At 36.7% G+C, this 60948-nt stretch overlaps 1 protein-coding gene across 1 annotated transcript; it reads right to left on the bottom strand.

Annotated features, from left to right (window-relative positions):
- Positions 1–650: 650 nt before the first annotated feature.
- LOC128984589 (pH-sensitive chloride channel 2-like) lies at positions 651–54576 on the bottom strand. The gene is made up of 13 exons (XM_054403927.1): positions 54522–54576; positions 53246–53423; positions 52041–52111; positions 44380–44520; positions 30722–30804; positions 24824–24985; positions 23242–23304; positions 22571–22726; positions 22014–22176; positions 7448–7610; positions 7108–7304; positions 1634–1762; positions 651–804 (listed from the first exon to the last, which is right to left on the bottom strand). Coding segments are annotated over exons 1-13 (1662 nt in total). The 5' UTR covers positions 54524–54576.
- Positions 54577–60948: the final 6372 nt, after the last annotated feature.

Here is a 60948-nt window from a genome sequence, read left to right as displayed (position 1 = left end):
CATTGGGGCAATTTGTTGAAAAGTTTAACTCTTTGCCTGAAATAGGAAAAGAACACATTGATTTTTGAAGCCTATTTCTAGGTACAAAGATATCAAACTTATTCCTAGTATCATAACTATGTACATCGCTGGTAGAATTGGCAACGTCGCAAGTCATGGTGGAAGGAAAAACATAGGTGTGCTATTCCCGTCATATTCTGACGTCACTCGGATTGCAAACAAAAGATCACCTGATTGTAACTGTCAAATTAGTATTTATGTATTTGTTTTTATTATAATAATAATCAAATCTTAATAATAATAAAAATTTTTATTATGATAATACAAAACGATAAAACCAAATCAAAACAAATACATATACTAATTTGACAGTTACAATCAGGTGATCTTTTGTTTGCAATCCGAGTGACGTCAGAATATGATGGGAATAGCACACCTATGTTTTTTCCTTCCACCACCATTCCCGTCACTATGACGTCACCCAGATTGCAAATACCATTTCACAATATAGAAAAAAACCTAGCTGTAATCCACGGGCCTCACCCCGTTTGACTTCATAAGTATTAATAAAACGATTGATTGGCTGAAATAAACAAAACAGAATACAGACAACAGCGTTTAGTAGATTGAAAAGATGCCATGTTTTGGACTTAAGGTACGTTTTGCCTGAAGCGACAGGTGCGACGGTCGCGCAGCGACCGTCGCTGAGCGGCAGTCGCGGGACACTGATCAAAGTGGGTTTTGCATAGTCCTGTTTTGCTTGGAGCTACTGTCGCTAGAGCCGCGAGCTGCAGTCGCTGGGTACTGCTCCAGGACCAGTCAGGAGCGACAGTCGCTTAGCGACAGTTACATTTCTGATTGTTTTTATAGTGTACACCATTCTGACAAGTTCGGTAACCTTTTATTTTCGCTATATGGCGTCGGCCAACGTCTGTGATTAAGTTAAATTTTAGTGGTGAAGAGTACGACAGTTTATTAGAAGAAGTGGCAAAATACCCCGCGCTTTATGATTTGAAACATATCTCCTACAAATACCAAAGAATAAAGGACAACGTCAGGTTAGTTTAAACCTGACGTTGTCCTTTATTCTTTGGTCTTATTATATTACAAGTTATTTTAATATATTAGTAGATTATTTAGATTGTCGACTTAAAAGACTTCTAATTAAATAATCGTTTAGGTGATTCAAAAAAATATTGCTCTGTATAAATGGTTATTGATCAAATTGTCTTAAAAGTCAGGCGTGTCATATTTAAATATATAAAATGCCAATTATTAAAAGTAATGTGGTTATTCAAATATTAATGGAGTACCTATATAATGTAATTGGTATTTTATTCATTTACAATACAATCAATAAAATATAATTTTCACTCTGTGAGGAGGTTGTTTATCACACTGATTTCTAATTCAAGTTATGCTTGTGTGTGTACTGCAATTTACGGAAAAATTGAGTAATTTTATTACATTTTGGCTTGTGACATGGCAGTTTTGGAATGTTTCTTATAACAAATAACTAGGCCTATAAGGAATACTTTATTTGTTAAGTTTTACCTGTTTTACTAAGTGAATTTATCGATTTTATTTAGTGACTTTATACTTAGTGCGCACTTTTGAGGTTAGGTGTACTGACGGTACCACGTCTCGTGATGCCAGGATGAAGAAGTTGTCGCTCCAAGCAAAACAGTTTACCACCCCGCGACTGCCGCTCGGCGACAGCCGCTGCGCGACCGTCGCACCTGTCGCTCCAAGCAAAACGTACCTTTAAGTTGTCGTTTTTAGGAATTAACGGACTTTAAACTTTGTACCGAATATGCAAAGTTTGTGTGTTAGCTTTATTGCTAGATAAAGACTATAACTACCAACACTGTATTTAAATACAGTACACAAATACACAGCTCACAATGGAAATAATAGGTATGTTATGAGAAATATTCGCTTGTCAACTATATATCAATATCACGTATTTTGAAGACACAAAGTGACACAAGCTGCTAGTACTTATGAAGAGTTAAATTTTGGCAATCTTTCATGATTTGATTGAATATTAAGGGCTACCGAATTGATAAATGTATTGAAGCTAAAAACAGTCAATTCCTATTTGTTTAGAGTGCTCTCTTTAGCGGATTCTTTTGATTTTATAGTTATAACATGATTTGGATTTAAATAGCAACCCAGCAGACGCACAGGCAGCACTTGCCTATGTCTGCTGTATTTCATACAATCAATTTAATTTAGTTTATACAGAAATGTTCTTTTTTATTATTCGTCTTAGTTTTATTTTGTAAGTATTTTGTATTAAAAAGTGTGACATTGTTTTCTGTATATATTATGTGGAAATAAAACATTCATTCATTCATTCATTCTTTTCTGAAGTTCCAGAATAGGCTACTATTTAGATTATAACTTGATGTGCCACAAAGGCACAACGACGAATATTGTAAAAACCATTTTCTTTTGAAGTATTCGTGGGCACAGCCCAAAAGAAGCATTAGCTGGCAGCTGCAACAAAAAATACCCCCGCCGCAGCAAACCTGCAGACTAAGCGAATTTCCATTTGACTGATTGGATTTACACTGAAATGTCTACTTAAAAATATAACATTTATTCTTGATTTAAATAGAATTAGTTTAACAAGTACTTAGGTTTGCTGCATCAGGGAGGGTAAAACTGTTTGTTTTTTTTTATTTGAATAGTTTCGTAAGAAATAAAAACATTTTCCAAATTTGATCAAAATATGTTCACAAACAAGCAAACTACAACAGTTTACTTATTCTCCATAAGAATAACATGGGAATTTTAAATTTACAATTTTTTTGAATTTTCTCCGTAACAATTAGGCGCATAATAACGCTTCAATATACTAAGTTATTTGTTTTTTTAAGCTCTACAAAATGGTTTGGAAAGAAATTGCTAAATTTTATGTTTTTTGGGTAAAAAATGGGAAAAACCTATTTTTACCCCATAAAACCCCCCGTAAACCCCCGTTCCCATGGTCCGATCATGCTGGATCACGAACTCGTTTGAATAAACGTACGTTTACACATTTGTACCAAATTTCATCAAAATCGGATCATTTTTGCTCGAGTTATCGTGCTGACGGACACATATATATATATATATATATATATATAAATATATAAATATATATGTATATATATATATATATATAAATATATAAATATATATATATATATATATATATATATATATATGAATTTGAACGGATGGTGTTTTTGGCCTCTAGGGACCTCAAAACAAAACAAAAAATCGGTCCCGCGTCCAGGTCTTACCATGAGTACTACGGTAATAGCTTATTCCCTATATGGGAAATTCGCTAAAAAAACAGCTGTAACACAGCACTACTGACAGTGTTCCCGTTGCCACTTCTAAGGCTACGGCCACACGGGCGTTTTTTCACGCAAGAACGCAGCATGAAAAACCGCGAGAAATATAAGCAGCATTAAATGTAATGAGGTTTTCCCGCAGTAGCGGGTGCCTATTTGTTTCAATGCTACTCTAATTTTTTGCGTGTTTTCACGCTGCGTTTGTGCGTGAAAAAAACGCCCGTGTGGCCGCAGCCTAAGACGTATTTGTTTATTGTATAAGGCACGTCCTGGGCCCATTTCATAGTACAAACTAATATTATTAGTAAATCAGTGATCTCCCGATGGAAATCTAATGGTAATTACAAGTTACAAGTGGTAACTTGTAGTTTATTATGAAATGGGCCCCTGGAGTTTAAGGTGGCAGCGCTTGGAATATGTTATCATAAATGTAACACTCTATTTACAGGCAGTGCTTCTATGGATTTCCCCCTTGGATTTGAGCTGAGCTTGGTCCCTCACCCCCAGTCACCTCTTAGACTAGATTGTAAACTTTCACTTTCATCATCAGTTCAGTAGTTGAACCAATTGATCCATACCGGTACAGTATACTTACCTTTTCTGATACTAAAAATATATAAACAGTAAAACACTCTGAGATTAGGGCAGTTTTTTAAAATTTGAACCCTCGTTAGGGTGGTCCAAAGAACTCAAGTTTTTTTTAGAGACCTAGGGACCCTCCCATTTTGCTACATCTAATAATAGAATAATCTATGCAAAATCTTAGTACCCTAAGACATAAGGAAGGCATTGCTCAACAACTTTTAGTTTTTGAAAATTTCAATAAAACACTGAAACTAACAAAAAATTCTTTTGTTTTATTTCCAGGATTCAGAAGTTAACAAAGCTATTGAATGATCACCCTAATACAGTTGATACTAAACATTTTCAGCATAAAGGTATCAGATTACAAAGGAGGTATATAACTTGAAATAATACCGACTTTTGGGTTTTTAACGCTTTTTGGTTTTCTTTTGTTTCAGGTTATTTGAACTGCAATATTTAACTTGGGAAGCTCAGTGTATTCATCAATAGAAACTTAAATAAATAACGGGCCTAGTAAAAGTGTCTAGTTCCTTTTTTGACAGTGTGATTTGATCAAAAGTTTGAAACCTGAGTCATTCAAAATATGACTGCGCTTAAGACGCGTCAGGCGGATAGTGTTTACTTAATTGGTGTCAAGGACTTAGAACCTTTAACTAAGAAGAACCAACTTCCTACAACAAAAGAAGTATTATTAAGATTTCATTTCTTTCTAAGTGAAAAAAATCTGTCAGAAACGCTAGTCATAGCACAATTGAAGAATTGAATGAAGTTTGAAGCAGCCCTAATCCCGACTAAGTATACCAAGGATTCGATTGAAAAACTCGAAAGTGTGCATTCACAGTGGTTACTTCTAAAGAAAAATAAAGGCAGAAGAACTGAAAAACAAAGAAAAAACAAGCACTTCTTACTTATTATTTGTAGAAAAAATAGAAAAATTGTTTGATATTGCTCATCCAGATGGTCTAATCCTCATGAAAATACAACAAGACAAAGATTTCTTAACTGACCAAAGAACTGAGAGAAAAATTATCATTTCATCTCAAGACAAGGAGTATACTAAAATACCCCCGCCGCAGCAAACCTGCAGACTAAGCGAATTTCCATTTGACTGATTGGACTTACACTGAAATGTCTACTTAAAAATATAACATTAATTCCCTATATAAATAGAATTAGTTTAACATATACTTAGGTTTGCTGCATCAGGGAGGGTAAAACTGTTTTTTTTTGTAAAATGTTAATAGTTAGTCAACTTATTATCAAAATATCATATTCCTTGCTGAATATGTTCAAATATGTTCATAAATATGTTCATAAACAAGCAAACTACAACAGTTTACTTATTCTCCATAAGAATAACATGGGAATTTTAAATCTACAATTTTTTTGAATTTTCTCCGTAACCATTACGCGCATAATAACGCTTCAATATACTAAATTATTTGGTTTTTTTAAGCTCTACAAAGTGATTTAGAAAGAAATTGCTAAATTTTATGTTTTTTGGGTCAAAAACGGGGAAAACCTATTTTTACCCCATAAAACCCCGTTCCCATGGTCCGATCAAGCTGGATCGCGAACTCGTTCGAATAAACGTAGGTTTACACGTTTGTACCAAATTTCATCAAAATCGGATCATTTTTGCTCGAGTTATCGTGCTAACGGACACATATATATATATATATATAAATATATAAATATATAAATATATATATATATATATATATGAATTTGAACGGATAGTGTTTTTGGCCTCTAGGGACCTCAAAACAAAAAAAAAAATTGGTCCCGCGTCCAGGTCTTACCATGAGTACTACGGTAATAGCTTATTCCCTATATGGGAAATTCGCTAAAACAAGAAAGATCACTAGAAAGATTTCCAAAAGAAGAGATAAGAAGAAAAAGTTCTTTTTCTGCTGCCGAATCCACATCCTCTTCTATTGATCCACCCGATGATGACTTAAATGAGAACCCAGTTGCCGAAAGTAGTTCAGAAAATGGTTCTGATGATGAATTATATAAACCTTTCGACAAAAAAAAAGTTAGCACAAGTTTTAGTTGGCAAGAGTGAAGATGAAGATGTTTTTGAACCAAAGGCTAAGAAGAGCCTTTTTGACATGAATGTGGCAGGGACTTTAGACAGACAAAAATTTACGATCGTGAAGCTGTGAGGATAATTATTCCTATTGCCGCTGCACTTGGGCATGATCCTGCAGCATTGCCACTTTCAAGAAGTTCTGTAAAAAGAAAACGAAAAGCAGCAAGGCAGAATTTTTCAACAGAGATGAAATCAAACATAGACATCAAAGCACCAATTGTAGTTCATTGGGACAGCAAAATCTTGCCCGAAATTTTAGGTACACAAAAGGTTGATATGATTGACTACCAGTCCTAGTTTCCTATGCTGGTGGAAATGAGAAACTACTGGGAGTTCCAAAACTGTTCAGGGAACAGGTGCTAACACTGGAAATGCAGTACTTAAAACTCTTAAAACATGGGATCTTGATGACAAAGTGATTGGTATGGGCTTTGACACAACAGCTGTCAATACTGGCGTCAAGAATGGTGCATGCACTTTCATTAAAAATAAGTTAAACAAAGAACTTCTATGGCTAGCGTGTCACCATCACATAATGGAAATAATTTCGAGCAAAGTATTTACATTATGTTTGGGACCTTCAAGCTCTCCTGAAATACCCATATTTAAATAACTACGAGGGTTTATTCATTTACAGTATGCATGTGGAGGTTAAGCCTAGACTAGAGCTTGAACTTTGTGTAAATCTGTTTAGTGGTCTCATACAGAATGATGTAGAACAATTGAGAAGTTATGAATCACTTCATGAATTTATTTCCTTGCACCAATCGGGCAGTATATAAGGCATCGTGCCACATGATAGTCAATAAAATTATGCTGAAAGTTGTGCATTTGCTGTGCCTCAATGTAAAATTGGTTGAAGGATTTGTTTCAGGTTCCTTAATGTGATCCTTTAACATAACTGGACAAGCACACCTTAAGATGTGTTTGCTATATGGGACCTCATTCCACACGGTGACTAGTCTAAATTTTTTGAGAATTATACCACTCATTATAACAACTCTTAATTAGAAAATTATCACAAGGAATCCACATGTAAAAAACAAAACACAATGTATCAAATTAATTTATTAAACGAACATGATAAACCAAAATAGCAAATTGAAAACCAGAAAAGCTGTTGGGAAGATGATTCGACTTCGCCTATCAATCCAGTGTGCCATTTCATGATTTGTCATGTGAATACCAGCAAAGGCCTGACGTCTCTGCATTAGCCTACGCTTTACTTTCTTATCACTCGTGTAGTCGCCAACAGCAAGGTCGAAGGCAACATTTTTCTGAAAAAAGTGGATAGATTACAAAAATTTAAAAATGATAAGATTAATATTATAATAATATAATGGTAACTTATGCCTGCTTTATGATAATTCCTAAAATTGCAATGACAAAAGATACTATAATATTTATTTCCGGTTCCAACCTGTTGCATTCTGCGATCTCTCATTGCCGCTCTAGATCGCTGCCTCAGCTCGGGTGATGATGGACAAGACAAGGCTTTGCGCTTCCAGGCCACTCTCTCCGACCTCAGCGACGACTTGAGTATGTATTTGCTGGACGCTCTCTTGAGTGGAACGTGGGATGTCCTGGAGAACACATCACTTCAGTACACTCCTGCTAACTTATCACTCACAATCAGTATACAGTGTAGTTTCTCATAACTTAAATGGGCTATTTAATTGTGTTTCTGTTGGAAAGTTGTCATTAACTAAGCAAGCAATGTAAAAAGGTAACAAACTCAAGACAAACCTGTAAAAGCCACTACAAGGGGCCGTCAACTAAAAAAAAAAAAAAATACCCCCGCCGCAGTAAACCTGCAGACTAAGCGAATTTCAACTTGTCTGATTATATTTCTACTAAAATATTTCCATAAATAAGACATGAGGTTATTTATTCCCTATTTAAATAACATTCGATTTAACGAGTGCTTAGGTTTGCTGCTTCGGGGAAGGTAAAAGTGTTTTTTGACCATACGTCAATAGTATAGAATGAAATAAATAAATTTGCATAATGTTATCAATATATATCAATAAACAAGTAAAGTAGGCCTACAACCATTTTTATTTTCTCCATATAAGAATAACATGGGAATTTTAAATTACACTATTTTTGAATTTTCCCCGTGACAGTTAGGCATACAACAGCGCTTCAATATACTAAATTATTTGTTTTTTTAAGCTCTACAAAGGCCAAAAGGCTCTCATGGAAAAATTTTTGTGGAAATTTAGAGAGTATCAAGGATACTTCTAGAATACATAAGGTACTTGTTAGAGACAGGCATGTTACTTTGGGTGCCGTTGAGGGACCGGATGGTGTAATGGCTTTTGAACCTACCGAAATACTAAAGGTTATGGTAAAAACTCATTTCCCTGGTTGTATTGTTTCTGAAGTGCAGCAGGAGGAGGTGAGTCCAGAGCGGCCTAACCTGGGCCGTCGTGCCACTCATTCTATGTGGAGCACTGCTTGCCGCATAGTCACCTTCAGCAAGGTAAGATGGGCTGTTGGCTTATTACGACCCTTCAAATCGCCGGGTCCTGATGAGGTAAGACCTGTTTGTTTGCAGGAGGGTCTTGATACAATTATACACCCACTCTGTAAACTTTTCAGAGCCAGCTTAGCGTTAGGACACATTCCCTTAGGGTGGTGTAATTCGCGTATCGCATTTATTCCTAAACCAGGAAGGGATAGTTACACTGACCCTAAGTCATTCAGACCCATTTCTCTATCTTCTTTCTTTCTTAAGATCCTAGAGAAGTTGGTCTCAAGATATATGATGGATACAGCTCTTAGGACACATCCTTTACATATTAATCAGCATGCGTATGTCTCAGGAAGATCATGCGAGACTGCGTTGCACCAACTTGTAAGCAAGATTGAGAAAGCTCTAGAGAGCGGTGAAGTGGCCCTGGGTGCCTTTCTCGATATTCAAGGTGCTTTTGACAATACTGGTACTCCAGCGATTCTTAATGCGGTGAGAGCAAGAGGTTTTCACGGTATAATATGTAGATGGATTGAATCCTTGCTTCTCAGTAGGAAGGTTAGGCTCTCACTCCACAATGATACGATCGAGGCAAGAACTACTCGAGGATGTCCTCAGGGGGGGGTTCTCTCTCCTCTACTTTGGAATTTGGTAGCAGACGACCTTATAAGGACCCTCAACGAAAGTGGGGTTTTCGCCTTAGGTTATGCTGATGATGTTGCAATCCTTGTGGTTGGAAAGTTCCACGGAACCATAACTGACCTTATGAATAGAGCTTTAAGGGTAGTGGACCGTTGGTGCCAGGATGTTGGGCTCTCTATAAATCCCAGGAAAGTTGTAATGGTACCCTTCACAAGAAGGAGGAAACTGGACGGGATCGGCCCACTAAGACTGCAGGGTACTGTAATAGAGCTGCAGAATCAGGTGAAGTATCTTGGTGTAATTTTGGACAGATCACTTCACTGGGGACCACACCTTCAAAAAGTCATTGAGCGTGGCAAATGGTCCCTTATGGCATGCAGGCGGATGGTAAGTGGCACATGGGGGTTACAGCCTAAACTTATGCACTGGCTGTATGTATCTGTTGTTCGACCCGCCCTTACATATGGTTCGCTTGTGTGGTGGCCAAAGATGGAATCAACTATAGCTGTCAAAGCTTTAGCAGGAGTTCAGAGGCTTGCTCTTATTATGATAACTGGGGCAGTAAGTAGCTGTCCTGGAGCGGCACTTGACTGTCTGCTTGACATGCTACCTATTGACATTTATATTAAGGTGGTAGCAAGTAAAACAGCCCAACGCCTTAGATGCGAAAACTTATGGATAGCCTCAGGGAACAATAAAGGGCACTCTAAAATTGTTCAGGTGGTACATAATGATGAATTGGACTTACCTTCAGATCACATGTCCAAAAAATACTCCTTTGGAAAGCCTTTCAAAGTACTAATACCAGATAGGAAGGATTGGTCTGGCGGAAAAGGACTCATACCCACAGGTGACTTAGAATGCTATACTGATGGTTCTAAGATCAAAAATGGGGGCACTGGAGCAGGTGTGCATTGGATGAATGGAGGCACTGGTATTTGTCTTCCAATGGGGGTGTACCCAACTGTCTTTCAAGCGGAGGTCACTGCCATTCTAGTTTGTGCTCAAGAACATCTTAACAAAGATATCAGAGACAAAACAATCAATATCTTTACTGATAGTCAAGCGACCTTAAAAGCATTAAACTCTTACGAATTCAACTCCAGGCTCGTGTGGGATTGTCTTGCTTCTGTGTCTGAGTTGGGTAGGAGAAATGACCTTACGCTTTGCTGGGTACCAGGACACTCAGGCATTGAAGGAAATGAAGCTGCAGACAGATTGGCAAATACTGCCTCTGCGACATCATTGTTAGGCCCGCAACCCTTCTGTGGCATCTCACGAAACAGTGTATGTTCTGCGATTGCGTCATGGGCCAAGGAAAAGCATCGCAAACGCTGGGTCGATGTTCCCCTTCTTAGGGTCAGCAAGCTTACTCTGTTTAGGCCTTCCAAAAAGGTTGCCTGTGACCTCTTGAGACTAGACAGACGAAGAATTAAATTAATTGTTGAACTGATAACTGGTCATGGAAGATTCAGGAAACATCTACAACGGATGGGCTTATATGATGGTGAACCGATCTGTAGGTACTGTGATAGGTCAGAAGAGACAGCTGATCACTTACTCTTTGATTGTATTGAGCTCTCTGACGCTAGATCGATAACTCTTGGAAATATGGCTAGAGGTAGATTTCTTCCTGAGGATGAACTAATTGGGAAGCTACAGGCATTCATTGGGCGCCTCAACTTGTAGGTCAACAAGAAAGCAATTAAGTATCTGGGGTGCGCAATAATTCGATTTCGGATGAAGTGCTTTAAGGTCTCGACCTGCCCCTGTCAGATAAGATAAGATAAGCTCTACAAAACGGTTTAGAAAGAAATTGAACATTTTTTTGTTTTTAAGGTCAAAAATGTGAAAAACCCATTTTTGCCCCATAAAACCCCCCATAAACCCCTGTTCCCATGGTCCGATTATGCTGGATCGCAAACTCGTTCGAATAAATCAAAATCAAAATCTGCTTTATTTCCAAAAATTTTTACAATATATACATATACAAAATACGAACAATAGTCCCGCATAGGCCGTAAAAGACCTGTGCGCGGGACGAGCTCTATTACAAATTAGAAATATTCTTAAAAATTAAAACTAAATTAATCAAAATACTATTTACAACTAAGCTATGAGACAGCTACAGGAACAGTTAATGCTAAATAAAAGGTAGTCGATTGAATGGGGTTGCAGTTACTGATATCTGTACGCTAAATATTGTTTGGTGTATAATTATTTTAGGTCATGTATACTGAACCGATAAGTGTCTCAGACTGATCGAGCCCAATATCCGACAGCCAACTGCTTACCGAACGTTTATAAACTGGAAGAGATACCTGTAGATTTCTAATCTCTGATGGTATATTCCTATACAAAAAATTCGCAATATAAAAAGCATTAGTAAGGTTTGCAGACTTGAAAACTCGGGGTACCTGCATACCTACATTTACAGCTCCTCTGGTGGAATAGTTATGTGTGATTGGCGTCACTATCAAATCTTGATTAGAGTAGGTATATACAAGTAAAGTTTTGATAAAAAGTTGACGCACCGAAAGTAATTGAGTGTTTTTGAATAATACATTTGTAGGGAAACGCCTGTTGAATTGAAAAGCTATTTTAATAATTAGTTTTTGTATGACAAACAGAGGCTTTAAAATATTGCTACTAGCTCCTCCCCATACTATAATTCCATATTGAAGTACTGATTGGACAAATGCATAGTATAACTTTTTTATTTCATTAATGTTAAGAATTTCGCGAACGTTTCTAAAAACATAAATTAATTTCCTAAGTTTTGTTTTTAAATATTCAATATGGGGTTCCCATCTTAACCTACTATCCAATATCACTCCCAAGTACTTGTAATGATCTACTCTCTCTAAATGTAAACAACCACAGGTAGAGACACCTGGATCTCCACAAACATGCATCACAAGTCTGAGGTTGGTGGGAGGCTCACTACTTTGTCTGAGGAAAATTGGCATAAATTTTGTTTTTAAAACATTCATTGATAATACATTTTGGGAGAACCATTTTTGAATAAGGAACATATCTGTTTGTGCTACATTGAATGTTTGGTCCCAAGTATTACCTTTGAATATAACTGCAGTGTCGTCGGCAAATAAAAAGAGCTTTCCTGTGATTGGAAGTTTGTCTAAATTATTTATGTAAATCAAAAAAAGGGATGGTCCCAGCGTACTGCCCTGGACAACTCCATAGTCTATTTCACGTATATCGCTAAAATTGTTGTTAATAGAAACTAACTGGCTTCGTTTATTCAAATAACTACTAAACCATTTTAGGGCCAAACCACGAATTCCGATGCATTCCATTTTATTTAAAAGAATATTTCTATCAATGGAATCAAATGCCTTTGCAAGGTCAATGAACACAGTCAATGCTTTTTCATTTCCGTTAATACACTCCGAAATATATTTATTCATAGCGAAGAGAGCATCACTAGTATTTTTACTCTTTCTAAAACCATACTGGCATTCTGATAACAAATTATTATCTTCCAAATAACAGTGCAATTGTATTTTGACACATTTTTCTAAAATCTTAGACATAACATTCAACAGGGATATTGGGCGATAATTGTTTAACTCTTGCTTTGTGCCAGATTTATACAAAGGAACTACTTTCGCTATCTTAAAACGGTCAGGAAATTGTCCTGAGAGAATGCTTAGATTAACTAGGTGTTTGAGTGGAGGTATCAGTGCCGGAATATTATTTTGTAATAAAATCGCCGAAATTCCATCTATACCAGGAGCAGATCCACCACGCAAATCCCTAATGCACCACTCAAGTTGGCTGTCGGTGACCGGCTCCAGCCGGAACTCATGTCTGACTCTGAACGCTGAATCGTCAACCAGCGGAGGTCCAGCCAGTTGCGGTATGCGTTGGGCAAGATTCCTACCTACATTTGTAAAAAAGTTATTAAACGAGTTTGCTACTTTTTTTATACCGTCCTTATCAGATTTCTCATAAAAAAGACTTAATGGAAATTTTTCACGAATTTTCTTTATACCACTTATTTCATTTACTATATTCCAAAATTCTTTTGGCCGTCCAGTTGATTCGAGAATTTTTTGCTTGTAATAGGAAATTTTTGCTGACTTGATTTCTCGGTTTAGCCAATTACGATAATTACGGTAGTTGACTTTTAAGTTTTCGTCGAAAGGGTGCGTTTTTACACGTTTACTTAATTTATCACGTTCACGTATCCCACGAATTAGATTGGTTGTGATCCAAGGCTTTAGTTTCTTATGCCTACTGGTTTTATATTTAGACTTCGTCGCTTGGCATTTAAGATGGTCAAAAGTACTAATAAATGCATCGCAGCAGAGATTAACATCCTGCAGAGCCAGAACATGGTCCCATGGCTGACGCTCAATCAGCTCTTGTAGCAATTTCTGGTCTGTGTAAGTGATTGTTTCGTTGTCATCTGTTTTTGTGTGTAGATTTTTAGAAGAACAGTATTCAAGTTTAGCAACAATAGCATAGTGGTCAGTAACATCTGTTTTAAGTATGCATGAGCTTATTGCGGAATAATCAAAGTGATTTACAAATAAATGGTCAATACAGGTCTCAGATCGTTCAGTTACTCTTGTCGGTTTGTTTATGTAATCAGTAAAGCCAACACTGTAAAGAATGTTTAAGTAATAGTCTTTTTCAAAAACATTTTGACAACTATGTAAAATGTCTATATTGATGTCACCAACAAAAAAGTAAGTAGTGTGTTTATTAACATTGCTATAGTAGTTGTTTAGATCAGTTACGAATGAATGATAGTTCATAGATGGACTACGGTATATAGCTACTACATTAAAGTGCCTGTTATCAGTGTAAAAGTCTAATTGTAATCCCGTCGCCTCACCCATTGATATCTGTTGTGATGTTACTCCAAGTTCAGTTTTACAATACACAATTACACCGTCGTTTCTGTTCCAATGTATTTCAGTTGAGTACAAATCATATCCCTCCAAATCTGTCAAATTGTTTCCACATTCCAACCACGCTTCAGTAAGTACAATTAAGTCAAATTTTACTTTCAAGTCTTCAAGAAGAATTAATACATTATCTATATTTTTATTATAACTGCGAATATTGAAATGAATAACTTTTAAAAACCCCTCTGAGGGTTCTAAGGTAAACAAATCCGAAAATTGTCTATATGTATCAAACTCCATACAATCATTGTTCCTGTAGCTGTCAATACCAAGTATGTCATCATCTCCGTCCATGTTAGCTGTCTGACACGCGCCAAGCCGTTATACATTACTACACACAAGGGATTAAAATAAGCTAGAAATAAACATTGATAGCAAAATATTAAAAACAAAACAAAGGAAATGTAACAGAAAGTCTACTCTACTCTATTTTATTTTAACATTCTATGGCATAGATAAAACTTATCGACCACATAAAATAGTTTTGAAATATTTCGGATACGGAATCAGATTATTTAAAGTATGCACAATCGCGGACGATTGCGTTATCTAAATATTTTACTAATATAGAATGCTATGGAAAAATGGAAAAAATGCACTACATCCAAAAATGTAGGAAACTTAAATTACTGTGTTGATTTAAAAAATTTTTATCTGACTAACAGACCTATTTAGGAATGTTAGAAAATAATTAGAATAAATAAAAAGATTAGAAATACTCCTATACCGTTATGCTGCTAACAACAAAATAGCCTAGATCGTTATATAGAGAAATAATATACTACTTAATTTTATTAATTCCAAACTAATTACATTATTATCAATACTGTACCAAAAATTTACTAACTTAATGGTGATGATGGATACTAATACTTATATAGTAATGGTTACAGTTATATTCTAAGTATCCAGTAAAAAAAAAAAATAATGAAACAAATTGCATCACCCCCGCTTTTGTGTTTAATATTATTCTTAAAATTTACAAACTAACTAAACCCAATCACTACATAAAAAAACAAAAATAACGTTTAAGGTTTAACTTTGATCATTATGTATGGAAAAGCCATAGAATGTGACATAAAATCAGTACCTCTATAGACGACTATAATGTTCACTTTTCACTTGCTTCATCCTCGGATTCTGAGAGGTCACCGCTGTACAATGCGTCTAGGTCAGCCATCGTGTTGAGGAGTGTGGTACGACATCCGGGGTCTTCAGACTGTCTTGCGAACACTCTGCCATCTCTGGTCCAGGCGCGGGCGATTTTCTTGTGACGCACCAGCTTCCTGGCTCTGCTTAGGATTACTTTGTAGTGGAGAGTCAGGTGATCGTTGACATAAAAGGGTTTTGATGCCCATGTGCTGCAGAGATTGGTATTATTCAAACGGTTTCTATGTTTACGAGCCTCCGTAACCCACAGTTGCTTGTAGTCACGGCACACGAACTTAATTATAATAGATGGGTTCGGCCTATCTCTTGTCACTCGAAGTCTGTGCGCAGTTGAAATCTCTGCCCGTGAGAATCTGACGTTGATGAGTCCGGCGATATCTTCAATAAGTTTGTATATATTCTCGTTGTCTTTGAATGTTACACCCACGATCTCGATGTTGTCTTTCCGAGAATACTGTTCTAGTTCACACACACGCGTTTGCAAAGTACTTATAATTTTATCACTTTCCTCTTGTTTTTTCCCAATTGCCTTTACATCGTCCTTTAGTTTTACACTATCGACCGTTAGAGAGTTTAGAGAATCTTGCATATTTTTTATCGTATCATTGACTTCCATCAGTTGATCCCTAACAGTTTCAACATTGTCACTAACCTTAGACATTTGATCGCTTATCTTTGTGTCCATGTTTTGTAGCATTGCCGCGAGAGTAGAGTTGTCAACTTCAGCACGAGAGGGAGTAACGCAGGTGTCGCACTTCCACGTTGATTTCCGCTGTACACTAAACTTTTTAAAATTGTCAGCTCCAGCACGAGTACAAGATGGGTGAAAGCTCAATTTACAGTCCACACACACCAACACTTCCTTGGAGTTCGCAATTTCCACGGAGCACTTGTCACACGATGGCATATTTAAATTGAATAGTATACCAAATTAAACAAGAACGAATAAAATACTATGTGCCGACAATAAAATATTGTGAAGTTATTTACATAACAAAGTTACACGGCACGACGATGCCCGGTAGCTAGACGGAGCGACGCAGGAAGCACACGTCCGTCCTCATCGGCGGCCAGATAAGAACTGAGGGTAAGAACTGAGATAAGAATAAATGTAGGTTTACACGTTTGTACCAAATTTTATCAAAATCGGATCATTTTTGCTCGAGTTATCGCGCTAACGGACACACACACACACACACACACACACACACATATATATATATATATATATATATATATATGAATTTGAACGGATGGTGTTTTTGGCCTCTAGGGACCTCAAAACGAAAAAAAAAAATCGGTCCCACGTCCAGGTCTTACCATGAGTACTACGGTAATAGCTTATTCCCTATATGGGAAATTCGCTAAAAATAAACCTGTAACCACTGAAATTCTAGAAGAACACCGAGAAAGTTTAATTTAACCTATGGTATTATTGCGTTGGATGATCTAAATGTAATCAAAAACACTGCATCTGATACTGTTGAAAAAGGATTGGAGGTTAAATCACAAAAAACTGCGCCTAAAACCTCACAGAAAAAAAACCTTCTAGAAACCAATTAGAAGAGAAACTTGATCTAGCAACAAACTCAAGAGGTAAATTATTTTTAATACCAACAAAAATTTAAATAACATTCAGCGATTTATTTCTCGGTAACCGAGATCCGCTGAGTTTAACAAATATCACTAAAAACTTCCTTATTTAAAGGGCTTTAAAATGGTGTATAATAGTTTTTTACCAAGTTTCAATCAAATTTCCTAATGTAATTCAATCATTGTTGTGAAAAAACATGGTAGGGCAAAGAAAAGCTATTGTGAAGGTTAATACTTTTAACTGCAGGCAACGAATAACTTGTATTTTTTTCTCGCATGCAACGCCTTTTTTATAACTATTAAGCCAAGAAAAGAAACATATAGTAGCAAAATGTGTTTGTGATAAATTAACGGTTATCGTATATTTTTCATATTTCAGATAAGATTTAAATTAACTCGCGGAAGTTCGGTTGTGGCTATACCAAAACTTCCCGACATGGATTGGACGTGGAGGAAGTGTGACATGGCCTCCTCGATCTCCAGACTTGAGCCCGTTAGATTCTTTTGTTTGGGGTTACATGTAATGTCTAGTTTACTCGACTGTTGTAAACTCTGACGTTGAGTTACGGTAGAGAATCTTTGAGGCTGCTGGGAAAGTAAGGGAAAAATTGACGTACAAGGTCACAGTTGGCGCAATTCACAAGCGAGCTAGGGCCTGCTTGCGGGAAAACGGAGGGCACTTTACACCCAGCTGTGATTCCACCTTAAGTTGTGCTTCGGACGAAGTATGTCATAGATTTTATTTGTATTGTGTGTTTTTACCAATGTATTGTGTTTTTTTAATAACAAATTTTCCAAAGTCTAAACAAAAACTTTTTAGTTTGATGAAAGTGTAGTCTGGTCAATCATTAATTACACAAACCCTCATCATCAGTGGTCAGCTCATAAAATAGTAAGTAAAATTAATTATTTTTTACAATATCTGTTTTGGTTTAACCGTGATTTTTCACAATAGTACATAAAATTCACCATAGATTTGACAGTAGATAATTGTAGTTATACATCATTGTAAAGCCCTTTAAATAAGGAAGTTTTTAGTAATATTTGTTTAGCTCAGCGGAACTCGGTAACCGAGAAATAAATTGCTGAATGTTATTTAAATTTTCGTCAATATTAAAAATAATTGTTAAACGAAGAAATTTAAATAGAATTTTTTTCTGTACCCCAACGATTATGTGTTGTATCTATTTAAAATTTTGTGAGGATTCTGAAAATGACATTTAAATTAACAATTAGTGCATTTTTAACAGAGTAATATAACCTTTTTCATAACAACTACAAAAGTTTTGAAAAGTCTTAATTTATTTGTTATTCCCTAACGGTTGAGGTTGTGAACCTCAAATGTGCGTCATTATGTCGCCATTACCATGTAGTTTGATGCAAAATTTTATTTAACACTTATGACCTGACACCCTGTATAGGTACGGTAGGTAGTCATAACTGTTCAGGTTATAACTGTATTGAAATTAATTTCTTATTCAAGAATAACTTTTTAAAATTAATTTTGATATGTTAATAATAAATCAACCAAAAACCAAAATTTAACAGTTTACGCTGCTACTATGATTTTCCATTAAAGCTTGGGGCATCGTAAGCTTTACTCTGTTGTTCTTCATTTTGTTGTTTAGATCGCTTGGTTATGCCTAAAGTTCCAAGCATTAAAAATATTGTTTGTAACATTAACTCTACAATATTTTCCAAAATAGATTAATTGATAATAATTTGGTGGACTATTTCGTATTAGATTAATTTAATATAATGGTTTTTTTTTAATCATTTATACAAATAACTTCAAATTCTCTCTGAAGTTTTAATTACTGGGACGGGTGGCATCGTCCTGTAATCCAGCTACTAGGGCCCTGTTTCATAAAAATACTAGTCTAGTATTTACTAGTCCATGGACTAGTAATACTAGTGTATTTTACAAGTCTACGTTTCAAAAACCTACTAGTGTAAAATACTAGTTACTAGTGTAGGGACTAGTATTACTAGTGGTTTTACTAGTGTAGACAGCAATGTGTTTCATAAAGATTTACTCTTGTAAATTACACTGGTAAATACTTGTCATTTTCTAACAACCTCTCTACACCCGTATTATTTGAAGTAGACTAGTATTTTTGGAAAGAGTGTTATTTCATTACACACATTACTTAAAAAAATGAATTATTGAATTCTTTTTTCAAGTGCGTATTGTCTCAAGTTTGCAATTTAAGATAAAAATAGATCTGTGAGTGCTAAAATGATAATTATTAGATGTAAATTACAATCAATAAATGTGGCGAAGTACAAAATGAGTGAAATTGAATTTTATAATGTATGTACAATTGCCCTATTAGAATAATTATAATTATAAGTTATCAATTTCTGTGAAATTTTAGTCTAAATTTACTTGAGTTAAATTTCATGGTTATATCAACTATTTAGTTATCACAGATAAAAGATTTTTAATCTTTGAGATAAACCAAATTAAAAAACCGCATACCATATTGCATACAAAGATGTACAAAAATGTATCCAACATTGCAACATTAATCAGATTATTTTACACCCAAGGCTCTCGGTTTTATTTAAAGACATTTTAATAGGAAATAATAGTAAGACAATTTTAAAGAGGAGTTGCATTGTATTTTTTGAGGTGCTTATTATTTGCTTCCCTAAATAGCTAAAACCCTGTGATGTACTAACAATTTTGTAGGTCTATATTTGATTTTTGGGCGTTGGACTGAACTGCTCATCATAAAAACATCACTTTTAATCCATTTTGGTATTCTGAATTTGTTATTCAAAGTAATAAAAAAATTAGATGTTGATTAGAGCTGTTTTTTAATGTAAAAACATGTAAAAGTTTAATTAATGGAACAAAAAGTATAGTGAGTGGTGCGGATTTGAACCCAGGGACCCACCACATGAGAAGCGAAAACTCCACCTCTGAGCTACACCCTGCAATAGCGCCTATGCCATGTTTTACTATACTTGAAAACCTACTTCTCTATTGCTTGTAACGGCGTTGCAATTATTCGTTGCATCAATAAACGTTTAGGCTTATTATTCATGGTTTGTAGACTCAAAATTAGAATATCACCAAATGTTTTTTAACCCAAATATCCTTATGCATTCGAATATTTGAAAACATAGGTAAGGGTACTTGAAACCGTTCCAATAAACAAAATGTCCTTAGACGATTTAATTACATTCAAAATTTGAGCCTTCTTTTCTCTACTTATAGCAAGCTTAATTTTATATGTCAGAATAAAACAAAAACTATACAAATCACAGCGAATGCGGCAGCAACGCAGCAACAGATCAACTTCCACCCAATTGTTTCGCCTACAACCGGCTACTACAGTCACCGTGTTGATTGCAGTGACGCGACGCCGCGCCGCGCCGGCGCGTCGGCAGGCTCATTGATGAACATAAATAATAGCGGTTTGATAAATAATGTGTGATTGTTTTACTTATGTGTCTATATAGTTATTAATTAAAATAAAACACTGCGTTTCTACAACTATTTACTTTTTGTATCAAATGAAAACAAATTTAAAACCCTTTATAAAGGGTTTGAAAACCCGTGATTGAGGTTAGAAATTTGTTTTGAAAGTTTACCTTGTAAAGTTGGTCACGTGACTAGTAGTTTTGGTCACGTGACTAGTAAAATACACTAGTATTTACTAGCGGTATAAAAACGTTTATGAAACACAAATTAGTAGGACAGGTAAATACGGGACTAGTATTTACTAGACTAGTAATTACTAGACTAGTATCTTTATGAAACAGGGCCCAGGAGGTCACGAATTGTGGATATTTATAGGGATGTACTGTGGATGCGATGCTACCTGGTGTGGATTAACGTCCGCACTAGTGAGTACAACGACTATCCACAGTACTATCATGATAATTAGACCAATTCGTAAATTACAAGGAAAAAATGTGGTTCGGATTCCACTATAAACTGTAGGTCCCTTAGTTGCCATTAGCTGTATGAGCTGTTAATTAATAAATTAACAGCTGTGTCTCAGGAACATGTCGGCCTTAGTCACTAACAAGGCTACAAGATCGCGCCACTCATCCTAAACTCATCCTTCACTCATATTTGGGTTAAAATACGCACATAGTGGCGTCCCCATCTTAAATAATTGATTAATTGATTGATTGATTGACTTAAGGAATAATTTATTTTTTTATGTTTCCCCAAACATTATCTTCAACTAGCTTTAGATAATAGAATAACTATTTACTGTTTATTCAATAATTTCAATCTCCGAGTGATTTGATACCCAGGCACATCAGTTACAAATGAAAAAGGACATTTTTCGAACCAAATTTTAGCATTGAAAATCTTAAAATACCATAAAATACTATATACAGCTTCTCTTATTATTTCAAATGCAATTTTTATATTTCCATTCTACTCATGTGTTTAAATATATATTAAATAAATATATATTTTGTAAATGGTGTATCCGTTGGAATCTTACTAATATTATAAATGTGAAAGTTTGTGTTTGTTTGTTTGTTTGAAGTTCAATCACGCATTAACTACTGGACGGATTGGGCTGTAATTTGACACGATGATAGCTCACATTCCCGATTAACATATAGGCATATTCTTATCTCAAAAATCCTTTCGGGCTCCGCCCCAGTGGCTCTGTAATTCCCCATGTTGACCTTATGAGTATTCATATTATTTAAAGGGAATTAAAGAATTTTGTCAGCTGTTTCAACTAAAAAAGTTGGTTCTATAATATGCAAAGCATTAAAAAGTTAAAAGATTTACCAACAGGGTGCAGCACTATTACTTTTTTTTCATTTATGCAAACAGCTAATTTGAACTAAGCAGCAACAAAAAGCTGTGATACACAATGAAAACTGTCAATGTAGGATTGTTTACAGTTTTTTATGTTTTTAATTTAATGAATAATTTGTGATTGTTTAGGTGGTTTAGGTGAAGTGGTAGAACATTATGGCTATGGTAGATGTGTAATATTATGTATACCATAAATTTAAAGAAGCAAATTTAATCAAACTGTGTCCTCCCCCATTGAAAACGCAAAGCTGGAGTATAACTGCAATAAGCATTTTATTCCTATATGCCAACCCCGTACGAAGGACGGGTACTCTGCTAGTAAATAAATAAAATAAATAAATAAATAAACATATACAATACATACTCCTGTCTATGCACTATATTAACGAATGCAAATTCTGCCAGTGATAAAAATATGAATAGATTGCATCCAATAAACCAGATGTCATTCATCTTCAAGTGAGAAAGTTTTGGCATTGCATCATTCATAGCACCAAGTCCAAAAAGTCCAAGCATTGTGCATGTTGCTGAAATAAAAGCAAATATGAATAGAAATATCATCATTCTATTCTAATGATTTGATTATTGATACAACACTTCAAAACAGCATTTTATTCATAACAGTCAGCAATTTATAATAAACATTATGTGAGTATCCCTAAAATTGACAAAAATGTATCTGTATTTGAAATTTAATAATTTTAGAGCATGTATACTTGGCAGCAGCATCAATCTTCTTCCCCGACGTTTTCAACGACAAAAAAAAAACTAATCCCCTCAAACGAACCTTTGTCTCAGATTTAAACTCACTTGGCTACTACGAGAGCTAAGAGGAGACCTTAATTTACAGACAACCCACATACCAGTACACAATAAATGTACCAAAAGAACAGAATGAGGAAATATAATTTCTTCACTTACCTAACCAAATACGGCATGGCACAACTTCAGGATGAACCCAGAAGGTTCCCCAAGATGTTATCACCAGCAAAACACTTGGTCCATAGTAATCCCAGAAGTAAAAGCCAAATTTCCTATCGAAATAAAAGGTAACAATGAGAGAGCTCTTGCGTATGCCTAAAAAGAAGAGAATATGTCACAATTAGTACAATCTTCACTTTATAATTTTGAGTACAATGAGGAAATAAGTATTCTCGGGCTAAATATTAAAAGAACTTTGTATTGGTTTTTGTAAATAGTATTAAATACTATTTAGATTGTTGTAAATATCTATATTTTCTTCTTATACTCAGTGCCAGGGCATTTGCAACCCAAGGCCAAGTTAACACGAACGGACCCCGCACCTCAGGCCAAACTTCCCTGCGATCGTGTTGAAATTGTGAACAACTCTTGCGATCACGGGGGTCATTATCATTGCCGCCCCTCAATCATGGTAAATTATTAATAAAAAAAAAAAATAAAATCCATTTTTGTTCTATAAAAACTGTTTTTGTACAAAACGCTGCAACACCCTTTTGTGCAGTGGTAAGTCCGACAATTATACTGAAAATGTTAATTACAATTTAGTACTATCAGTAGCTCTTATTTTCGAATTTAATAGTCTACCTTACAAACACAAAGACCAGACTCACCACAAGTATGTACATCTTCAAAATCTCCTTTGGGTTTGTCATTATTCCACTTGTCACAATTATCTGTAATAGTAAAATACATTTTTGAAGTTGTTGAACAATTTAAATATCTAGGGGTAATTATATCAAGCAGCAATAGTGAAGAAATGGAAATAAATTATAGGATTGCTCAGGCCAATAAATGTATGTATTCTTGTAAGAAATTGTTGACTTCAAAGATTCTCTCACATAAAACGAAAATAAAAATATATCATAGTATAATTCGACCAGTATTAACATATGGAGCTGAAACTTGGATTTTAAATAAAAAAGAAGAAAACAAAATGATTGTTTTTGAAAACAAAATTTTAAGAATGATATATGGACCAATACAAGAAAATGGAGAATGGAGAAGAAGGCATAATAGGGAGATAAGGAATATGTACAATGATTATGATGTAGTAGCACACGTGAAAGCAAGGAGAATAAGGTGGGCAGGACACGCACTACGGAGAGAACGAGGTTCACTACTAAAAGAAGCAAGTATAGGAAAGCCAGAAGGGAAACGACCATTAGGAAGGCCCAAGAAGAGATGGTGGGATAGTGTTTCCAAGGACGTCAGAGAAGTGGGGGCAGAAGTGGAAGAGGCAGAAGATCGAGAGAGATGGAAAGCAGTTGTTGGTGCGGCCAAATCCCGCCTTGGGCATAAATGGCCATGGGAGTGAGTGAGTGAGTGGTAAAATACATTGCTGCACATAAATATTAAAATTTACTCAGAATGTAACAAGTGATTGGTGGTTATAAATTATATGAAAAATTTTGAAATAACTCACTGGCCTTCTAATCATTACAAAGAAATTTTGCAAATCAATCACATTTTTTGAGTTTGAACCTGTCTTACTACTCGGAGCTCATCTTCCTCGTTTGGAAGTGACTCACCGAATTTACCTATTTGACTTAGTCGGGAAATAAATAAATACACACTACTCTTGCCTGACATTTTTACACCTTGTTCCATAGCAATAAATAGTAATGTAATATCTATATTTTCCCAAAAACAGAAATATCTGACATTATATACAAGTTACTCAAATTATGTTCAACATTCACGTATTGCCGTTTTTACATCATCGATAACTGGTGCCAGAGAAAAACAGATATCGGAAGAGGAGTTGAGTAAGAAGAGAAAGGAGGAGAGAAGAAAGGAAGGATGCAACCGTGGAGGAAGAGTAGAAAGGAATGAGATGAGTGGGAAAATGAAGGAGATGAAGGTGGAGGAAGAGAAGAAATAAAGGAGAAAAATATAGAACAGAAGAAAGGAAGGAGATTAGTGTGGAGGAAGAGTAGACAGGATGGAAAAGAGTATGGGAAGGAATAGAAATGAAGGAGATGAGTGTGGAGGAAGAATAGAAATAAGGAAACGAGTTGGAGGAAGAGTAGAACCAAAGGAGATGAGTGTAGATGAAGAGTGGAAATGAAGGCGACGAGTGTGGACGAATAGTAGAAGGAAGGAGATGAGTGTGGAGGAAGAGTAGAAATAAAGTAGGCAACTGTAAAGATCTAAATTCGTTTTTTCAACGTGAATAGGAGTAAAGAACGTTACCTACGGAGGTGATGAATGTGTCACTGGTGGTTTGGTTTGTAGAAGTGAAGGCCTTGAGACCATTTAAGTTGAACTCGGATAGTCCTGTGGCTACTGAGGGAAGCACCACGACAGGCACTGAGCTATCCCACTCAAGTATAACAACGCTCAGGTTGTATCTCCCTGTTAAAAAAATTTACCTTACATTACAAACTGAATCAAACTAGAGTTGTTTAAAGCAAATTGAACCACTGTTAAAGCTCAACAACTACTTGCACAGGACTGATAAAAAAAATTCTCATTTAAAAACTAACACTAACAAGAATACGTGTATCCTTTAGAGAAAAATAGTGATTTGGAGCATTGTCTCCTCTAAAACAAGGCTGCGTTGCAACAATAATGCAATGATGGTTGGCCACTGGATTGTTAAAATTAGTACTAAGAAGGTTTATGTTACCTGGCTTCTGTCTACGATCGACAGTAGTTTTAGGAAACTACAGCTGTTTCATGTAAAAGAAGGCTGGAAAATGATTAAGAGTATGAGAGGTAAATGTGTTAGTAAAAATTTTGAATACAAGGTGGTCTAATAAAATCCGAAACTTTTAAATAGTGTTTTCAAAGATGCTACTTTATTTAGAATGCATTAACACATTCAACTATTTATTCATTATATTTACCCTATCCTACGATTTCAGGCTTTGAAAACATTTGTGAAAGAAGCGATGACAATATACAAAAATGCGAAAGAAGATCTGGTTCGCCATGAAAAACAAAATATCGTCAATTTTCAATGGAAAAGCCTGTTGAATTAAAAAAAAAACAATGGATTTTCAGGAAAATATAAATGATATGGTGATTGATAGCAAGAGTAATAAAGTAATTGAATTGAACAGAAAACGTTTACGGCTGATTGTAAAGACAGTCATCTTCTGCGCAAGGAGTAATCTACCGCAACAGGGGCATCGTGATTACGGATTGATTCCTGACTTCAGACAAATTGGCGAGGACAGTTTCAGTTTGAGAGGTAACCACGGAATATTTCAGGGCCTTTTAGCCTTTCGAATTGATGCAGATGATCAAGATTTAAAACACTAGTTAGATACCTGCAACAAAAACAGTAGTATGATAAGTAATACTGTGCAAAATGAAATAATAGACTGTATTGGAGAAGGCATAAGAGAAAAATTAGCAAATGACATAAATAACGCAAAGTTTTACTCCATTTTGTGTGACGAAATAACAGACATCAACACTAAAGAACAAATGACGTTTTGCGTTACATACGTTGACAAATGGGCATTCAATTAAAGAAGCCATTAACAAAGAGCTTGAAGCATTGGAATTGAGCTATTAATACCTTTGTGGCCAAGGCTACGATGGAGGATCCAACATGGCCGGAAAGTTCAAAGGGGTACAGGCCCGCATAATAGAAAAATAGCCTTTGCCTATATACACACTAAGGAATATGATGGGAATTGAGGGATCATTATCGGCATTTTTATCTGCATCAGCCAATAGAATGAATGCTTTGGAGGCTGTTATCTCACAACTTCCAGTCACGGAAACCAAAAAGACAAAGCTAAAAGCCATGTGCCCAACTCGTTGGGTCGGGAGACATGATACCCTAATTACTTTTAAGGAATTGCTGATCCCAGTTGTTACTTTACTTGACAATCTGTCAAGCAGTAAAGATGTAAATGCTGAAACAGCAAGCAAAGCTTGTATGTTCGGTTCTGCAGTTCATAGGGGCGAGTTCCTTGTTGCTCTAGAAGTTACTGTATATTTCTTTTCCATCACTATACGACTTAGTGAACAGCTACAAAATCCTAAGGTTGATCTAGCAGTAGCATTGAAACACGTTACAGAAGTGTTGGAAGTTTTGAAGTGTTAGAAGATGGGCTGGGGAACTAGGGTTTGGAAATATTTTTGAAAATGCCTTAAGTGTAGCGCAGGACATTGGGAGCGACATTTCCATGCCAAGAAGCTGTTCTAGACAGACCCATCGAGAAGATTTTCCTGCGTCAAACGTTGAAGAGTAAATGAAGTTTCCTGGTCCATATTCTGTCCAGTTATGGATCATTTTTTTTTCGGAGCTAAAAACACAATTCTCCTAAAACTTCTTTACCATACTATTACTTGAAGGTATGTTGCCTTCTTATAGGTATAAATACAGTGAAGAGGAAGTACTGAAGGCAAGTAACATCTATGAATCCCTCCTAGACAACGCAGCATTTCTCAGATCAGAACTAAAACTTTGGAGAGCAAAATGGGAAAAGGAGGCAGCACTGCCAGCAACTTCAATAGAAGCTTTGGAACTCTGCAACAAACAATTTGTCCCAAACATATTTACACTACTACAAACTTTTACGACAATCCCAGTTACAACCAGCACTGCGGAGAGAAGCTTTTCCACTCTTTGGCGCATTAGAACCTACCTAAGGAGTACAATGGGTCTAACCAGACTAAATGGACTGGCTTTGGCAAACATCCACAATGAGGTGGAGATTTATGTTGAAAAGGTGATTGACATTTTCTCCCTAAAAAAGATAAGATATATGCTGATGCCCAACTGGAACGAAGATTGAAGAGGGAGAATGAGTAATCCATTGTGTATAAATGTATAAAATAAATAGAGTATAGTAAGATATGGTTAACAATGTTTTTTATTCTATAAAGATCAACATAATTATCAGGGAACAAATGAACACACTTTTAGACGTTAAAAACTGCTTTAGAAAGTCACCAAATGGCCTTGAAAATAAAAAAAACCCTGAACACCCCCCCCCCTGCTTGGGGGGTGTTCCATAACCCCCAAACCCCCCGGTAGCCCCCCCCCCCTTTAGAAGGTCCTAGAACCGCTACTGGAGGCATGAAACAGCTGTAGTTTCCTAAAACTACCATGGATTGTAGACAGAAGCCAGGTAACATAAACCTTATAAAAGTAACAAAAATATGAACGTTGTACCTTTGACTATTGATGCAACTAGATATTCCATCTCCATGTTAAATTTGTCACCAGTTATTTAATCAAAATCGTCGTAGTTTATGTAAGCCGCCAACAGAGTGTTTTGGTCTAAATTACTGATTTCTGTTGAATATACAAACTTTTTTACTGAGCCAAACTAATGCAATAGCCTATTGTGAGCTATAGCAACTGTTATGACCCATAAACTTGGTCAGCAACAAAAAATAAGGTGGAAAACAGAATTTTAGACAACAGCCCATTCTGTGACTGGCCACGGCCAACTTTAACTCCAGGCTGCGGCCTGGTAGAATTGGCAACGTCGCAAGTGGTGTTGTTTGGTGCCAGACGTCCCATAAGATGGTAGATAGGTGACATCAGCTTGCATTTTATTCATTTCAATTTAAATTTATGGACATAAATTTATTAAAATGTTGAAAACAAAACATAGAGAATTGAAATCAAAACAAGATGAATTGAAAATCGATATCTATACATTTAAAGCGGAGTAAATATTTTCATAGTTCAGTAACCAAGTTTTCGTAAATACACAAATACCATTAGCTGCTTCCAAACAAAACAGCTGTTACAACTCTACTTCCGACGTTGCCACTTCGAAGGCCGCGGCCTGGAGTTAAAGGGGCTATCGCTTTCTTGAGTCGAGTTCTGAGGGGACATGAGCTAAATTTATTTACGACCGAAAAGAAGTTTCTGTCCATACTTTTCTGTCTTCACAAGACCAGATAAATTGTGATGGGAGCTAAGCTGCGCATAATAACCGACCATAAGGCACTAACTTTCATAAAAACTTTCAAATTGCTCAATTCACGATTAACTAGATGGGTCCTTGCTTTACAAGAATACCAATACACAATCGAGAGATGTCCGGGTAAGGATAATATAGTGGCAGATTCTTTAAGCCGCTACTGTAAAAGTGATATATCACAGGACAGAAACGGTGATGATGAACCAAAAATAGTGGATGCAACTGTGAAAAGACAACCAAATAGGTACTCAAACAATGTTAGACTTAGAAAATTTAAAAGAACATCAACATTTGGACCCACAATATAACAACATAATACAACAAAAGTTAAGAGAGAAGGATGGTGAAGTTTTACCAAAACCTTTGCTAAATTATGAAATAGAAGATGGACTTTTATTAAAGAAAAACAACAATGATGTATGGAAGGTTGTAATACCAGAAGCGTTAGTAGAAAGTTTGATATGGAGTTGTCACTTTTATTATTTACATTGTGGTCCTCAGAAGTGTTACCAAATTTTAAATAAAAGCTTTGGATTCAAGAATATGACCAGGACCAGGACGTAGGTTTTATTAGGCTTAGGAGTCCGTCAGACAGAAATCAAAGAAGCAAGGATGTCGCTAGGCCCTGATTCTGCGGCTAAGGCCAGTGGAATGCAAGTGGCTGTGGCAGGTGCAGATGATCCTGATTTTACCACCTTTAATTCTGTTTGACCCTGAAGAGGAGTACAACTTTTACTTCATAGTGGGAAACCCTGAAGACGTCCTGGAGATGGAGTTAGAAGAGGCTTCACTCTGGAGTTCTACAGGACAACCACTCTTCAAGACAACCTAAAAGACTCATATGTATTATTAGTTACAAAATTTAATGTTCCTATTAGTTTATTTATTTTTTTTTTTTTTTTTGCTCAATTTCAAGACTTTGATTAATCTAAATGTTCAAAAGTTTTCTGTGATATTAGAATTTTGTGAAACTCGCAATAGAAATTAGCTTCGTCACGAAATTGAGGGGACAATTACGACGTTCCCAAAGTTAACTGCCGTAATAACCATATAATAGGCCTACTCAATTAACCAAACTTAAGATTACTATCAAGGTTGTTGTACAGTTACCTACGATAAACACCGATCTCTTTGATGCTTTGAAATTTCAAGGTAATAATAAACGACCAAAACTGATTGTTGTAAATGCCAGTAATAGTGCATTTTTGGAACCACTGGTAACGGAAGTATTTGATGGGCGGGTCCCTAGTGAATTATCCAAGCCCCCAAGGGCACACCTATGATGTTGTACTAGAGCTAATGGGAGATTTTGAAAGTGATAATGTCTCGATCGAGGGATTCCTCAACAAAGGAATTACTGACAATTTTTATACTGGCATCCCCATTGTTAACAAACTACTAGAGCTAAAACAAGGATGTGTGGAACAGTGAATGCAAACAGAAAGGATTGAAAACTAAGTTAAAAAAGGACCAATGAATCGGATTCAAGTACCAGCATGGTACAAAAGTGATCAAATGGACGGATAAGAGAAACACAACAATGGTTTCATCATCCTCAAATCACGACAGTACCATGTTAAATTCAGTGAAGAGGAATCGAAGAAATGGGCCAATACTGAAGCCTAGGTGTGTGCTAGACCACACGACGTTACGTAGAAATCTAAAGTGGTACAAAAAGGTAGCCCTTGAGATCATCTTGAGAACCACATTGGTGAACCCACGGGTTATTTACAGGAATCTGAACAACACCTAAATGCCTATGCTAAAGTTTAGGGAATTTTTGGCTCGAAACCTAATGGATCTGGATGAGGCTCCTATAAGACTTGTGACCCACCGCATAGGAAGAGCACCTTGTTCAATTAAGTGTTTAAGTCAAAGAGGCAGCCAACCTCTTTTAAACAAAAAAAGTTGTGATTAGTATTAGAATTAAAATAAACTTGAATTTAGCCACCAAAGGACTGTGTTGATGTCAACTTCTGTACTGATGTATGTTGTACACGCCCACATAAAGGCACAAACATAAGAAATTAAAAACATGTTTTTGTATTCTTTTATTTGTAATTAAGTATGTGTTTGGGCGACTCATCACAACCCAGGGGATGAGTATAGTATCTTCGTCTCAAGTAATTTAACATCTTAGTAATATTTATAGTAGAGGTACATTTTTTAGTAAGCACAGAAGGCTACTTACAGTTATCCATGACTAAATGACAAGTTTGTTGATCAAAAGGAAATTTCCCTTCTTCCACTTGACAAGTAAGTAAAGTTTGAAGACTGTAAACAAAAAAAAAATTATTCAGTTCCACTAGTTGGTAAAAAATCATAAAGATAAAATATACAGTAAAATATGTATTCACTATGCTTTCAAGAATGTTGGTAATACATATTTAAATATATAAATCAGAGTCGTTACAAACAATATTTTCTATATAAATAATAGCTTAGAATAAAAAATGGTATAGGTTTTGGTTGATAACCTGTTTGTTACACTTACAGGTTGATGTTTAATACGTTCGCTGCTACGGACGTTCCGGAACGTCAAACGGGCCACGGCGCCAGGAGCTAGGAACGTTCCGGAACGTCGCCGTTCAGCCAGCTCGTCACGAGCGTCCTATATTTCTTTGCAGCTCGTGGGGACGTACTTTTCTGACAATAAAAAATATAGTTTCCCAAAATCACCACCAGGGTCGTTTAGAACAGGGCTTTGTCCCACCTCTTTCCTGCTAGATAGCGACACTAATTTACCGACTGCAACCTGGGCAGTGCTGCTATCTATCAGAATCACTTAGTACTATGTCCAAAGCCAGTTTTATTGCAGAACATTGCCATCAAGTACAACAACTGTTGTTTTTACTGTAATTCAGTTGTAATGGTCAAATTTTATTAGGGGGGTTAGTTTTAATTATTTTAAGGCCGCGAAGGCTTGAGCGCGCTCGACAACAATGTCAAACTTGTCCACTGCAAGTCAAGTCTCCTAGTTCGTGACTTGGCCGCCGCGACCTCGGGGCGCTGACGTAGACGTGGTGGGGAGAAGCCGAGACCGCCGGACAGTGGACATTTCTTGAGACAGTCGACGGCGAGCGCATGTTCGCTACACACCCTCTCCTGAGATATATAACGGACCTGCGGCGAGAATAAGTTGTGGATGCGATACGCAACGAGCGCGAAAATAAAGGCGATAATATTAAGCGAAATAAGTATTGACGGGCGTAAGTACTGCATTGTATCCTTACATTATTAGTATTATTTTTCCGTTTTACTTTGGCGAGTAGAAGTTAATATTCTTTACGATCACCTTAGTTGTAAGAGATTAGCGTATTGTATGTCTCAGGCCGGCACTGCGAGTGCAGTGCCACAGTAGCCTACACTTTATTTATTTATCTAAAGTGGTTTTATTTTATTTTATCCAAAAGTATTTCATTTCGTTATTATGTTATTGCGTGGGGCGACATTTTATTTCTACGAGAATATTATTTTTAGTTTTTATTTGAGAAGCGATTCCTTTTGTTAGGCCTAGAAGCTGGCCACGTATTTTAGTTCACATATCAGCATCGTATTTAGTGCCGATATATTCCTAGTCAGTGCGTCATTGTGCTGACATACGACCATAGTATAGTGTGCGTGTAGGACGACGAAGGTACCATCTACGAAGATCGAGAAGCGGTTAACGGATCGACGGGGCTGTCTGCTAGAACCCTGGACTACTCGAGCTGTCCGAGCAAATCGGAGGTAAGTTTAGGATAGGTTAACCTACCCGAAATAAACACCTCACACAGTGTATCGGCAGCAATGTTTACTTAGCGGCGAGCGTTAGTTCAGATCCTGGCGCCGTCCCGGCATCTAACGGTCAGCAGCGAACGTGTTAAAATTTATAGGTAGGTCTACTTGATAGAAAAGGTAAATTCTACTAAACAATCTCCATAAAATTTCAATCATGTATGTTTTAACAGTAGTGTCTCATTTTGGGGGCGGGAGGTTGAACCGTGACAATCTCAAGCTGAGCGACATCACGTCTCATGTGTTTTGTATAGTGTACCGGCAGTTGTAGTTACACCGGTATTAGTCATGTTTTGTTTCTCATATGTGACACATTCATATACAGTAGAACTCCAATTATCCAAACTCCTATTAACCGAATCACTGATTATCCGAATCGCTTATTTCAACAATTTAAAAAACGTAAAGCTACAGTAAATAAGTTTTGCAAAATATCAAATATTTGTTATTGAAGACGGCAGACGTCCTTGAGCGCTACTGTTCGTCCCTCCGCGAAGCTACTATATGGCCTATATGGTTCCTCCCGTGAAGCTACTAGTACGTATAGGCGAAGGGCGGGGGAGTGAGTCACTATCTCTACGCGCGGTTTTTATTGGCTACTGCTACTGTGTTCTTTCCCCCTTCCTACTCATATCCTTTGATCTGATTGAGACTGTCGTCAGTGTGTTGTTAACCTGCTACAGACCAAGACACTTTTGTTTACCATGGCGTCTAAAAGAAAACGCGTTGTGTTATCGTTAGCGGATAAATTAAAGATTTTAGAGCAATCCGACAAAGGTGTGACTGGAAGGCAGTTAGCTGAAATGTATGGTGTTGGACAGGCTACAATTTCGGACATAAAAAAGAACAAGGCTACACTATTAAACTTTGTATCAGTTCTTGAAAACGAAAATGGAAGCTCTTCAAGAAAATCAATGAAGACTGCAACAAACGTAGATTTAGAAAATGCTGTTTTTACAGCAACGATCTTTGGGAAACCCGATTTCCGGCCCTATTCTCTACGAGAAAGCAAAAATATTTGCTGAAAAACTTGGTAATGCGACTTTTAAAGCAAGCAACGGGTGGATAAGGAATTTCAAGTCCAGGCATGGTGTCCGTGAACTTGACCTAAAGTGGCGAGAACTTATCGGCGGATCCTAACGCTGCAGAACAATTCATTGAAACCTTTAAAGTTGTGACTGAATCCTACGATCCAGAGTTCATTTACAACGCCGATGAAACCGGCCTTGTTTGGAAAGCCTTACCTAAGACTACTTTAGCATCCAAAAGGGAGAGTAGTGCACCTGGACATAAAATAAGTAAGGACCGTGTTACAGTCCTTAACTGTGCTAACTCTACGGGAAACCACCGAATTCCCCTTCTTCTAATTGGCAAATCTCAAAGGCATAGAGCTTTTAAAAATGTTAAAAAACTTCCCGTTCACTACAAAAACCAACCTAGGGCTTGGATGACTGCATCATTGCTCACCGAATGGCATGACGAAATTTTCATTCCCGAGGTAAAAAAACATCAAAAATCTCTGGGAAAAGAGCACAGTAAGGTGCTTTTGATTGTAGACAATGCTCCAACACATCCTACTGAGGACTTGATGGAACGAGATAATGGCCAGTTTAAAACAATTTTTACCGCCAAATGTTACAAGCCTATTGTAACCAATGGACCAGTCCGTTATAGAGACAATGAAACGCCACTACAGAAGGCAGCTTTTAAGAAAACTTATAGTCGAGGGAGAGGATGAAGAATGTGTTCTGAGTAATCACAAGAAGATAAGTTTGAAAGATTGTGCTTACATGGTAGCGGAAGCATGGAGCCTGGTTAAAACGGAGACTTTAAGACGTGCGTGGAATAAATTGAAAGGCTTATTAACCGAACAAGAGAAGGAAAAGGAGAGAGCAAAACAAGATGGCCAACAACAAGAAAATGAGATAGATGAAGATGATATGTCACTTAAAGAACTAAGAAACATTCTTATACGAATTCCGGGATGTTCAGAAGTGAGTACTGAAGAGGTTGGAGAGTGGGTCATGAGTGATTCGTCAGATCCTGGGTATCAAATCCTAAGTGATGAAGAGATCATTGAAAGTGTTTCCGAAGACATTGTTGACGAGGAAGAAGAAGAAGTCAACATGGAAGTTGAAAGTGATATTGGACCGTCAGCTTCAGAAGCATTCAATTGTCTTGAAACTGCTTTAAGATGGATGGAGCGGCAACCTGAGTGCGATCACCTACAACTACTAACGGATGCGCGATCTGCAGGGCCGGATTTCCCAATAGGCCCGGTAGGCCCGGGCCTATGGGCGCGAGCTCCCAGAGGGCGCAAGGCCGAGAGGAATTTTTTTTTAATATCTAAAAATAAAAATAAATAGTCAAGATTATAAAGAAAAACTCTAGCTAATAAAGCATTCTGATTCTGAAGTTCATAGGAAGAAATAATTGTTAGAAGATTTAAACTATTTTTCAGAATTACGCATCAATTTCGTTACAACATTGGTATAGGAGTAGGTTGTAGGGATGTTGACGAGCGCCCGAGCGGTATGCATCGTGTTGCTACTGCACTGCCACTAGCTGGCCTTGCACTACTGATCTGAGTGATTAGGGGTGCATGCGTGCTAGACACTGTTACACCAAACACAAAAAACAAATAACTCACAAAACAAAAGTTATTGACTAATCTTTTGATTAGTTTACAACAATCTGCAGGATCAAGTTAAAATATATAATACGTTGCATTGTATATTTAAAAAAATTATTAATTTATCTTTAAAATTAATGAAAAAATATTAATCTCAGTTTGCAACAGGATTTCAACAAACTCAATACCCTCCAAAGCACCATTAATCCTGTAATTTTCTCCTCAGACCTAAGGATCGATATGGTTGGCCGGAATATTGCTCTGTTTTGCTTTGGAAATATAACCTAGATGCAGTACCACCATAGATTAAATATAACTCAAGTCGACTTCCTATCACATTGTAAATTCAATTTTTTTTCATGTCTAGTTCACGTTGGTGACACTGGACATTAGTTTTGACGTTGTTTCTATTATTTTAGGGTTAGTTCTATGATGTGTGTTTTAATTTCTTGTAATATTACCAGGAGTGTCTCAAAAGTGTTTAAGACGACATTTTGTTAAGGCTAAACGAGTCAATTCTTCAAAAAACTTGCAATGGTAAAATTCCGACGAGGAGTGGTAAGTTATTCAAGCAATTAACTTAGGCCTATGGGTATGTTATCTGTGACCAGACTAGGGGGCGGAAAATTATTTGGGCCTAGGGGCGCCAAAATGCTAAATCCGGCCCTGGCAATCTGGCTGCAAAAAAACGTCTGAAAACAGCCAAGCAGCTCACCTTGGTGGAAATGTTCAACAAGTAAGATAGTACTGTACTGTAAATTTAGCAAGTGTGTATTTTTGAACTTTGATGGACCACTATTATCTTAATAACATGTATAGAACACTCGTACATGCATTGTAAACTGTAAAAATGTTGTGATTTCATTTATTATTAATTAAAAGTTCATTTAGTACAGAAAATAGGCATTTTTCTTTAAAATTCCTGGAATTCCGGTAAAACTCCGATTATCCGAATTTATGATTATCCGAATGGGGTCTGGTCTGAATTGAGTCGGATAATCGGAGTTCTACTATACATATATATCAAATACTGTTAAAGTACCCAGTCCACAGAACGTATCCTTTACATGAGCCAGGCCTTATACTTTTTGGGGTTTCAATAAGATTCAATAAGATTTATTGCAGCCATTAAACATAACATTTTGTAATAGGCATTGTTACAATAGTACTTAAAAATAGATCATACATCAATTATAAATTTCAATATATATACAATATCCTATTTAGAATCTAAACATGATATGTCACTATTTAAAAATTCTTCCTGTGTGTAAAATGCTTTTGATTTTAAAAACTCAGTAATTTTTCTCTTAAATCGGTTTAAAGGTATATTTATACTTTATACTTTTCTTTGAAATGACGACCTTAAAAAGGAGGTATTTTAAGCCAAGTATGAATGGAGATGAGTGTATGGTGAGTGGCGCGATCCTGTAGTCTTGTTAGTGACTAAGGCCGACATATTCCTTAGACACAGCTGTTAATTAATAGCCCATACAGCTAATGGCGACTAAGGGACCTACAGTTTTATAGTGGAATCCGAACAACTTTTTTTTTCCTTGGTATATACGAATTGGTCTAATTATCAGGATGGTACTGCGGATAGTCGTAGTACTCACCCGTGCGGACGTAAATCCACACCAGGGAGTATCGCATCCACAGTGCATGCCTATAAATATCCACAATTCGTGACCTCCTAGCAGCCGGATTACAGGACGACACCACCCGTCCCAGTCATAATTTTTATAGTTCACGAAAACAAGTGGGTAGCTTAAGTTGAAGAAAATATGTTGGATGTAAAAATGGCTATTTAAAGTTTTTGAAAGTCTGATTTGAGGTGTGACTAGGTTGTTTTTGTGCCTCGTGTTGTATGGATGAGAATAGCTAGAACATTTTAAGGGGTTGTTTTTTATATGAATTAAACTACAAAGAATGTACATAGATGGCAGTGTAATCAAATTTAAATTGGAAAAGTGATCCATACAGGATTCATGATCTTGCAATCCTTCAAAATGCTTTTTAACTTTTTGTGTGTTGTTACTCCGTATACAAAAATGTTATGTGCCATATGTGAGTGAATCAGGCCAAAATATATTACTTTTAAAGTCACGAGGAGGAATTTTAGGTTTTAAGGGGAATTTAGATAATCTTCTTAGGGCATAAATTCCTGAATTCATTTTGCCCTTAACTTTGTTAACTTACAGACCAAACTATGTCACATGTAACTATCCAAGTATCCTAGTTCAAGTATCCAAAGAACCACACCAAAGGCATTTATTCTGTTTGTACCAACAGGACTTGAAAAATGTGTATACTTGTACAGCACTTCAACTCAAGGACTCAAGGCATTGATTTGCAGTTTTGATTTGTAGTGAGCTGACCCTTGGCAGCGTACAGCACGGCGCCTGTGGGTTTGATTTCATGACTCATGCTCGAGATGAGAAAAAAAGAAATGAAAGTACGACCGAGAAAAGTAAAAAAAAAAACAATTCTCCGATGAAAGGTATGATGATCTTGTACAGGACGAGAAGACGTCGTTCAAAGTTAACTCCTTTTTGTTATTTTAGATACAGCAATAGCGTCTTTGAAAGAAAGATTTCACCTAATGGAAGAACACAGCAAGGGGTTTGAGTTTTTGTATGCAGTTGGTTCCCTAAAAGACTGGGAAAGTGTGAAGTTGCGATCAGCATGTCAACTCTTAGAAACTATTCTTAGTGACGGAGAAGAACAAGATATTGATGGCAATGACCTCTTCAAAGAGCTTGAAGTTTTTCCCCGGATGTTCGATTTAAAGGCAGATTCACCAGCAGAAGCCTTAAGCTACATTACAACCAATGGCTACGTAAGCACTTTCCCTGACGTTTTTGTAACTTTAAGGATTATTCTAACTCTGCCGGTTTCTGTGGCGAGTGGTGAACTGTCATTCTCCAAGTTAAAACTCCTCAAGGCGTATTTAAGGTCAACGATCTTGCAGGAGCGCTTGGTTGGCTTATCACTAATGACAATAGAAAATTATGTTCTGACCCAGATTGATACCGACTCAGCAATTAAGGAATTTGCCAAGATCAAAGCTAGGAGAGTTAATTTTTAACTGGCAAGAACTTTTGAACATTCCAATTGAACATTATGTACCTATTCTTTTTGTCAAGGTGCTACTTCAATACTTCAATTTGGTTTTTCATGTTTTCTACATGTTTAATGTACAGTATTTGATTAAAAATTCCTATCTTGTCATCTACCTACACCTGTTTTTCATTGTAATAGGCTTTATAAAAACTTATATGTAACATTGCAGTTTAGCAAAGCAAAACTTAGACAAAATCTTAATACTTCAAAAAAGAGCTTTGCGAATAATGCTAAATCTAGAGCGTGACGCTTCGGTAAAAAATAAGTTTTACAATTTAAACATACTAACAGTGTATGACCAATATATTTTGGAGTGCATAATTTGTACAAGAAGTCAGCTCCACAATCAAATCTTCCGTAGAGATATACATTCCTACTATACTAGAAATAGAAATACAATTGACATCCCCCAACATAAACTTAGCTTTTTTGAAAAAAAAGCGACTTACATGGGGACAAAATTTTTAAATAAATTGCCATTGAATTTAAAAACTCATATGGATAAAAAATGTTTCAGGGATAAAGTTAAAGCTTATCTTTTAACAAAGAATTGCTACTCTATAGAAGAGTTTTTTATTTGATTTTTATTCACCTTTTAAATCTGACAAGAATATTAGTTATATCTCTTCATATTTGAATTTTTGCATATACTTGCTGTTCTTAATGTATAGATTTGTTTCTATTGAGAATGAAGGTTTTTATTTTTTTGTATAAAACCGTTTTTAATTGTTGATTATATATGTTAAGATTTCTGTAAAACTATTTGTAGCCTATGTATTGAATGTATTGACTCTATTCATGTATGTACATACAGACCGAATAAAGATTATTGATTCTGATTCTTATATTGTATCCAAGTTATACCATAAAAATTGATTTCACATTTAGAAATAAATTGATAACTTTGGGTTTTGCTAAAGTGTATATGAGGCGCTCAGAAGCAAAGGGTTGTAAGTGGCAAAATTGAAAATACAGGCAGCGGCAGAAATATCTGACGGTTTTCAAGCGAGTACAGTCCGGCAGCCAAGTGGAGGAGGGTGGTGGGGAGCGGCTCATTCTCAAGGCCAAGTGATGCCATTTCAGTCGCCATAGAGCAGTGGACCGGTATACATCGATGAATTTTGCACTCAGACCTTCACTTTCACCCATATAAAATAGCAATCGTCCAAAAACTTCAGCAAAATTCGTCGAATAGAGCGCTCAGACATGCCATGAGCAGCAGCTTGTCCACGCGCCGGGCGATGCGGGCTCGTTAGCACAGTTTGTCGCACTCGCTCCACGTTCTCCGGCGTCCTCACTGACCTTGGACGGCCTGTAGGCCTACGTTTTGCAGTTGATCCTGTGGATCTAAAGGTATCCACCCACATTTGATGGTGTTTCGGGATGGGATAGGTTCCCCACGAGCCACATTAAAATGCCTACGAAACTTACGTTGCGTATCAACAACAGAATCGCCATTTTTAAAATACGCCTCAACGACAAACGCGCGATGTATACCGGTTCACTGATCTATGGCGACTGAAATGGCATCACTTGGCCTTGAGAATGAGCCGCTCCCCACCACCCTCCTCCACTTGGCTGCCGGACTGTACTCGCTTGAAAACCGTCAGATATTTCTGCCGCTCCCTGTATTTAGTTAGCAGTGGGAAACAGTAGATAAAACACAGCTATATTTGGTGGCAAAGGGATACAAGTAGATTCTTTGATAGGTGCTGTAATCTGGTGACCTTTCCAAACACTACTTAACATGTTGCTATCTGTCTGGTGGTAGAGGGGTACAAGCCACTACACCCTTCTGCCTCCAAGTAGATTGGTGAAAACCACCTGTTTGTTCAGTTGCATCATGAATGAAGAAGACATCGAAAACTACTTACTTGAGGATTTTTCAGGTAATAACTTACAGTATAACCTAGATCAACTGTCACTCCTTAAATTGTCACTTTCTGTTATCCATTACTGCTATCAGTGTTTGTGGATGTAGTGTTTAATGTTTCAACCAGTAAACCTAACCTACAAACCTCAGAGTCTTTACTATATTCATTTACGCCTAATGCTTTATAACATTAAGATTTATTCAGGAAAATAATCTGACATTGATTCCATAGCCTACCTATTTATGCGAATGACAATAGTGTACTAATAATCTTATACACTTTAATGATGGCTCATTGAATTTCAATAAATAAGGCTAGGTCTATGTTGAAACCCTAGCAGTAAGTTTTGTTGATTTGCCAATCAGGCCTATTTATTATAGAAAGTGTTTTTCTCCATAACTATTATAAATAATAAAAACCTTTCGTTTTACCCAGGTCTTATTATTGTCTTAATTTTCCAGCACTTTAAAACCATTTAGATATGTATATTTAAAAAAATTCTTTTTATTTCAGAACCTGATCCCCCCGATGACACAGATGAAGACAGGAACTATGATCCAGGAGAAGAAGAGAACACGTCTTCGGACTCATCACAGGCAAATATTCAGGAAAACAATGAAAGAAAACGGACAAGGAAGCGATTAAGAAACGAGAAAAACTGGAAACGAAAAAACGCTCAAGCTCTGCGTAATTCAGGTCAAACTTACACCAATTACAAAGGAAACCAGGTAAATGAGAGATCAGTTAAGCCTTATGATCACACTTGCCGATACAGATGCAGAGAAATTTCTGATGATGAAAGAAAAAGTGTGTTTACTGACTTTTGGGGTTTAAAATCATGGGATTTGCAGATTTCCTTTATTAATTGTTGCATGGAATTATGTGCATCAAAAAAGCCCATGGGAAATGCCCAAAATCATAGACAAAAGAGTGTTTGTCTTAAACTCTTAGGAAAGAGAGTATGTAAATCGCTTTTTATCAAAACCCTGGACATCTCACAAAAAAGATATGACAATGTTTAAAAAAAAGGAAACTGAAGGAACAGGAGTATCGCCAAAGGACAGAAGGGGCAAACACACACCAGGTAATAAAATACCTGATGAGACAATCAAACACATAAAGAAACATATTAATTTGTTCCCTAAAGCTACTAGTCACTATTCAAGGGAAAAAAATCCGAATACAAAGTATTTGGAAAGCAATTTGGACATTAAAAAAATGTACAAGCTGTATGTAGATCTTTCCAAAGAAGGAATTGACCCAGTTAAAGAATCATACTACCGGCATATTTTTGTCACCCGGTTCAATCTGGGGTTTAAACCACCTCGTAGTGATACATGCAATAAATGTGACACGTTGGAAATGAAAATCAAATTTGGGGAAAGTCAAGAAGTCATAGAAAAAAGCAAGGCTGAAAAAGAACATCATCTAGTGCAAGCTGAGAATGCTAGAGCAGCTAAGAAAAAAGCTCAGGAAGAAGCTAAGGCTAATCCAGCAGTATTAGCTATATGTTTTGATCTTCAAAAAACCCTGCCAACTCCAATGTTAACCTGCAACAAAGTTTACTATGCAAGGCAGTTGTGGACATATAACTTTGCAGTGCACGACCTCGGTAACAATCATGCCACAATGTTAATGTGGACAGAAGCAGAAACTTCCAGAGGGTCACAGGAAATAGGATCATGTTTGCTTAAATATGTTTCTCAACTTCCAGAAACAGTGAAGCACATCAACGCCTTCAGCGATAACTGCGGAGGGCAAACTAAAAGTCAGTATATCACCAGATTTTGGATGAACATCGTACAGAACACTCACATCAAGACAGTTGACCATAAGTTTCTCATCGCTGGACACTCTTACATGGAGTGCGATGAAGACTTTGGTTTGATTGAGAAAGCAAAGAAGCATCTCCAGTATGTCTATGTGCCAGATGAATGGGTCTCGTTTGTAGCATCAGCAAATCGTAAATTCCAAGTCGTGAGAATGCATAGGGAGGATTTTTTATCGGTTGAAGAAATTAGTGACAACCTAAAGGACTCAGTAGTTGGAATAAGAAAATTTCAGTGGCTTAGGTATCAAAAGAGCAATCCGTTGGTGGTGCTATACAAGAATTCTGTAGATGAAACGGAACCCTTCAAGTCTTACAACATGAAAAAACCAAAGTGTGGACGTCCATCAAACAACTTCACTCTCAAGCCGCTCTACACATCTCCGGTTGCAATTTATACGGCCAAGTATAAGTCTCCAGACATTATAGGAATTTATTCCACCGATTCATCATGAGTTCTACAAGAATCTTGCACACAAGAAGAAAGGAAAAAAGAAAAATCAACCACAAAAACCGTCAACATCTACTGCAACAGAGAATGACGTTTTAGCATCAGACTTAGAAATTGACTATACTTGGGAATCAGAATAAGAACATTCATTTCTTGTGTGTTTTTTACGATTTTAAGTTTTAGAAAGACGGTGTTCGTCGATGATTTTATTATAAATAAATTTGTTTAACTTTTTGGTTGTCATTATTTTGTTTCCATAGTTACAACCACAAAGAATTTGCAGATTTGTTTGGAAGCAAAGGGATGTAAGTGACAAAGTTGGAGGCAAAAGGGTGCAAGTGTATGCAAGGTCTTACAAAAAAAAATTACCATAGCTTAACAAAAATTTTATGATCAATGATTTTTTATCCCAAAGTACATAATCATATGTATAATAAGGTTTTATTAACAAAATCATCAATAGTCATAGCTGGAATTTACAATTGAATCTGAACTTTTGACCCCAATTACTCAAAATTAATTTTTTGCCACTTACACCCCTTTGCTTCTGAGCGCTTTTGATGATGAGTAAAAGTGTAAAAATGTTAAATTCTGTGAATAATAAACAGTAGCTGAAAACAGTCTAAACTAATAAAAAAGTTCTTCCCAAAATGTTTGGGAAAAAATTTCACAAATAGGGTTAAGTTGTTCATGGGGGGGTGGGGTGGCGGGGAGAATTCTAAGTGGCGCTGATTCGGGTGTTCCCTTAACTCTGAAAAATTCCTAGAACTGACCCTGTATGCATGTAGGTAAAATGATAGTATACAAGTAACAATCAAAAATTGGGAGGATGTAGTATTGAACCACATATTAACCTTTTCAGTGCTATATGAGATGATATATTTGTTGTTCGCATTTCATCCGAAAAGTGTTAACCAACAACATATTGTGCCGGCGCGACTTTCAATCATGTGAGTTTGGGCAAATCGGTTGACTCGGTTATTGTTTTCGAAACAGCGATATGGTTTCTTTTGATTCCTCAAACAATCGAGGCCCGATATATAGTTCCTTAGCACTTTTGAGATGAACAATTTTATTTTTATTAATTTTTTTCTCGCATACTAGACTTTGTCCCCATGGCAAGTCTAGCACTTTTTGGACGAAATAAGTGAATAACTCGAGCATATTTCAGAAAATTACAAAAAAATTCTAGCATCAACAGTCAACAGATGTTAATAGATTTTTTTTTTTTAACGCATATGGTTTATGTTTTTGGACAGAGTTTAACTTTGGATACAGCTGAATAAGAAAGGCCAGGCGCACACAGGCGATTTTGAGTTGCGCAACAGTTGCCCGACTAATCGGGGGACTGTTGCGCAACTCTCTCGGAGACTCTGAAGTCTAGCGACAGTTGAGCTGGAGTGCGCACACAGGCAACTTTTTAGTCGCGGATCTAGTCTTGAGACGTGTTGGAAATACATTCGTTACAGCGTTCCGAATGGATTTCAATGATACAGCCGTAGTATGTGCTTTGTTGCTGAAGTTTCGCGCGCGAAAGAAAAAGAGAAGATACTGGGTTCATCCCATATATAGTGAGCGACTTGTGAAAGGACAGTTTCAATGACTTTAAATATAGTCGGCCTCTTCTCAACTTCATCAATTAATTGTTCGACATCCTCATCACGCACACTCATACTTGTAATTTTCTAAAAACTTCACACAACAAGAGAGCAAACACTAGTGACAGTTCTGGCCATGAGTAGTTGAACTCCTGGGGTGAGACTGAGCGACACAGCGACTATTTAGTTGCATGTGTGCGCATCTACACTTGTTTCAATGGATACCAAACCTGGAGCGATAGTCCCGCAACAATTCAGTCGCAGAGCAGTCGCTGGCAAATTGGGTCCGGGAACATCGGTTGCAACAGTTGCGCGACTGTCCCCAGACTGTTTCCTTCGTGTGCGCACTCCAATTTAAAACAATGTTGAACATTTTAGTCGGGCAACTGTTGCGCGACTCAAAATCGCCTGTGTGCGCCTGGCCAAAGGGGACAAGTGAGACCCAAAAATGTTGTGAAAACAACGTTTCTTACAAATTGAGATGAAAATGTCCGCAATTATTTGTAAGATAATGAAATGAACCTTTTACCAAAAATTATCTTTGAACAAAGTATGTTATTGCCTACCGCCTGGAGTAGAGTACGTCGCCAGATGGCAGTATTGATACAGTCTGGTCCATGACTCGACTCTGCTGTTCCGTAGACACGAACACGTGTGGGAACCAGATCTTCTCCAACAGCAAATCTTGTCCGACAATCTCTGCCAAACTGGACTCAAAAAATAAACAGGTGTTGTAAACACATCATTGTTATTTGCTGTAAAAAATACTGGAAGGTAATTAATGTGTGGTTTAGTTCTCGATTCCAATATGGTTTTGGGGCTTAACCAAGGCCCCACTAGAAAACAAGCACGGGCAGCGCAACACTACGTCACAGTGGTGGATAGTTGTACTAAAATTACAATCTGACAAACAGCCAGCTTACCTAAAACATATGGGATATGGCAGTGAATCTATCAACGAATCTATCCACTAGTGTTACGTCATGGATCCTGCAGCATGGCCTGTTTTTCTAGCGGGGCCTTGGCTCAACTGACAATAATTGTACACTTTTCAATGATTTTTTTTTAATTCAGGCGCACATAAAAAACATATTTAATCATGAATCTAAATGCGAGCGAGACCCTTGAATTTTATAACAACTAGCTTTACCCTTGCTTGGACACAGCAGAAAGTTCGAGCTCAGATCCATATAAGGGTATACATAAACATAATATGTTCGATCTCTATCTTACTTATGTTTCACCTAAAAAGTGTTAATTAATCAAATATATTTGTCTACAGTTCATACAAAGCTGTATTTTGTTCACTTGAATTAGTTTTCAAAAAAGCTGATTTTACATTATTTTTCCTTCCCGCTGGGTACTTTGCTCACTCCAAATAATAACCAGACAAAACATCTAGGTCTACCACAAGAGGAAGAATTATTTATGACTACAGCAATGGTACTTTCACAAATTGTTCTTTCGTTAACAAGAAGGGTAATTTAAAAAAAAGGTTTTTTGAAGATCAAACTGATTTCGATGCACTGCATTAATGTTTTGAAAAAATTTTTTCTACCTGTACTTTCACAAATTGCTCTTTCATTAACAAGTAGGGTAATTTAAAAAAAAGGTTTTTTGAAGATCAAACTGATTTCGATGCACTGCATTAACGTTTTGTAAAATTTTTTTCTACCTGTATTTTCACAAATTGCTATGATAGTGGTTTAAATACCTTATTCTTGCAATCCAATTGTTGTCTTCACAACTAGTTTCAACCTGCTAGGAGGTCATCATCAGGTGAGTACAAGGATGATATTACTTCATATGAAGGTCGTCAGCAACAGTTTTTTCACATTCACACAAACACACGACGAATAAACACATAGTGCGCACACATATACGGCCGATAAAAACATTGAACTCGACAAGCGGACCCGTGTTGATAATGCGGAAGTTGCGTCTAGACTGTAGGGTAAACAGCTGGTCAAGCATCACGCGCATTTTCTTATCGCTCGTCGGTTCCATTCCCATTGTCTCTGCCCTCCCCTTCCCTCTCCAGTATTTCTATTGCAGTGTTGTATATGACGTTTGAATTAAAATAAAGTTGGTCGTTTAAAACATTATCCATGTCTGATTTGACGGCTCTATATATCTCGAATTCTTCCAGGGTGTTAATTTTAAACTTGTCCTGTGACGTATGTAAAATTTCCATGTTTTCATTAATGCTGCTGTAATTATGCTGATGAGTAATTAAATGTTCGGCAAAGGTTGAAGTTTGTTTTGAGGTGGTCTTCTTTGGTACGTGCTCCTTAAAGCGTTTGGAGAAAGAGCGGGAAATAAAAAGTTCTTATTGTTATCAATTCCAATGAGCACGGACGATTACAACGAAGAGATAAACATCATAAAACACATTGCCGTCTCCAATGGATACACGACCACGTTAATAGATAAATTAATTTTGAAACACCAAAACAAAACAGAAAGAGTGAACCAAAATAAAAAGTTCTTATTGTTATCAATTCCAATGAGCACGGACGATTTTTTTTTTTTTTTTTTTTTTTTTTTTTTTTTGTGGGGGCTGGGGTAATGGCATACCCCTAGCTACTTCGGCCTGGAGACCTTTTGTAGCACCCTTTAATTCATTCTGACAGCCCTAGGCTCCTCAAGTAGCCCAGGAGCTGAAAGACACCCAGCTTCCTTATCTCTGTTGGTTCCAGGAATAACCTCCCCAGAGATATAAGCCTTCTATGGGCCAACGCTGGACAGTCCAGCCATAAGTGTTCTGAGGTTTCTACCTCGTTCTCACAGAACCTGCATAGGTCTGTTTGTGACCTCCCTATGGTCCTGAGATGTTTCCTGATAGGACCGTGCCCTGTTAACACTCCTACTAGCAGACTAATGTCCCCTTTCTTAAGGCTCAGCAAGTCTTTCCAGCCTTTATCAGTGGGGTCGATTAGTAATTTGGACGTCCTCATACCTGGGTGGTTCATCCAGGCCAGAGCCTTTTGAACCTTGACCCAGTCTTGGACTTTGGCTACTCCTGAGCTTATGGGGGTACCACAGTAGGGTTCTGGTCCTGACAGTTGGTCTTCCGCACCCTTCCTGGCCAATGCATCGGCTTTTTCGTTCCCCTCATGCCCCGAATGTCCAGGAACCCAAGACAATTTGACTTGGTTTCGCTCTGCTAACTTTTTGAGGGTGTTTTTACACCCTTTTACTGTTCGTGACTGTGTCACACATGACCCCAGCGCCTTCAGTGCTGCCTGGCTGTCAGAGAGAATAAGGATTTTACCCTTTCTTAGATTCTTGCTAATAATATTATTAGCACAGCACTCAATCGCCAGGACCTCTGATTGAAAAACTGTTGTTGTTCTGCCCAAGGCCAGAGATATTTTGGTTTTGTTACCATACACTCCCAGCCCTGATCTCTCATCCTTCCGACTTCCATCGGTGTAATAGACCAAGCATGCTCTGTCATTGTTGAAGTTGCACTGTTGCCAGTTGTCTCTTCCCCCTATTGCAACTTGGTAAGGAATCTCGAAGTCGTATTCCTTTGTCATGAGGTCTGGTGTGCCTAGTTCCATGTCCATGCTTGGGAATCCCCTCAGGATGGACAGGTGGCCAGACTGCCTCTGTAGATTCAGCTCACCTCTGCTGCCCATTTTTAGTGCAGATATGGCTGCGCATTTCTTAACTTCCAGCCCTAGTGGGAGCATGTCGAGTATTGCCTCCATTGCAGCTGTGGGACAGGATTTCATGGTCCCACAGATCCCCGAGCACGCTAGCCTTTGCAGCTGCTGCAGTTTCCTGCCAGCTGCTGTCTGCTCTGCCTTAGGCCACCATACTAAGGCTGCATATGTAACCATTGGTTTGACTATGGCTTCATAGGTCCAATGTGTGAGTTTGGGACTGAGTCCCCATTTCTTGCCAAAGGTTCTTCTGCAAGCACCAAAAGCACCTGTACCTTTTGCGAGTACATAGTCAATGTGCCTGCTCCAGGTCAGTTTCTGGTCGAGGTAAACTCCAAGGTATTTTGTTTCCTTCACAAGTTTTACACTTTTCCCCTGAATTTTTGGGGCTGTTAGGTTAGTTCTCCTTCTCGTAAAGGAGATTAGCTCTGTTTTGTCAGGGTTAATTGTGAGCCCCTCTTTGGAGCACCACCCCTCAATGAAGCTAACGGCTGTCTGGGTAAGGTTGTTCACTGTGGCTGCGTGTTTGCCTCTAACAGTCAGCACTAGGTCGTCTGCAAAGGCTTGGAGGTCTATGTCTCTCCTGTCAGCCTCTCTCAGTAGATCATCCACCACAAGAGCCCATAGCAGGGGTGAGATAACCCCCCCTTGAGGGCAACCCTGTCGAGCAATGATAGCTGTCGAGTAGCCTCCCAATTCTGCCGTCACCACCCTGCTCTTGAGCAGGGCATTTATCCAAGCTGCTACGTCGGGGGAGATGCCCCTGCTTCTGACTGCAGCCTCTATAGATTTGTAACTCACGTTGTCAAAGGCACCCTGTATGTCCATGAAGACCCCTGCCATAATTTCCTGGTGTTCTAGGGTTTCCTCGATCTTTGCCACTAGGGTGCTTAGGGCCGTCGTTGTAGATTTGCCCTTCATGAACGCATGTTGGCTCGCACTTAGGGGGTTGATAACTAAATATGCATCCCTAATGTGGCGGTTTATCACTTTTTCCATAGTCTTTAGCATGAAAGATGACAGGCAAAGCACGGACGATTACAACGAAGAGATAAACATCATAAAACACATTGCCGTCTCCAATGGATACACGACCACGTTAATAGATAAATTAATTTTGAAACACCAAAACAAAACAGAAAGAGTGAACCAAAATAAAAAGTTCTTATCAGCTGACTATAATTCGTGTCTTAGTAATAAATTCAAATCATTAATGGGGAAAAATAACATAACAGTATCCTTTAGAACAAAAAACAATCTGGGACCACTTCTGAAAGAAAGATTAAATACAACTAAACTTAAATATGAAAAAAGTGGTGTTTACAAAATCAACTGTTCAGATTGTAATAAGTATTACATAGGCCAAACTTCCCGCTCTTTCTCCAAACGCTTTAAGGAGCACGTACCAAAGAAGACCACCTCAAAACAAACTTCAACCTTTGCCGAACATTTAATTACTCATCAGCATAATTACAGCAGCATTAATCAAAACATGGAAATTTTACATACGTCACAGGACAAGTTTAAAATTAACACCCTGGAAGAATTCGAGATATATAGAGCCGTCAAATCAGACATGGATAATGTTTTAAACGACCAACTTTATTTTAATTCAAACGTCATATACAACACTGCAATAGAAATACTGGAGAGGGAAGGGGAGGGCAGAGACAATGGGAATGGAACCGACGAGCGATAAGAAAATGCGCGTGATGCTTGACCAGCTGTTTACCCTACAGTCTAGACGCAACTTCCGCATTATCAACACGGGTCCGCTTGTCGAGTTCAATGTTTTTATCGGCCGTATATGTGTGCGCACTATGTGTTTATTCGTCGTGTGTTTGTGTGAATGTGAAAAAACTGTTGCTGACGACCTTCATATGAAGTAATATCATCCTTGTACTCACCTGATGATGACCTCCTAGCAGGTTGAAACTAGTTGTGAAGACAACAATTGGATTGCAAGAATAAGGTATTTAAACCACTATCATAGTTATTATTCGCAATCCGGAGGCTACTCACACCACAATTTCACAAATTGCTCTTTCATTAACAAGTAGGGCAATTTAAAAAAGATTTTTTGAAGATCAAACTGATTTCGATGCACTGCATTAATGTTTTGTAAAATGTTTTTCTTCCTGTACTTTCACAAATTGCTCTTTCATTAACAAGTAGGGTAATTTAAATAAAGGTTTTTTGAAGATCAAACTGATTTTGATGCACACTGCATTAAATTGATGTTTTGTACAATTTTTTCTACCTAAGTAAGAAATTATATTTGTAATTATCATCATCATTATTAAGAGATGGGACCTTAACAGCAGCTATAGATAAAATTTGATGTGCATTTGTGTGCAAAGTTACTGATACAATTTTATGAGCAATCCGTGAGCAAAGTGTCGTTTCTAAACTTGATAAAATAGACATTTCTTTCTTGTTTGAAACGCTAGTTGCACATATAACTCTTAACATATCTCTTACATATAACTGATATTGATATGATATAGTATATTTCGTACCTAGGGCCAAAAATGAGGTTTTGCCGGCTTTAGATAGTTTTTAAGTTCGGGACGAAGTCGAGAACTTAAAATGATCGAGAGCTGCAAAACCATTTCGGTCCGTGGTAAGAACGCTATTTCTCATCACACTATATACCCTATTACCACTATTCACCACAATAATAATGCACATTGATAATCAACACAACTACAACTTAAAGGTTATGTGAAGAAATAATTTGAGGAATCAGCAAAAATGTTGCTGGGCAGCGGTGACAATAACACAATTCACTTGCAATGCTATGGATACTGATTGTGTATTTAATATGCATTCATGTTTTAAGAAAGTAAGCGGGCAGCTGATTTTGCGGCCCTAGGGATGTAAAAACCCGCTTGGTCCCCAAATTACGATGACAGCGGGGCATGGCCAGCAAAACGTAACTTTCAGCCACCAATTAACGTACGTAAAACAGCTAAAAACATCATAGTGCAGTGAAAAAATATTTATCTTAACTCTTTACACCAAAGCCATAATACTATGATTATGTCCATCCGATTTAAGTTCCTCTATCTGGCTTTAATGCTAAGATAGATAAACCATCTGGAACTGGTATGTTAGTCCCTGTTGGTAAGCGACTACAGACAAAACCCTGAAATAAAAAAAAAACTATGGCTTTGCTCTCGACAGAGGAAATCTAATATTTATACATATTTTAATTATTGACTTAACTTCTCAAGGGTGTCTTTAAACTTTAAGAAGGGCAATTTTCAATGCATTTCTTATTGACAAAAACTAGAATTGAAAGACATATCAACAAAATTATTGAAAGTGGTATGTTTTGGATCCATTAACTGTTTAGATGGTATGGGCCAATATTTACCATCTAAACATAATAGAATCAACCAATACCAATAAATATAATTATAACTATACTAGTGACCACGAGAGTCTGTAGTTGGTGACAGCCAATACCAAAATTGGACTAGCGCGACGTTGCAACATCACCCGTTCACAACTTTTTGACACTAATTAAAATATACTAAACAATATTTTCAAATCAGCTGGTATTATTAGATTTGGCAACACCACACTGTCCTCATTGACTCCTTCAAAGTCACATCGTAAATAGGCTCCTCCCTCAACTGCAGACTCTCATGGACCGAACTGTAGAAGTTTGACCATGACACCATCAATAACAGTTAAAGATTCAAAGAAATTTTACAGGATGCATCTTTGTTGGGTCTGACTTAGGGGAGGTACGAATGAGGCATTTAGTTCAAAATTCCTCCGTGAACAGCGCTGTAGTAGAGAGCACTTTGGCAATGAAGGTTTACTAATCGCAAAAATAGTTCTGTTCATAAAAAAAAAAATTATAAATGTCTCAAATTCAATTTTATTATTTTTGAAGTATAAAATTAAACTATCATAACCTAACCGAACTAACCAAACTTGCTGATAAAGAAATAATATAACAAAAGTTTAGTAATCGGAAAAATAATTTTGTTTATTAAATAAAACTAGAATTTGCTCAATAAAAATGTTATAATGACTTAATAATAAAATTAAACTGTAATAACCGAACCAAACCAACCAAACTTGCTGATAATAAAAAAATCTTGGACAAAAAGTTAATGCTACCTGCAGGATTCGAACCTGGGACCTACAGTATACCAGCCCGGCACGCTAACCATTAAACCACCGAGGCCGATGGCTACCGACCGTTTTGTTACGGTAATGACGTTCCCTCAGCTAATAAGAAGCCCACAGCTGTCATCGTAGCCTCTTCTATACCTCCCCTGAGTAAATACCATCTTTGTTTGTGATGAGCAGGGTTGCAAATCCAATCTAGCATTTAACTACATAAGCTTGCAAATAGGTTGCCATCATTAAATGCAGTATAATTACTTTAAAAGATTTGTAGCCTAATTTTGTTGCCAAGCAAAAATTGTAGATTCATATAAAATTTGAATTATTTTCGAATGTTGATTAACTATGGACTTCTTCAATCATTTTACAATAATTTACAAAGTACGTTTTGTAGTATGTATGAAGATTACCTGCTAATATTCTTGTACATAAGGCGATCATCATGCCACCGAAATTGAACCAACATTTGAAGTTTGAATTGCTGTAAAAATAGTTTTAGTGTCTATCAATTCAGAAGTAAACATCTTTAATAATAAAAATATCAATGAAATTGTCTTAGTAAAACATTCTAACTCAAAGTTTCTAAACAAAACTATTTCATCAAGAAAAATCTTAACATTAATTTCCATTCACAAAATTTAGACGGTTTAATGGGAACCGAATAAATCCTCTCCACCTCACCCTAACTTTGAAACAACCGACAGGGATTACTGTAGAAACATACAGACAGCATAGCGCATTATAGGTTGTGGATGGTCTTAAGGTAGGCTACATCAGTATAACAAAGGATGGCTCTGTCAAAGACGGTTTGTATTAGTCTTGTCAAAAATACCTTTAGATCGCAGTTTTTAATCAGTAAATATGTCGGGGTGCATGTTGTGTGTAAAGGCAGGGGCACACATGGTGAATATCACTACCTATTTCGAATCCTTAGGGAACATGACTCTCAGTTCATGGATTACACAAGAATGTTGACTAGAACGTTCGATTACATATTTAGTTTAGTAATTGGTGCAGAGTAGAGACTAGTATTAACTTTGAGGTAGGTTAATAAAACGGACGACATGTCTGCACTCTGCAGTCGTATGCGCTCCAATACACTCTGAGAAAAACAAAATTGTTTGTTTGTTGAAATACGCTACTAGTATGTTATACCTCATTTTAATGTATGGTTTTGATTTAAAACATGCGTTGCGCTACGCTGTCTGTATGTTTTTACACTTAGCAGACATATACATACAGTTAAGAAAGTAGTGAGGGAACCCAGGAAACCTTCTCTTTAAACTACCTAAATTTAGTGATGGATTTAGAAATGGACTAAAGTGAATGCAGACAGAACAAAAACTAAGCAACTAAGTAAATATTAACATTGACAAAAAGAATTAAATATAGACCGACAGCAGTGCTGCGGTTAGCATATGTTCTGGCGTCCCCTGCTTGGAGTGCCGTGTAGTTACAGCGTACACCGCTGCAGCGCAAGTGTGTTAGTGCCGGTAGCAGACGGCGAAGAGCCGATGACGGCAGCAAATCGAACACCGAGCACACTCTAGCAGCACATCACAGAACCTTCTTTTGACAGTCTATATTTATTCTATTTGTCCATGACATTAATTACCAGCTTAGTGGAGTGAGACATTTGCAGGTAGTATACATGAACCCTGGAACTGATGAGTAATGGACCTCCGTACTGGGTGGTGGGTCTCACCATGACATCATAGTGAGATGTGTCAGTCAACAGTGAGATCAGCTGAGAAACAGAGGTGGTGTCATCGACCTTCAGTGCAGAACAAGTCCTGTAGAGGTGAATATACTTCAGTATTCAGATACAATAAGATATGCTTAGAAATATTGAGATCAAAATTTATTTAGCTTTTGAGAAAATCTGTGTGTTTTTTTGCTAGAAAATTAGAAACAGAAAATAACCCATTCATACCCCTTTGATTGACCCTTTAAATTGACAGTGGGGAAAACTTAAAAACACTTTTTGTAACCCAGGAACCCAGCTAGCAGCAGCAGCAGCACGTGCTTGCTTAGTTAGCTTTTTAATGAAGACAAGTTTTTAAGAAATTCAATTTAAACTCAAGAACAGTGAATGATGTCCGAGCCAAAAAATTGTAATTTTGAAACGTCTTTAAAGGACTTGTTTCTCTGAGGCATCTACAAGCACTGCTATGACCAACCCCTCAGCCCGTGTCGAACTATCAAAGTTTTTCTGTACTTGGTTTGACGACCTCTTCGTAGTGATTATATGTCCATTCTTCACCTGAAGATGACCCCTTTAAGGGGTTGAAACCGGTCGCCTTTCAACAGTGACATGATCACATTGACGGATTTTAAGGGATTTTACCTCTAGTAATAAATTGGTATAACTGTAACTGCGGTAAAAATTATGGTTCAAAAGTAACTCATGTTATTTTACCATAAAATAACAGAAAATCAGATTTTTGATTGAAATTAGTATGTTATGGTCCTTATAATTCTAATCAATATAGTACGACGTATGACACACCATTGCTGTAAAAATTGTGGTTCAAAAGTTATTGCAGCTTTTATGATTTTCCCTATAAAAACCCCCACCGCTTACCCATAAAGGTTGTTGACAAGCTAATGGGAGAAGTATGTGTCATATTGCTATATCGTTTATTTTCTTACTGCACCAATGTTTTGAACTTTGATTGAATTTGAGCTTTGAACTCCCAGGTTAAATGAATCATGATTTGGTAAGAGATTTTATGAATGGCGATTTAGTAACATTGTACAAGGGCTGCTCAAATCGTAAGGAGCATTTCCATCTGATGCCGAACAAATAAACCATCGAGATATAATTCACTGTCATTTTATGAAAATAAATTATTCACCTTCAAAGTTTAACGTTAAATAGTAATACTTACATAACGCTTGTGCCGGTAGTTACGATGGCGTAAAAACAAAAAGAAGTTACAGGAGATAACTTGTTATTCATGATGAAGGTAAATATGACACTAGATGTTTGTCACCTTAGATTGTGTCCCTGCATAATCTCGCCGACAGCAGTGAAATTAAACAATGGGTTTAGATAACACCGCAATCTGGCAAGCAGAATCCACATTGTAAACGTGTCAACATTCTCTATAATATTGACATCCAATGTCAATAAAAGTTTAATTGGAACTAAAACTTTTATTTTACATTTCCAAATATTAAATATTTTGTATATGTCTCAGTTTGCTAATACATATGAGTTAGGTGTAAAAACTGCTTCAAGAGGGTCATTTACAGACAGAAATTTGTTAAGTAGGCTACCTATGGATAATTTTGACTTCTGTGGGGTTAATGGGGGTATTGTATAGATAAAACCATTGACTGAAAATGTAGAATCTTAATATTTTCATTTTACCGTATTTAAAACAGCTGTAAATTCATTATCAGTAGGTATTTAATTTTATGTTTTTATTGTCCTATCTATCTATTTTTGAAAATGTACAGTAGTTCTGTTTTAAGTTGAATCAAACCATTTCAGTTTGTTCAAACTCCACTTCATAACATTTAACAATACCTTAACCCTTTGAGTGCCAGGCCAATAATTATTCATATTTTTGTAAGACTTGTTTGTTTACATCTTCTTATATACTAAACAACTTTTGCAAAACTTATGACAGCTAGCCTGACCATACCACTGGACCGAATTACACGTGGTTGGTACCAAATGAAAGATATTTACCTGTAGATGTGCAGAATCCCTTTATAAATTGAATGAGGCTCACAAATAAGCACAAAATATGAATTTGAAATCTTTAAAAAAATAACATGGGTCTTATGGGTTGCCATGGTGATGACGAAATAACAACAAAATATAAACCGAAAATCAAAACAAATGAAAGATATTCCAATCACATGTTTTATTTACAGTGTGCATGTGGGGAAAATAGAGAAGTCTGTACATTACATATTTTTGGTTGGGTTTTCAACCACGGGGCGGCCTCTAGGAACATATTATATAAAAATACTTATGGAGACTTTTCTTATGGAGATTTAACATGGGACAAAATTTTAAAGCTTACGACAGCTAGCCTGACCATACTACTGGACCGAATTAGACGCGGTTGGTACCAAATGTAATTGTCTCTATAATTGTCCATTTTGCTTTGATTTCAGATATTACTTGACTAAATGTTATGAAAACAGAAATTAAAAAATCTATTGACAATTTAACATGGGGTTAAGTTTTAAGTCTAATAGAAGTGAGATCTGGATATCTATTGGACAGATTTATATGTTGGTTGTGTTAAATGAAATGTTTCCCATGTGCCTGAAAAGTTTACTATTCCTTTAGTGAATATATATTAAAAAGCTTTTGGAAAACTTATGACAATTAGCCTGACCATATTACTGGGCCGATTCACCCGCGCGTTGTACCAAAAGAAGGTAATGGAAGAAATTCTAATCACATGTTTTATTTACAGCGTGGGGTTAAAAAGGAGAAGTTTGCACAATACATGCTTCTGGTCAAGTTTTTGACCACGAGGCGAGCTCTCGTTTTAATTCAATTGATTGCAACTTTTTTGTTCTCACTATTTTATTAACCAGACTTTGGAATAATAAGTCAATAAAAATATATATAACTAAGAAAAGTCTTGGTATTTACCCATGGTTGAAGGAAAATACATATGTAGGTGTAGGTGTGCTATTCCCGTCATTTGCTGACGTCACCCAGATTGCAAAAAAGAATCAGCTGATGTATTGCCATATTAGTATATATATATGTTTTATATATATGTTTTGATTTGATTGTTATTGTTTTTATAATTTTTCTGAATGGTAAAATGGTGTTTGCAATCTGAGTGACGTCAGCATATGACGGGAATAGCACACCTATGGTATGCATTTTCCTTCTACCATGGGTATTTGCAGTAAAAATTATATAAAACTGTTTTTTTGTTGTAAATTTCCAGGTTTTCTCATATTTAGGTCTGTTGATTTAAAGATTATTTTACCAAAATTAATATAATTCATTTATAGAGTGTAATGAAAAATTACAGAAAGTAAATTAAAAGAATTTAAGCAAGTTTAATAGAAGATGAGAATACCATTGAAGGGGAAATAGAAAAGGAGGAGACAAGCTTGTAAAAACAACGAGAAGTATCATGAGGTAGCCTATCTATGTTACTTCTAAACATTCAGCAAGCTACAACAGTTGATTCACATTCAAATTACCGCTTATAGATATACAGGCCGCTACAAACTATACAAAAGCTCCCAAAAATTGAGCTTACAAAATTTCATGGAGAACTTAAAAATTGGATTGGTTTTTGGACTCTTTTCTCTAAAATACATGATGATAAGAAGACAAATTTGAGTATCTTTAATAAACAATTAACAACCCTGATTACTATGCAAAAGCTACAGAAGTTTTGAAGTCCCAATATGGGAAAGAAAAGTTCCTTATTGAGTATTATGCAAGGGAATTGTTAACCCTAGCTATTAAAAGATAGGAAAAGCTTTCTGTGACATGTCTTTATCATTGGGGGTAAAAGCTTCGAGTTTTAGAGTCATTGGGTGTAACCAAAGACAAAATTGTGGCAATACTTTTCGCTTTATAACCAGCTATCCTAGTTGAATTTAATCAAGGCCCCACTAGAAAAAGCAGGCCATGCTGCAGAATCCATGACGTCACCCTAGTGGATAGATTTAATTGATAAATTCATTGCCATCACCATTCCCATATGTTTTAGGTAAATAAACAAGCTGGCTGTTTGTAAGATTTTAATGGTAAGAGTTTAGTACAACTATCCACCACTGTGACGTAGTGTTGCGCTACCCGCGCTGCAGCATGGCCTGTTTTTTCTAGTGGGGCCTTGATTTAATGCAGAGGAAAGATTAAAGATGCAGAATGGAATCCCTACCACTAGAGATGGTGGAGCAAAACTCAAATTAGGATGTTGTGCCGCAGTGTAAGTCATTCTGTAGAAGCCATATTACGATGCTGAGTTGGAAGAACCTTTGCACCTGTCAGTTAAGTCTATTTTTGTTTTACATAACAAAGACAAACAAAGTTGTATGTAGTCACTAGGAAAAGTAATACTAGTGTTTCCTGGCAAAGACAATGTTGTACGTCTCGTAAAAGTGAAAATAATAGAGTTTTCTTGAGGCCAGTACAAAGAGTACCCATTAGAAATCACAAAATAAGAAAAGGATCCTGTACTCAAGATGAACCCTACTACTGTACTGACAAGTCAATAACAACTACTAGAAGCAGAAGACAAATACAAATAACTAAAAGACTGAACTTGTAGATTTTATTTATCTTTTTAAGAATGTAGTTTGAGAAAACGTTTGCTAAAGGAACTACTAGAAGCAGAAGACAAATACAAATAACTAAAAGACTGAGCTTGTAGATTTTATTGATCTTTTTAAGAATGTAAATGAAGTTGTATAAATCATATGTTTTCATTAATTTTTAATTTTGTAAACAAACATTAGTCGTTTAAGTGGATTAAAAGGTATTAACACGTTCGCTACCACAATTATAAATAAATTTTCATTCGCATAAAGTAGCGTCACATTTTTGCTTCAGCTGGTCGCATTGAAATAGACTGATGACGCACACTCACGTCGGTCTTCCATTGTTATTAAACAGCTTATTTCTTAGCAACGGTCTATTTTAAAGCCCTGATCTCTTTGAATTGGTCCAGAGGGATATCCGCCACACATGTGAATTGCTTGGTCTGTGGGTATGACAACTGGTTAGACAAACAGAATATCAATGTAGTATTTGAATGTTTACATAATGAAGATGAAAATGGGGTCGTCAATGGAAATATGGATGCTTTTCAAGAACTAGAGGTTTATTTTACTTAAGAACAAAATAATGATGGGGAACCTGAAAATGAAACCAATGGGGTTGACCTTGAAAACAATGACCGTGACTACAGTGAATTACCCTATGTCGATCCAAATGTAGAGTTTGTTGTAAATTCCATTCACAATCATTACGAGGCTGTTGAAGGGTTATGGAAGGACACAAATAATGTGCCACAGCAGTTTGAATTTACTGGCCAAGAGAAAGTAAACATAAAATACCCCCGCCGCAGCAAACCTGCAGACTAAGCGAATTTCAACTCGTCTGATTACATTTTTACTAAAATATTTCCAAAAATAAGACATATTATTCCCTATTTAAATAACATTAGATTTAACGAGTGCTTAGGTTTGCTGCTACGGGGAAGGTAAAAAGTGTTTTTTGACCATACGTCAATAGTATAGGATGAAATAAATAAATTTGCCAAATTTTATCAATATATACCCATAAACAAGTAAACTACAACAATTTTCATTTTCTCCATAAGAATAACATGGGAATTTTTAATTACACTATTTTTGAATTTTCTCCGTGACCGTTAGGCATACAACAGCGCTTCAATATACTAAATTATTTCTTTTTTTAAGCTCTACAAAACGGTTTAGAAAGAAATCGCAAAATTTTTTGTTTTTAGGTTGAAAAATGGGAAAAACCCATTTTTACCCCATAAAACCCCCCATAAACCCCCGTTCCCATGGTCCGATTATGCTGGATCGCGAACTCGTTCGAATAAACGTAGGTTTACACGTTTGTACCAAATTTCATCAAAATCGGATCATTTTTGCTCGAGTTATCGCGCTAACGGACACATATATATATATATTATATAAATATATATATACTAGCTGACCCGGCGAACTTCGTATCGCCTAAGTTATAGGTTTCCCCTAAGACAGACCGATGGAAAGAAAGTACCGTTACGTTTCATTTTCAAGATGATTTCGTTCGCATCGCTCAATCACGTCCTGGTTGAAGTTCGTTCGCTACGCTCACTCACCTTTGGGTTGGAGTTCGTTTGCTACGCTCACTCACCTTTGGATTGGAGCTCGTTCGCTACGCTCACTCACCTTTAGGTTGGAGCTCGTTCACTGCGCTCACTTGCCTTCAGGTTAGCTCGTTCGCTACGCTAACTCGCCTCCAGGTTGAAGTTCGTTCGCTACGCTCACTCACCTTTTGGTTGCAAATTAGCTGTTGTCATAAATGTAAAAGAAATAATAGTGCTGCACCCTGTTGGTAATCCTTGTAACTTTAATGCTATTGAACATCATAGAACAGAACCAACATGATTAATTGAAACAGCTGTTAAGATTCATTAATTCCATTTCTCATAAGGTTAACATGGGAAACTCCAGAGCCACTGGGGCGGAGCCCTTTTAAGAATTTCGAAACGGGAAATAGTTTACGTCCGATTCGCATACCTACAGAATTTACACACCAAATTTCATAACGATCGGTGAAGTCGTTCCGGAGGAGTTTGCAGACAAACACTGTGACACGAGAATTTTATATACTAGTGTACATGTTGCTCGAAATCGAGCAATTGCAAAGAAGTACAGGAGTTATTTATAAACAAATAACTTGTTTAAAAATAATAACAGTCATAATTTCTGATGATTTTAAAAGAGTCAACTATAAGATTATTAACTAAAGGAAATACTCACTATTTACATGACAGTCCTATTCCAGTTTAAAGGGTTAATTTTTAACAATCAATATGTCCATGTACGGGAAAAGGTAAGCTTACATTAAGTCAACGTAAAAAGGCTGTCAGCTTTTATAAAGTACCGTACCTAAGTCGTTTAGCCAATATGTAGACAATAAGGTGTAGGCTACTTTAAAATCTACAGGATAGAGCTAGGCAAAAACTGACAGAACTCTGAAATGGTGTTATTTATCATAGGCTTAATAATATGCCAAATCCTTAGAATAAAAATGCAATAACTAATAACCGATATCATTCAACACAAACCAACATCCAATACTAAACACATTTTTAATACAACATAGATAATTTACACATTGACTGTTTTACATATGTTCTTCTTCTCACTATTAATTTTTGCTTCGCAACGGGAAAAATCTGTTTCATAATCATTGAAATAGATTTATAATAAATAATCTATCATAAAGTTTAAGATTAAATAAATCTATCACATAGTTGTTTTACATGGTCAAAGGAAAATACATTTTTTTGGATCAGCTTTCGGAATTTGTGAAATAGAAATTTGACAGTTCTGGTTGTTTACAATAAAATTTTAAAGCAAATGTAAACATTGTGAATTTTCTCATGCTTCCATGGAAACGAATGATTTAATATTTACTTTCTGACAACAGCTGAAGTTTCAAAACAATGTTTGTTTCCCATGTTAATATTATGGAGGAATATGAAACTTTAAAGGGCCCTAGGGCCTCACTCTCTAATTATTTACCTTAAAAGAAAGTTTCCTGCACAACTTCACATTACGCTCTTTCCAATGACA

Source organism: Macrosteles quadrilineatus, unplaced genomic scaffold, assembly GCF_028750875.1.
Source record: "Macrosteles quadrilineatus isolate MER2022 unplaced genomic scaffold, UCM_ALF_1.0 Scaffold_2__2_contigs__length_208266976, whole genome shotgun sequence".
Classification (NCBI taxonomy): Eukaryota; Metazoa; Arthropoda; class Insecta; order Hemiptera; family Cicadellidae; genus Macrosteles; species Macrosteles quadrilineatus.
The sequence above is the reverse complement of the archived record's forward strand: the minus strand, read 5'-3'. Positions and strand labels throughout refer to the sequence as shown.

Coding starts and splice junctions, on each gene's coding strand:
- LOC128984589 (XM_054403927.1), bottom strand. Junction 7,611..22,013: donor AATATAGTGCATAGACAGGA/GTATGTATTGTA, acceptor TGTGTTCTCCAG/GACATCCCACGTTCCACTCA. Junction 7,305..7,447: donor GAGATCGCAGAATGCAACAG/GTTGGAACCGGA, acceptor CACTTTTTTCAG/AAAAATGTTGCCTTCGACCT.